Source organism: Plecotus auritus (assembly GCF_963455305.1).
Source record: "Plecotus auritus genome assembly, chromosome: X".
NCBI lineage: Eukaryota > Metazoa > Chordata > Mammalia > Chiroptera > Vespertilionidae > Plecotus > Plecotus auritus.
This window is the reverse complement of record NC_137784.1, coordinates 115,271,108-115,327,749: the sequence shown is the minus strand read 5'-3', so window position 1 is coordinate 115,327,749 and position 56,642 is coordinate 115,271,108. Positions and strand designations below refer to the sequence as shown.

Here is a 56,642-nt window from a genome sequence, read left to right as displayed (position 1 = left end):
TGGTTGACGGACACACTAAGTATAATCAGACACTACTTGAAAAATGTATCCATTATATGATTATTTCAAAAATCATGTGGACAACTGGTTTGAAAAAATGTTTGGTAGTTTTTTTATAAAGTTAAGCATACCCATACCACATGACCCAGCAATCCCACTTCTAGGTACATATAACCAAAAGAAGTGCAAATATATGTCCACACAAAGACTTGTACGTGAATGTTCATAGCAACTTTATTTAAATAGCCCCAGCCCTGGCCGACTTGGCTCAGTGGATAAAGCATCAGCCTGTGGATTGAAGGGTCCCGAGTTTGATTTCCAGTCAAGGGCACATGCCTGGGTTGCTGGCTTGATCCCCAGTAGGGAGTGTGCAGGAGGCAGCCGATCAATGATTCTCTCTCATCATTGATGTTTCTATCTCTCTCTCCTTCTCCCTTCCTCTCTGAAATCAATAAAAGATTTAAAAATAAATAAATAAATAGCCCCAAAGTGAAAACAACCCAATCTCTGTCACCAGGAGAACAAATAAACTAGCTGTGGCATTTTCACACAATGGAATGTTATTCAACAATAAAAGGAGCAAATCCACACATCATGGAATAATCACAAAAACATGTTGAGTGAAATAAAGCTGGACACAAAGAAACACATTATATGATCCACTTACATGGAATAGGCACAATCTCTAGTTATAGAGGTCAGAAAAGTGGTTGCTTGTAAGGTAGAGATTGGGAAAAGACAGGAGGAAACTCCCAGGGGTGCTGGGAATGTCCTACATCTTGTCGAGGGTGAAAATTAACATGGATGTATACATTTGTCAAAAATCATCAGATTGAGCACTTAAGATTTGTGAATTTTGCTCTAGATAAATTATTCCTCAGTGACAAAGCACAAGATATATTCACATACCCAGAGTTGTAGAAATAAAGCAAAGGTATTATCCTTGAGCACATTATGAGATAAGTCAGAGAAAGACAAGTACTGCATGTTATCACTTAGATGTGGAATTTTAAAAAGCCAAACTTGTAAAAACAGAAAATAAGATGGCGGTGATCAGAGAACAGGAACAGATGTTGTTTGAGGTATAAATCTACAACAAGTTGTATATAAGTCCTTGAGATCTAGTGTACAATACAGTGAATATAGACAACAATGCTGTATTATCATCAAAACTGCTAGATACTAGAGCTTAATTATTCCAACTACTAAAAAGGATAATTATATGAGAGGTGTTAATTGTGGCTACCATGGTAATCATATTATAATATATAAATTTACCAGATTAACATGTTGTACACCATAAAGTCACATAATATAATGTCAAATATATTTCAAAAAATAAAGTAAAGCAAACATGTTATGAATTATAAAGTAATAATAAATGTGGAGGCAGCACTTTTTTCTAAAGCTACAGTTTACAGAATACCTAGTTTGTGACAGAAACATAACATATTTTCTCCAATCTTTACAACCCTCATAGTTGGTATCATTATCCCCATTTTATAGATGAGCAAATAGGGGCTTAGAGAATGTGAATAAACTGCCCCAGCCACACAGCTAGGTGGTGGCAGAGCTGGGATTTAAACCCAGGTCACTCTAGCTTCAATGTCTGTCCTTTTTCCATTGTCCTTTAGTGTCTACCTGATGAAACTAATAGTCCTTTTCCCTTTGTGGGCCTCAGTCTCCCCAACTACCAAATGTGAGGACATGGCCTCTAATTTCTAGAGGACCTTGAGCTAGGACCTTAACCCAGCCATCTGGTTTCTTTTACAGAATGCAGGCAGAACATTCATGCACTCCCTCGGGGCTTCTCTTTGAAGCCGCTCCCTTCAAGAGCCGCTTAGCACCTTTGTAAGACTCTTAATCTCCGAACTGCCTGTGGCCACTGCTCCAGGCTAAGGCTTGATACAACTTGCTTTCTATCTTTGCCAAGTCTCCCTGAAGCCACAAGAGAAACTGCTGGCTTGACCTGCGGGACCTCAGGGCCCTAAAGCATGTACTCTCCTTGGGAAGAGACCACAGGCTACCTGGCCACAGGCAGGCAAGGGTAGAGATAGAGAAGGTCAGAGGCAACATTTCAGCCTCATCATCTTGAAGGGCTCAGACCCTAGAACTGGGGATCCTAAATAAACCACAAGTACACCCTCTGTCCCTCTGTTCCTCCCAAAACACTGACATGCTTTCAAAGAAATGCCATGAGTGACTCTTCTCTATCCAGCTCACAAACAGTTCTCTGGGCTGCACTTGGATCTCAATGGACAGGATCTGTATTAGAGAGATGTTGAAATTCAGAGAACTGCTACATGACTTAATCTTTTGAAGAACTGCATCTCACTGCACCTTTGGAGAAACTTGAGCAGTTTTGTCCTCCAATGAGCCTTCTGTGAAGGGTCTCTATTAATGAGTGAATTGGTCAGGATGGGTCTTGCTTAGAAATGGATGCTGCAAAGCGGGAACTGAGGGGATATCAGTGAAGCAGGAAAAAGGATGGGGGCTTTCCTAGAGAAGATGTTTCTGTATAAGTACCTGGTTTGTAGTAAAAATCCTCTTGCAAATAAAACCACAAGGCCAAACTTTGCTAGCTGTGCAGTGAGAACAGCAAAGTTACAAAAGTACACCGAGCTTACAATTTCCCCAGTGCACAAAATATAGTGTTCAAATAGACCTCAAAAATATTGCCCAATCCTCTGCCCAAATATTTTAACATGGAATACCATACAAGCTGTTTGGCCTCAACTCTACCACAGTCTGCATGCACAGACACACTTACCACCCTTCTGCAAACCGGTACCCAGCACCCGGGGGGTGGGGTGAGGAGTCAGAGACTGCCACAAGGATCACTTGGAATAAAAGCCCCAAAGGGGCTAGATTGTATCTCGCTGAGCAAAGCATATGATGCTCACAGCTCCCTACCCTCCTACCCCTTCGCCCCATTCCTTTCCATTTGAATTTCCATCCCTCCTCCACCAAAAAAAAAAAAAAAAAGTCCCCAGCTTCTCCTACCTTAATTCCCGACCATCAGCTGAGCCAGAGCAAGATGCAGATGCCGAACTATGGCTGGTCAAAGGTGCGTTTTGATGCCTGGCCCCCTTTATAGCAACTCAGCACTTGCGGAAGCAGGGGCTGGGGATTTTGTACCCTCCCCTTGCTGCTCTCTGCCACTCTTGTGGGGCTATAAAAGGCATTTCCTGCTAGCTATCTATTAAGAATGCAGAAAATGCACTCCAACAAGTCAATCGGGTTGGGCACCTGCAGGAATGAGGAAAATAGGTAGCTCTTTTTTATTTCTTTCTTTTGCATTTTAAAAAAAAGCACTTAGCGATATTGTCTCTTAAAGTAGGCAGCCAATTGTTTGCCAGGAAATCACACACAGAGTCAATAACGTCTGAAGCATCAGTTGTGGGGCTTGGATCAAACTGATGTCATTTTGAGTCTCAGGAATTGAGAGAGTCCGTTTAATTTATCACTATTTTCTCCCTCTTTCCCTCTGCTAAGAGAAAAGCCCAGACCCCCAGGATTCTAGATTTGTCACAGGTTTCAGTGGGCACCAGAGGAAGTCAGGACATTGCTGAACCTGCAATAGATGAAGCAGTTCAGGAACTCCAGCTGGAAGTTTGGAGCAGGGGGTCCCAATCCTCATTTTGAAAAATCTTTAATATTACTTCAGGAAGTGGCACTATCATTCAGGCTCCAAACCCTGAAGCCACTCTTTGCTCCTCTCATTCTCTGTTTCAACAATATTAATTTAACAAATATTCATTAAATACCTGTGTGCCAGGCACTATTTCGGGAGTTCTGTTCTAGAGTGAACAAAACAGACCACATCTCTGCCTTCATGGAATAAATACAGACACATTACATGTTTGTGTGTCCATATACATATGTATATTAAATGTATATGTGGGGTGGCAATAAGTATTACAAAGAGAAATTCATCAGGAAAATTCAGAATGTAGGGGTGAGGTGATAATTTATATAGGGTGGTCAAGGACTTTCTGATAAGAAATTTGAGCAGAACTCTGAGGGGGGGGGCAGGAAACCATGTTGATACCTGCTTTCTGACATTTGAGGGGACATCAAATGCAAAAGGTGCGATCATGCTTGGTCTCTTCACAGAAGAGTGAGAAGGCCAATGTTGCTGGAGAGGAGGGAGCTAAGGGGGCAGTGGGTGGGGGGAGGGCAGATCATACAGGGCCTCATCGACCAGGTTAAGCCTTTTGACTTTTCTAAACTCACTGGTGGGTTTAGAGAAACACATCAAAATCCTGAAAACTCTACCTTCAAAACGCATTCCAATCTGTTCTTTCTCACCATGCTTACCCTAGTCCAAGTCCCCGTTATTTCTCCCCAGGACCACTGCCACAGCCTCAGCTAGATTTACTTCCACCATTAGCTCTTTTCAATCCATTCACCTCAGAACAGTCACAGAGATCATTTTAGAACATGAATAGAATTATGTCAATCACTTCTTGTTTTTCCCCTGTGAGATAGATGTTTTAAAGTTGAGATAAAATTGACATATAACATTATATTAGTTTCAGGTGTACCACATAATCATTCAGTATTCGTATATATTGCAAAATGATCATCTCAGTAAGTCAACGTCTGTCACCATACGTAGTTACAATTTTTTTCTTGTGATGAGAAGAATTTTTAAGATCTACTCTCTTAGCAGCTTTCAAATATACAATACAATATTAACTACTAGTGGCCAGGTGCACGAAATTCATACATGGAAGGGGGGTGTCCCTCAGCTCAGCCTGCACCCTCTCCAATCTGGGACCCCTCAGGGGATGTCCCACATCCTTCTCACAATCCAGGACCACTGGCTCTTAAACGCTCACCTGCCTGCCTGCTTGATTGCCCCTAACCACTCTGTTGGCCTGCTCGCCCCCAACTGCCCCCCCCACCAGCCTTCTGGCCCCCCAACTGCCCCCCAACTGCTGGCCTGCTTGCCCCCAACTGCCCCCCCCTGCCGGCCTGATCACCCCCAACTGACCTCCCCTCCTGGCCTGATCACCCCTAACTGTCTCGGCCCTGCCACCATGTCTTTGTCCAGAAGGTCTCCTGATCTAATTAGCATATTACCATTTTATTAGTATAGGTAGCTCAGAGGTAGAGCATTTGACTTCAGGCATTCCTTGTTTAAAAGCTTTCAATGACATCTCTCCCTGTCTCATGGCTACACTGCCCTGAATGACCTGGCCCCTCACTCTCTGTCCTAATCTCTTACCACTCTCCCCTTTGCTCCACTCCAGCCCCACTGAATTCCTGGCTGTTCCTCAAACAGGTTAAATTCCCTCTTGTCTTTACCCTCTCTATTTTCTCTCCCTGAAATTCTCACCACCACCACCCCAGACATCCTCAGGACTTGCTCTCTCGCTTCATTCAAATCTTTTTACCTCTTTTTACTTCTTCATAGCACTTTTCACCACTTGAAGTCATATTGCTTATTTTTTACAGTTTGTCAACCTTTCTAAAATAATGCCTGGAATATAGTAAGGGGTTTAGTAAATATTTGTTGAGTAAATGAATGAGTAGTGGTGAAGAGAAAAAAATGATTGAAGTATTTACACAAATGTACAACTGCAATGGTAATATATCAATATCTGGTACTAGTAGAGCTCTGATAAGGATACTTGACTTCATCCAAAGTCTTCCCTGTGGAAATAATGCTTGGGCTGATATCTGAGAGGCCTAGAAGGAGTTAACCAAGAAAAGAAGCAAGAGATGAGTGTTCCCAGCTGAGGAAACCATTTGTGCAAAAGCCCTGTGGTAGGAGGTGTCTGATAATTATGCTCAAACAGGAAAAAATGAAGCCATGTGCATTTAGAATGACAGCTGTGGGAGGGAACATGGTACAAATGAGCTGAAGAAGTAGGCAGAGGCCAGAGCAAACAGGGCTTTGCAGGCCATATAAAGGAATTTTGTCTTTTTCCTAAGAAGAACAAGAAGCTTTTACAGTGTTTTAGAGATATGTGTTGAGGAGTGTGGGGAAGGGGAGGGTGAGGGAAGTGACATAATCAGATGTGAATTTTGAAAACATCAATCTGGCTGCAGTATAGACCAAGGATTGAGAGAACAAGTAGATGTGAATAGACCAGTTAGAGGGGTATTCACTTAGTGGGGAGATGATGGCAGCAGCATGTAGGGATTAGAGGAAGGAGGTGTAAGTAGAGGGAAGTGGATGGATTTAAGATGTAATAAGAAAATAAAATAATAGATTTGGTATGGAGTTGATATAAGAAATGAGGAATATCGCCAAAACCGGTTTGGCTCAGTGGATAGAGCATCAGCCTGCGGACTGAAAGGTCCCAGGTTCGATTCCGGTCAAGGGCATGTAACTTGGTTGTGGGCACACCCCCAGTAGGAAGTATGCAAGAGGCAGCTGATCGATGTTTCTCTCTGATCGATGTTTCTCTCTGATCGATGTTTCTGACTATCTATCCCTCTTCCTTCCTCTCTGTAAAAAATCAATAAAATATATACTAAAAAAAAAAAAGTTCATGTAAAAAAAAAAAAAAAGAAATGAGGAATATCAAAGATTAGTCCTAGGTTTGGGGGTTGTATAACCTGATTGATGAGTGTGACTTTCACTGAGCTATGAAACATTTAATAGTATCATCTTCAGTAAAGAAAATAAAGATTTCTATTTGGACATGTTGATTTTGAGGAGTCTTTGAGCCATCTAAGAAGAGATGAGCCCTAGCCGGTTTGGTTCAGTGGATAGAGTGTTGGCCTGTGGACTGATAGGTCCCGGGTTCGATTCCAGTCAAGGGCATAAACCTCGGTTGCAGACTCTCCCAGGCCCGGCCTGGGCACTGGTCCTGGCTCGTGCAGTAGGCAACCAATTGGTGTGTTTCTCTCACATCTTTATTTGTTTCTGTCTTTCCCTCTTTCTTCTACTCTCTCTAAAAATCAATGAGAAAATATCCTCGGTTGAGGTTTAAAAAAGAGAGAGAGAGAGAGATGACATTTTTCAGTGGGGAGAGAGATCTGAGTTGGAGATATTAATCTGGGGGCTGATGGTACACAGATAGTTATTGAAGCCTTGTGCTCTAACTCACCCAGGGAGAGTAGAGAGTAAGACATAAAGAACTAATACCAAGCCTTGTGTAACCACAGCATTCACTGGCTAGGTGGAATTGATGAGCCAGCAAACATTACTGAGAAAAAAAAAATGGGCAAAGAGGTGGGATAAAAATCAGGAGAGTGTTTGTACACTAATGCCCAAAGAAGAACATGTTTCAAGATGGTGGAGCTGGTCACTCAGGTTAAATGCTGCTGAGAAGTGGGAGAATCTGATGCCTGAAAAATTTCTGTTGGATTTAGTATCATGGAGGTCATAAATGACCTTAGTGAGAAATGTTTGCTGGAGTGTGAGATCAGAGACAGAGTCAAGTGGGATGAAAGAAGAGGAAAGCACTGACAGTATGGAGAGTACTTTGCAAGAGTTTGGAGGTGAAAGGCTGAAAAGATAGAGCAGAATCTGGTAGAGGGAGTATGAAGGGTCAAATGAGTTTGCTCTTCCTTTTTCTTTTTTTAATATATATTTTTTATTTTTGATAGTATTACAGATATATTCCATTTTACCCCCCTTTACCTCCCTCTTCCAGGCCCCTACCCACCCACCCTCAAATCGTCACTAACCTTTTTCTTAAAGTAATAGATTTTGATATGATTAAAGGCCAATGGAAATAATCCAGTTAAGAACAAGAGGTTGGCCGAAACCGGTTTGGCTCAGAGGATAGAGCGTCGGCCTGCGGACTGAAGGGTCCCAGGTTCGATTCCGGTCAAGGGCACGTACCTTGGTTGCGGGCACATCCCCGGTGGGAGGTGTGCAGGAGGCAGCTGATCGATGTTTCTCTCTTATCGATGTTTCTAACTCTCTATCCCTCTCCCTTCCTCTCTGTAAAATATCAATAAAATATATTTTTTTAAAAAAAAAAGAACAAGAGGTTGAATATACTACAAAAGAAAGAATTATTAATAATATAAAATTCTGGAGAAAGTAGGAGGAAAGGATGGGATCAACGTACAGGTGGAAGGATTGGCTTTAAATAGGAGGAGGAAATGAGCATGGGATGGGCACAGACATATGAAATGTATAACCTTGGCACCTATGGTAGATATTTATTTACTTATTTTTAGTGGTAGGAGAATTGGACTAGGAGGCAAGAGATCTTGTATAAGATCTTCCCCTAGAAAGATTTGCTACCTTAGGGAAGTTATTTCTCATTGCTCTGCTCAGTTTTAAAGTGAGAGTGCTCTATTAGATGATCTCTAAGGTTTCTTATATCTGTGCCACTCTAAGCAAGTCAAAAGAATGTGAAATTCAAAATGGCAGAAAATTAACAACCTAGAATGTTCATTTTTATTATTTTCAAATGCAAGTGCTCACTTTCAGTTCAAGGTGATGAACTGAGCCAATGTGTTTAATCTCATTTTCCTTTTAAAATCCCACTAGCCCTACCTGGTTTAGCTCAGTGGATTGAGTGTCAGTCTGGGGACTAAAGGGTCTCCAGTTCGATTCCAATGGCACATGCTTAGGTTGTGGGCTCAATCCCCAGTAGGAAGTGTCAGGAGGCAGCTGATCAGTGATTCTCTATCATCATTGGTGTTTCTATCTCTCACTCTCTCTTCCTCTCTGAAATCAATAAAAATATATTAAAAAACAAAATAAAATCCCACTAAAATGCCTGAAGAAATATAAAAATAATAAGAAAAATCCAGAACAATGCTACAAAGCCAGAAAAGATATTCAGACCAGAGAAACAAAATTACTGATAGTTATTCAGTGCTTTCAATGGGGGCAGATACTGCACTAAATAGTTTACATGTATTAAACCACATAAATAATTCTACAAAATAGGTACTATTATTATCAAAGTTTAAAAATTAGTAAACAGAGCTACAATGAAGTTAAGAGCTTGTCCAAGCCAGGCAGTCTGATTCTGGAGTCTGTATGGTAAACCACTGTTACGTAATCTTTCAGCAACAATAAGAAATTTATGCAAGTTATAATGTGGAATCTACACTCTGCTAACACAGGAATAAGAGAAAGATATTGGAGAAATGATTATAAGTCTTCCAAATAAAGCCCCAGAAATAACTCAGAATTAGTAGGGGCTAGCTAGCTAGTAGCTAGAATGAGTCATGGAGCAAAAAGCAGAGAGAAGTTAAAGATCTGCCAAAGCAACTGGGCCACTCTCCAACTCTGTACACAGTGAGAACCTCTTTCTCAATAAAGTACTTCTTGTGCACAGAGACAGAGCCTGGTGTGGACTTTATCATTGGATAGAGAAGTTGGGAGAGCCCAGGTAATTTGGGGACCACCATAAGGATATGGACACAAAAGGCATCTTGGCACAGCAGTTCAATCCTCTAAAGAACTATATATCTAATTAGACATTTTCCTAACCTCTGACTCAACCTGTTCCTTATCCATGCTTCATAAATGGGAATCCTCCTATTGGCACACCCCTAGCCATTCACCTGCATAGTTCTGTCGTATTCAGAGAAAAAGCCTCTCAGATGAATAGTGACCTTCACAATGGCTGAGGGCTCCAAATCAGTCACCAAAATGTAGCAATCTAATCCTTCATATGAATGGGCAATCATCAGACATTTAAGAAAAACCAAGAACATGAAAGAAAAACACTAGGATGAACAAGCAAAACAACTGATTTCTGAGGGAAAAGTTAATATGCAAACTTTTTTAAATTTCTAACTAGTATCTTGAGAGATGTCCAAAAGAATATTGCATCCATAGAACAAAATTAGTCCACTATGAAAAAGAAATAATCAGAGAATAAGACAGAGTTATTACAAATTGAAAACAATTGTTGAAATTAATAAAGATAAATAGCAATGGACATCATTTGAAAACTGTTCTAGTACCTCCCAAGCCCAAGTCATGGAAAATTAGTGGGACAGACTATAAAGTACAAATAGGAATTTCATATTTTTAAAGATTTCAGATTGGTAGAGAACAGATGGATTAATCAACTGATGGTATTGAGAAAATTGGCTATTTCTTTTGAAACAAATCAAGTTAGAGGCTTATCTACCCTGTTATCCCATTTCTCTCTCACTTCAATTTCTCCATCTCTACTGAATCATTTCTATCATCATTCAAATATACCCATGTATTTCCCATTTTTAACAACCCAAACACCTTCATTTCCTTTCCTCTGTTCCCCTTCACAGCAACACTTTCTTGAACTTGTTGCCCATGGTTGGTCACCATCTCTACTTCTCCTTTTCTTGTGATCCTAAACCTACTTCAGTGGGGTTTCCATTTTTACCACTTCAATGTATTGATCTTGTCAAAGTCACCAATCCCATCAATGTTACTAAACCAAATGACATCTCTATGTGCTCATCCTACTCAACCTCTTAGAGGCATTTAGCAGGATTGATAACTCCTTTTATTCTTGATACATTCTCTTGGCTTCTTCCGTGGCACCACTCTCTCCTGTTTTTTTCCTAACTTCATTGGCTTCTTTCTAATCTTTGCTCAATTTCGAAATACTGGATTGCCTCAAGGAGTGACTAGTTCTGAGCTCTCTCCTTTGATTCTATAATCTCTCCTTTGATGATTTCAGCCCCAGAGGGATTTTACATATCTTCTATGTTACTATGACTAACAGATTCACATCTCTAGCCCTGACCTCTCCTCTACCTTTAGGCATCTCACATGTAATATGTTTAAAACTGAGTCTTAATTCCCCCACTCCAATTTGTTCCTCATGTTTTATGCAAAGGTAAAAATCATAAGGGTTAAATATAAACATACAAATTAAACTTTAAACTACAAAAAGAATAGATAGGAACACATAAATGGGAAATACATTACAATAAGTATAATATTGAGCTGGGGAAGGTCTTTCTAAGCATGACACAAAACTCAGGAGTCATAGAGTGTTTTACCAATTGACACACAGTGAACATGTGTGCCTAAAACCAACATAAAGTTTCAAGGGTAAGGACAGGCTGCAAGCAATTTCTTGCAGTACCTATAACAAATGGTTACTACCTATAATACAAAAAGAACTTTTACAAATCATTAAAAGAAAAACAAGACAATAGAAAACTTGATAAAGTCTATGAATAACCAAATGCAAGCTAAATAAGTACAAATAGTAAGCATTTGAAGAGCTGCTTGACTTCTCTAGTTATTAGGGAAATACAAATTGAAATAGGATACCATTTTCTTTTTTTTTAATTTTTTCAATGATAATATTGGCAAGAATTTTAAAGATCAATAACTATTAATAACAATGTGGGAAACGAACACTTTTACACACTGTGAGTGGTGGCGTGAGTTTAATATTTCTGGAGGGCAATTTGGCCTAATGGATCGAGACTTAAAATTCAGGATTTAGATGCATTAACCCTACTTTATAAAATATTTTTAAATACTCAAAGATATTTTAAAATAAACTGGCATTTGAAAAAACAAATTTCTGATTTATAACAAGATAACTGCAAGTCAGCTGTGAAGTTTTAGCATAAACACGGCTCATCTGTGCAAACCTTGAGAGAGACTGATAACACTGTTGGTATTTGCTTAATTTAAAAACAAAACTAAAGTATGTCAGTCTATAGAGAGGTAGAGTAAAAATCTCTCTTTATTGGATGGATAGAGCCTGTGGCAATTAAATAAAACAAAGTTTTCCTGGGGAGGGTTACAGGGGAGAGGAGTTGAGGGTAAAAGGAATTGCTGTGCATAGGCCTTCAGTAATGTGGTGGTGAGTTGGAATGGATGGAACGCATTTTAAAGTCCTGTGATTAGGTCTCAGTCTTTCAGTGAGCCTGTGCTCCTGGAATGTGAACTTAACCAGTATTTCTCAGGGCTCTTCCCTCCCCGCTTAGATGCTTAGGTGGTACAGAGTAGTTAGAAACTCAGATCAACATAAAGAAAAGAAGAGCATTGGAGAAAATAAGTATAAGTTTAGAAAAAATCTTTCCCTTAACCTTATATTCTCCTCTAAAATTTGCCCCATTCTCTGCAAAAATCCTCCAAATAATCTCCTATAGTTGCTGTCTCCACATTCTTGCCTCCCATTCTCTTCTCACCCTCTCCCCAATTTGAGCATTCTGCTGAAATGGCTCTTATCAACTATCACTGACCACCTCCAATTTTCCAAATTCAATGGTCAATTCTCTGTCCTCATCTTTACCTCCCAGAATCCTTGGGCACAACTGATCACTTCTGCATTCCTGAAATACTGTCCTTTCTTGGCCTCCAGAAACCCATAGCTCCTCGTTTTCCTCCCATATCACTGGCCACTCATTCTCAATCTCTTTTTCTGTCCCCTCTTCCTTTGTCTCACCACCAAATGCTCACATACCTGAGGGGTTGACCTGGTCCTTTTAGTGTGTCCTGGTATTACTGGACAGAGGACCCAGCCCTGAGTGAGTCTGCCTAAGGCAAGTTGGCAGTGTGTATGCTCTTGACTTCATGCAGCAAAAATTTCACAACACGAGTCCAGGTGACTATGAGGGAGCATTTATTAAAGCTTGGGACACAGTAAAACAAGAAAGGGCTTAGTAAGAAGTAACAGAAAAGCCTAGGTTGGTCTGCCTTAGCAGTCTGGGAAGTCAGAGAAAAGAAGCCTTGGGAACAGGTTCAGGGGACTAGCCTGTAAAGAGCAGCCACTGCCCACTGCTCCCCAAGTTGCAAGCCTGAGGTCTCTTGGAATTTAGGAGATGGATGCCTGTCGGGGGAAAGTGGGGGAAGGAGAGGGGGAAGGGAAGGTGGGGGCTGCTCCTCAGAGAGAGAGAGCACAAGCTGGGTTCTTTGTCTTGAGGCTTTATGTCTTTCTCACAGGCAGGAATCTTAGGGGAGGCCTCAGGGGAGTGTTTTAGCAGAATATTAATCAATTTTTTAGGTGTACTCTTCCAGGGCTATGGTCTTCACTGATTGGTCATTGTCAGGGCAGGGGGTTGTCAGTCATTACAGCTGGTCCTGTGTCACCCACCCAGTGTTGCTGCTTTTCTGGGTCAGGAGCTGGAATACAACTGAGGCCTAAATGTTGTTTCTAGGAAGGTGACCTTCTCTATCTGCTGTAAATTGCTCTGTCAGTTTGTTCAGCTATCTGTCTCAGTTTCCCTATTCCACTTGTCCTGGCTTACTGACCTGTCTCATTGGGGACTCCTCACCCTGTCCCCTGCTTTAAATGTCATCTAGATGCTGTCAACAAATTTAACTTTCTAGCTCTAACTTTATCCCTGAGTTTCAGAGTCATATCTCAAATTGCCTATTTGATACATCCCCATAGATGTCATATATACATCTCAAACTTAATATGGCCCCAAGTAGAGATTAACTCTACCCGCAAGCCCTGTGCTTTCAAAATCTTATCTCATCGGTTTTATGTTACAGATAACTATTACTCCTCCTCCATTGCCATACTTGAAGTTCTGAACATTCTTCTAAAAATATGGAGCTCCTCACAGACTACAATGCATTCATTATGATTATTCTCAAAACTGAAAAAAATATTTGGTAGTCTATTATATGCCAGTCACTGTTCCAGTGACTAGGGAGACAGCAGAGAACAGGAGAAAGCCCTGGCTATTACAGAGCTTGCATGCTGCTAGAGTGGTGAAAGGATGGGATTGGGGGACAAGTAAGCAAATAAACAAGACAATTTGTTGCTCAAAAGGGTTCAACATTAAGCATCAAGGGAGGGAGGTGGGGTGGTCAAAAGTCCCAAGAAAGGTGATACTCAAGCAGTCTGAAGGATGAGAGAGATCCATCCAGCTTAGCTGGGGAAAGAGCATCCCAGGCTGAGGCATGTGCAAAGGTCCTGAGGTAGGAATGTGAACCCAAGATAATGTCAGTGTGACTGAAGAGTGGTGCACTAGGAAGAGTTCTGCAATGAGTCTGCATAGACAGGCAGGGCAAGATCATTCAGAGCTTTGTGAGCAGGCCATAGTAAGAAGTTTGGATTTTATTTTAAGTGCTACTGTAGTGTTTTAATGGAAAGCCATCAGGGTATTTTAGGCAGTGATTTTTTTTAATCACCCTGGTTGTCATGTAGTACTGTGGGTGGAATGGACATGGGGAGAAGTATTCAAATTTGGGGGGTTTTTGGAGTTAGAGCTAACAGGGCTTGGGGGTGACAAATAAAGGAGAGGGAGAAATCCAAGATGATTCCTAGATTTTTGGTTTGGACAGTTGGGCTACTGAGATGGGAAGACTAGAGAATGAACAGGATTATTTACTTTGATATTGAAATAATCAAGAATGGTGATGAGGAAGGAATGCCCATTTAGTTGCTAGATGGGATGTTACTTAATAAAGTCAATTGAATCTTCAACTTAACAAAAAAGGATGGTGATGAGGTAGTGGTGAAGCTAATACCTCTGCAAATGAATGAATGGGAGTGTGCCAGGCACTGTTCTAGGCTGTATAAGTGGTATTACTGAATCAATGCCACATTGTTTGGGCTGCCTTGTCTCAATATAGATTACAACTACTATTTGAGAAGGGTCCATGTCTAATGCTGCCTTAATCCTCACTGCTCCACCTCATCTAGCATACTCTTGGACATACACTAGCCCAATATATACTTGCTAACTAACTGAACAAAATTACATTGAAAAGATTTCATAGTGAGTAAAAATACACTAAATCAATAGTCTAACACTACCAGTATCTCAATATGGTAATCAATATATTCTTAGCAAGAGGTGATAGAAAAACATTAAATGGCAAAATTTTAATAGCCCAATCTATAATTTCTTAAGAATCACCTAAAAACAAAAGCTTATATTGTTTATTCAAAAGGTAGCATATCCCAACCCATGTACCAAGAGGTCACTGGTTTGATTCCCGGTCAGGGCACATGCCTGGGTTTCAGGCTCGATTCCCAGTAGGGGACGTGCAGGAGGCAGCCAATTGATATTGCTCTCATCGATGCTTGATGTTCCTCTCTCTCTCTCCCTGTCCTTTTTTCTATAAAAAAATCAATAAAAACATATTTAAAACAAACCAAACAACAACAAAAAAACCACTAGAAACCTAAAATAAATAAATAGATAGACAAACAAACAAATAAATAAACAAATAAAAGGTAGTACAAGTCCTGGCCAGGTAGCTCAGTTGGTTAGAGCGTTGTCCCAATTTGCCAAGGTTTCGGTTCTATTCCTGGTCAGGGCACATACAAGAATCAACCAATGAATGCACAAATAGGTGGAACAACAAAAATTGATGTTCCTCTCTCCCTTTCTCTCTCTAAAATCAATCAATAAAAAAATTAAAAATTAAATACCTGGACAGGTGGCTCAGTTGATTAGAGCATCGTTCCATACACCAAAAGGTTGCAGGTTCTATTCCAGGTCAGGGCACATACCTAGGTTTTAGTTTGATCAGTTCTGGGTTCATACAGGAGGAAACTGATCAATATTACTTGCTCACACCAATGTTTCTCTCTCTCTCCCTCTCTCCTTTTCACTCTCTTTAAAATCAATAAACATATCTTCAGGTGAGGATAAAAATAAATATATAAATTCATAAATAAATAAAAATAAAATATTTTTAAATTTAATTTTATTGTTTAAGGTATTACAAATAGTAGGACATATGTCTCCTTTTCTCCCCCCCTGACCTCCCCCAGCCTCCCCTACCCCCCATCACTTGCCCTCATCCCCCCCGCCCCCAGTGTCTTACGTCTGTTGGCTGTGCTTATATGCATGCATACAAGTCCCTTGGTTGATCTCATACCCCTCCCAACCCTCCCCTACATTCCCGCTGTAGTTTGACAGTCTGTTCGATGCTTCTTTGCCACTGTGTATTTTTGTTCAACAGTTTGTAATGTTCTTTATCCTATCTAATAAAAGAGTAATATGCAAATTGACCATCACTCCAAGACACAAGATGGCCACCCCCATGTGGTCAAAGATGGCTGCCCCCATGTGGACACAAAATGGCTGCCACAAGATGGCCAGCAGGGAAGGGCAGTTGGGGGTGACCAGGCCAGCAGAGGAGAGCAGTTGGGGGGGACCATGCCTGCAGGGGAGGGCAGTTGTGGGCAATCAGGCAAGCAGGGAGAGCAGTTAGGGGTGACCGGGCCAGCAGAGGAGGGAAGTTGGGAGAGACCAGGCCTGCAGGGGAGGGAAGTTGGGGGGAACCAGGACTGTAGGGGAGGGCAGTTGCAGGGACAGGCCTTCAGGGAAGAGCAGTTGGGGGGACCAGGCCTGCAGGGGAGGACAGTTTGGGGGGACCTAGGGCTGCAGGGGAGAGCAGTTGGGGGAGACCAGGCCAGCAAGGGAGGGCAGTTGGGGGGGACCCAGGCCTGCAGGGGAGGGCATTTGGGGGGGGACTAGGCCTGTAGGGGAGGGCAGTTGCAGGGACAGGCCTTCAGGGAAGAGCAGTTGGGGGGGGACCAGGCCTGCAGGGGAGGACAGTTTGGGGGGACCTAGGGCTGCCAGGGAGAGCAGTTGGGGGAGACCAGGCCAGCAAGGGAGGGCAGTTGGGGGGGACCAGGCCTGCAGGGGAGGGCAGTTGGGGGAGACCAGGCCAGCAGGGGAGGGCAGTTGTGGGCAATCAGGCCAGCAGGGAGGGCAATTAGGGGTGACCGGGCCAGCAGAGGAGGGCAGTTAGGGGTGACCAGGCCAGCAGAGGAGGGCAGTTAGGGGTGACCAGGCCAGCAGAGGAGGGCAGTTAGGGGCAATCGGGCTGGCTGGGGAGCAGTTAGGTGTCAATCAGGCTGGCAGGGGAGTGGTTAGGGAGTGATCAGGCTGGCAGGCAGAAGCAGTTAGGGGCAATCAGGCAGAGGCAGGCGAGCAGTTGGGAGCCAGCAGTCCTGGATTGTGAGAGGGATGTCCCAGATTGGAGAAAGTGCAGGCTGGGCTGAGGGACACCTCCCCTCCCTATGCATGAATTTCATGCATTGGGCCTCTAGTTATCCATAAATGAGTGAGATCATGTGGTATTTATCTTTCACTGGCTGGCTTATTTCACTTAGCATAATGGTCTCCAGATCCATCCATGCTGTTGCATTGGTAGGAATTCCTTCTTTTTAATAGCAGCGTAGTATTCCATTGTGTAGATGTACCATAGTTTTCTAATCCATACATCTGATGATGGGCATTTAGGCTGTTTCCAAATCTTAGCTATTGTAAATTGCGCTACTATGAACATAGGGGTGCATATATTCTTTCTGATTGATGTTTCTAGGTTCTTGGGTTATATTCCTAGAAGTGGGATCACTGGGTCAAATGGGAGCTCCATTTTTAATTTTTTGAGGAAACTCAATACTGTTTTCCAAAGTGGCTGCACCAGTTTGCATTCCCAACAGCAGTGCACGAGGGCTCCTTTTTCTCCACATCCTCAATAGCACTTGTCATTTGTTGATTTGTTGATAGCCATTCTGACAGGTGTGAGATAGTACCTCATTGTTGTTTTGATTTGCATCTCTCGGATGATTAGTGACTTTGAGCATGTTTTCATATGTCTCTTGGCTTTCTGAATGTCCTCTTTTGAAAAGTGTCTATTTAGGTCCTTTGCCCATTTTTTGATTGGATTGTTATCTTCCTTTTGTTAAGTTGTATGAGTTCCTTGTAAATGTTGGAGATTAAACCCTTATTAGAGGTAACTGGCGAATATGTTCTCCCATGCAGTGGGCTTTCTTGCTGTTTTGTTGGAGGTTTCTTTTGCTGTGCAGAAGTTTTATTTTGATGTAGTCCCATTTGTTTATTTTCTCTTTAGTTTCCATTGCCCTAGGAGCTGTATCGGTAAAGATATCACTACGACAAATGTCTGCTATTTTGTTGCCTATGGCTTCTTCTAAGATTTTTATGGTTTCACATCTTACGTTTAAGTCCTTTATTCATTTTGAGCTTATTTTTGTGTATGGTGTAAGTTGGTGGTCTAGTTTCATTTTTTTGCAAGTATCTGTCCAGTTTTCCCAGCACCATTTATTGAAGAGACTGTTTTGACTCCATTGTATGCTCTTGCCTCCTTTGTCAAATATTAATGGAGCATAATGGCTTGGGTTGATTTCTGGGTTCTCTGTTCTCTTACACTAGTCTATATGTCTGTTCTTGTGCCAGTAACAGGCAGTTTTGAGAACAGTAGCTTTGTAGTATAGCTTGATATCTGGTATTGTGATCCATCCAACATTGTTCTTCTTTCTCAAGATTGCTTCAGCTATTCGGGGTCTTTTTATATTCCAGATGAATTTTTGGAGAATTTTTTCTAGGTCTTTGAAGTATGCCATTGATATTTTAATGGGGATTGCGTTGAATTTATAGATTGCTTTGGGTAGTATGGACATTTTAATAATGTTGATTCTACCAATCCATGAACATGGTATATTCTTCCATTTGTTCATGTCTTCCTCTATCTCCTTTTTTAGCTTCCTGAAATTTTCTGAGTACAGGTACTTTGTCTCCTTGGTTAAGTTTATTCCTAGGTATCTTAATTTTTTTGTTGCAATGGTAAATGGGATTGATTTTTTATTTTTGCTTTTTGTGAGTTGATTATTGGTGTATAGAAAAGCCATAGACTTCTGGGTGTTAATTTTGTATCCTGCTGCATTGCCGAATTCATTTATTAAGTCTAGTAGCTTTTTGATGGAGTCTTTGGGGTTTTCTATGTACAATATCATGTCATCTGAGAATAAGGACAGTTTTACTTCTTCTTTTCCAATTTGGATGCCTTTTATTTCTTCTTCTTGTCTGATCACAATGGCTAGTACTTCCAGCACTAGATTGAACAGGAGTGATGAGAGTGGGCATTCCTGTCTTGTTCCTGTTCTTAGGGGAAATGGTTTTAGTTTTTGCCCATTGAGTATGATGTTGGCTGTGGGTTTGTCATATACGGCTTTTATTATGTTGAGTTATGCTCCTTCTATTCCCACCTTGTTGAGAGTTTTTATCAAGAAAGGGTGTTGGATTTTGTCAAATGCTTTTTCTGCATCAACGGATATAATTATATGTTTTTTAATCTCTCAGTTTGTTTATGTGGTGTATCACATTTATTGATTTGCAGATGTTGTACCATCCTTGCATCCCTGGAATAAATCCCACTTGGTCATGGTGTATGATCTTTCTAATGTAATGCTGGGTTTGATTTGCTAGAATTTTGTTGAGGATTTTGGCTTCAAATTCATGAGGGATATTGGCCTGTAATTCTCTTTCATTGTATTGTCTTTATCTGGTTTTGGGATTAGGGTAATGCTGGCTTCATAGAAAGAGCTTGGAAGTGCTCCTTCCTCTTGAATATTTTGGAATAGTCTGAGAAAGATAGGTTTTATTTCTTCTTTGAATGTTTGATAAAACTCCCCTGTGAAGCCATCTGGTCCAGGTCTTTTGTTTGTTGGAAGTTTTTGGATGACTGCTTCAATTTCTTCCATAGTTATCAGCCTATTCAGATTTTTTTATTCCTCCTGGTTGAGTTTTGGAAGGTCATATTTTTTTTTAGGAGTATGTCCATTTCTTCTAGGTTGACCAGTTTGTTGGAGTAGAGTTGCTCATACTATTTTTTTATGATTCTTCATATTTCTGTGTGGACTGTTGTTATTTCACCTCTTTCACTTCTGATTTTGTTTATTTGGGTCCTCTCTCTTTGATTCTTGGTGAGCCTGGCTAGAGGTTCATCAATCTTGTTTATCTTTTCAAAAAAACAGCTCTTGGTGTCATTGATCTTTTGTATTTTTTTTTTTTTGGTCTCTATGTCATTTATTTCCACTCTGATCTTTATTATTTCCTTCCTTCTGCTCACACTGGGCTTTTCTTGTTTTCTTTCTAATTCTTCAAGTTGCAGAGTTAGATGGTTTATTACCAGTTTTTCTTGTTTTGTTGTTGTTGTTTGTTTGTTTTCTTGAGGTAGGCCTGTAATGCTATGAACTTTCCTCTCAGGACTGCTTTCACTGTGTCCCAAAGATTTGGGATTGTTGTGTTTTCATTATCATTTGTTTCCAGGATGTGTTTTATTTCTTCTTTTATCTCTTTGGTAACCCACTCATTATTTAATAGTGTGCTATTGAGCCTCCAAGTGTTTGATTTTCTTTTATTGTTTTTATTGTAGTTGATTTCTGATTTTATGCCATTGTTATCTGAGAAGATGCTTGATATGATTTCAATTCTCTTGAATTTGGAGAGACTTTGCCTGTGTCCCAATATGTGGTATATCTTTGAAAATGTCCCATGTGTGCTTGAGAAGAATGCATATTCTGTCATTTTGGGGTGGAATGTTCTAAAGATGTCAATTAAGTCCATTTGATCTAGTGAGTTGTTTAGGATTGATGTTTCTTTGCTATTTTTTTGTCTAGAGGATTTATCCAGTGATGTTAATGGGGTATTAAAATCTCCTACTATGATTGTGTTGCTGTCAGTCTCTCCACGATATCTTACAGAGTTTTTTATGTATTTGGGTGTTCCTGCATTGGGGGCAGAAATGTTTACCAGAGTTATATCCTCTTGTGGTATCGATCCCTTTAGAATTATGAAGTGGCCTTTATTCTCTTGTTATCATCTTAACTTTGAGGTCTATTTTGTCAGATATAAGTATTGCTACCCCAGCTTTTTTTTCATTACCATTTGCCTGATAGATATTTTTCCATCCCTTCACTTTCAGTCTGTGTGAGTCCCTTGTTCTGAGGTGGGTCTCTTGTAGACAGCATATATATGGGTCATGTTTTCTTATCCATTCACTCACTCCCTGTCTTTTGATTGGAGCATTTAATCCATTTACAGTTAATGTTATTATTGACTAGAGGCCCGGTGCACGAAATTCATGCACAGGGGGTGTGTCTCTCAGCCCAGCCTGCACCCTCTCCAATCTGGGACCCCTCGAGGGATGTCTGACTGTCCGTTTAGGCCCGATCCCGGTAGGATCGGGCCTAAACGGGCAGTCGGACATCCCTCTCACAATCCAGGACTGCTGGCTCCCAACTGCTCGCCTGCTGCCTTCCTGATTGCCCCTAACCGCTTCTGCCTGCCAGCCTGATCACCCCCTAACCACTCCCCTGCGAGCCTGATTGATGCCTAACTGTTCCCCTGACAGCCTGTTTGCCCCTAACTGCCCTCCCCTGCAGGCCTGGTCCCCCCCAACTGATCTCTCCTGCAGGCCTGGGTCCCTCCCAACTGCCCTTCCCTGCAGGCCCAGTCGCCCCCAACTTCCCTCCTCTGCTGGCCTGGTCACCCCTAACTGCCCTCCCCTGTAGGCTTGATCGCCCCCAACTGCCCTCCCTTGCAGGCCTGGTCCCTCCCAACTGCCCTCCCTTGCTGGCCATCTTGTGGTGGCCATCTTGTGTCCACATGGGGGCAGCCATCTTTGACCACATGGGGGCAGCCGTCTTGTGTGTTGGAGTGATGGTCAATTTTCATATTACTCTTTTATTAGATAGGATAGAGGCCTGCTGCACAGGTGGGGGCCAGCTGGTTTGCCCTGAAGGGTGTCCCGGATCAGGGTGGGGCTTCCCTTGGGGCGTGGGGTGGCCTGGGCAAGGGGCCTGTGGTGGTCTGCAGGCTGGCCACGCTCCCTGGTGACCCAAGCGGAGGCCCTGGTATCTGGGATTTATTTATGTTCTATAATTGAAACTTTGTAGCCTTGAGCGGAGCCAAGCCTCCTGCTTGCTCCATGGCCACAGCCATTTTTGTTGGGATTTATTTATCTTCTATAGTTGAAACTTTGTAGCCTTGAGTGGAGGCCTCGGCCTGCCAGGGTGTGCAGAAAGCTTGGCTTCCTCCATTGCCAGGGAAACCCAAGCCTCCTGCTCGCTCTGTGGCCGCAGCCATCTTGGTTGTATTAATTTGCATACTCACTCCTGATTGGCTCGTGGGCATGGCTTGTGGGTGTAGCAGAGTGATGATTAATTTGCATATTACTCTTTTATTAGATAGGATAGGTACTTGTTTGTAACCATTTCTGTACTTTATGCCTACGTTCCTTCCTCCCGTTCTATTTCTTCTTTTTACAGCATTCCATTTAGCATTTCTTGCATTGCTGGCTTGGTAGTGATAAACTCCCTTAGCCTTTTTTTTTTTCTGTGAAGCTCTTGATTTCACCTTCAATTTTGATTGATAGTCTTGCTGGTTAGAGTATTCTTGGATTTAGTCCTTTGCTTTGCATCACTTTGTATACCTCCTTCCATTCCCTTCTAGCTTGATGTGTTTCTGTTGAGAAACCATTTGATAATCTGATGGGGGATCCTTTGTAGGTAACTCTCTCTCTCTTGTAGCCTTTAAGATTCTGTCTTTGTCATTAATATGTGCCATTGTAATTATGTAAATATGAATTCCAAAAGACCCACAAAACTGTGTTGTTGTGGGTCTTTTGGAATTCATATTGCTTGGGATTCTCTGTACTTGTGTAACTTTTTTCTTCCCCATATCAGGGAAGTTTTCTGTCATTATTTATTTAAATAGGTTTTCTAATCCTTGCTGCTCTTCTTGTCCTTCTGGCAGCCCCATTATACGTATGTTACTTCGTTTTGTGTTGTCCCAAAGTTACTGTAGGTTCTCCTCCTGCTTTTTAATTTTTTTTCTCCAGTTGGTGTTCAGAATGGGCTTGTTTCTCTACCTTATCTTCTAACTCACTAATTCGGTCCTCTGCTTCTTCCAGTCTACTGTTGAAACCTTCCATGGTGTTTTTGATTGTAGCTATATTGCTTTTGATTTCTTCCTGATTTTTGCATAGGTTGTTGATTTTCTTGTCCATTTGGTGTATGAACTATGTGACCATTACTCTGAATTATTTTTCTGTCATGTTGCATGCCTCCATTTTACTTATTTCCTTTCTTGGCACTTCATCTTTTTCTTTCCTCTGGGGATTGTTTCATTGTCTCCCCATTCTAACTATCACCAGAAGCTTCAAACATTGAGTTGTGTGGACCTGGGCCGTGTGCAGTGGGAGCTTTGCACCACCCAGATGTCACCAAAGAGCTCTGACGCCAAGACGTGTGGCTGCCATGGGTTGGTGGGAGCCATGCTTGCCCAGGATCAGAGTCACTGGAGCTTAGTGTGGCCTCGTGCGCACACCTAGAATCAGGGATCCCGCCTGCGCTGCGCTGAAAAATAGACCCCGCTGGTGTGTGTTGATAATCCGAGTCCCCTAGCACATGCCAGGAGTCAGAGTCCCCCTGTGCCTGCACCAAGAATCGAGTATCAGAGTCTGTGTTGCTTGGTGCAGCCTCACGCGGAGAATCAGGGTCCCTGTGTGTGCATGCGCCAAGAATTGGAGTCACTGGCTCTTAGTGTGAATGCACTGGGAATCAGGGATGCTAGGTGCACAGGATGAGAAACAGAGTCAAGTCACTGGTGCTCAGTGCTGCCTCTTGTGCAGAGAATCAGGGTCCCAGGTCTGCTTGGGGGACTGGGTTGCACAGTAGCACTGTGTCGGCAGGAAGTCCACTCCTGTGCTGTGGAAAACAGAGTTCCATGTGCGCTTGCCCAAAATCGAAGTCAGGTGGCATTGCCGCCCTGTGTGGGCGTGGGGTTTGGTCGCCTGATTGCATTTCAGGGAACAGATTCCTAGTGTCTGTGCAGGTGCCCAGGCTCAAATTCCCGTAAGAGCTTCAGCCCTGTGCGAGGGGTGGGTCTAGCAGTTCCTATGGCACTGCAGTGAGCCTGCAGGGAGGAGGATGGGCTCTGTGACTCAGAAATCTGCAGCCAGGATTTCTGGATTCTTGGTATCTCTGGGTCTGCAGCTGTGGTGACAGGTCTTTGTCCCTAGTGGCTGTAGGGTCCCGGTTTACGTCTGAGACCAGATTGGGTGGTGCTGAGGCTAGGATCCTAGTCTCAAGCAGTTCTGTTTTTCAAGATGATGTGGTCTCTGTGCCCACACTGGCCGCCCCTGGAGTATCTGTGGTGGCAGAGGGGTTTCGCCATCTAAGACTGCCCGGTTTGGCAGTCTTGGAAGATCTGCAGGATCTAACTATCTATAGCTCATACACACACACACCACACATGTCCAATACTTCCACACTCCTCTATCGCTCCCTCACTCTCTCACACTCTCTCCCTCCCTACTTTCTTGCCAGTCGCCATCTTAATCTCCAAAATAAAATATTTTTTAAAGGAAAAACTCCCCTTTACAAAAATAAGGTAAGAGGTTAAGATATCACTTTTTCTTTTTTTATGTAATGATTTGAGAGAGAAAGGGAGATGAGAGAGAGAGAGAGAAACAATGATTTGTTATTCCACTTATTTATGTATTCATTGGTTGAATCTTGTATGTGCCCTGACAGGGATGGAACCCATAATCTTGGTGTACTGGGATGATGGTCTAATCATCCGAGCTACTGGCCTAGGGCTAAGATATCACATTTTCAAACTTTAAAGTTAGATATACAGTTGAGCCTAGAAATTTTTACATTAAGGTGTTGCAAGTTTATCTCTAGAAATTAGACTTAATTTCTATGAGAAAGCTGGAAATGGCAAATCAAAAAATACTGATTCTTAGAGCTTTACTCTTCTAATATTATCATGGTTATTTCAGCAGAAACATTCAGCAGAAGTGGTACAAAAAGTAGAGTCTTGGCAGCACAAAAGCCACCATTGTGCTGCTGTTGCTGTCCTAGCTTTCTTTATTGGCCCGGGACTGCCAGTGCATTTTAATATCACAGCCTGTCAAGTCTACTAACAACTAAACTATAAACACAAGCCAACCTGCTTATGCTTTCTATTTGAGAATAATGCAGCTGACAAACCATAATATCAGTATCCTATTGGTTTCAAATGAAAAGTAAAACTTACCTGTAGGTCTCTGAACACCTAAAAATAAACTTTAAACTATGAAGTATTTTTCTCAATCTATTCCTGTAATAATTGTTCAAGAATTTCAGGCTATTTGCAATATCAATTTGTGATTTAGGAAAATGTTTAATACTTAATTTTTGTTATTTTTCAATTACACTTGACATGCAAAATTATATTAGTTTCAGGTATACAACACAGTGATTAGACATTTATGTAATTTACAACATGATCCCCCCCAATATTTCCAATATCCACCTGGCACCGTAGTTATTACAATATTATTGACTATATTCCGTATGCTATACTTTACATCTCTGTGACTGTTTTAAAACTTATTTGTTGATTTTTAGAGAGAGAGAAACATAGATTTGTTGTTCCATTTATTTATGCATTCATTGGTTGCTTCTTGTATGTGCTCTGACTGGGGATCAAACCTGAAACCTTGGCATATTGGGATGAAACCCTAACACCATGAACTACTCAGCCAGGGCCTCTGTGACTGTTTTTGTAAGGGGCAATTCGTACTTCTTAATCCCTTTATCTTTTTCACCCAGTAACTTTTTTCTTACATCAGGTTAGTATTTTACATAGAGATGTAAAGCCAGTCATGTAAATGACATGTGATAAGAGGAAAATTAATTTGAGCAAACTGATTTTAAATGAAGTGACTGTCTGGAAAACAACAACCACTAAAAAGGCATGCAGTTTATATCTGAAAGAGGCCCAATAAGGAAAAAACAATGTATGGACAAATATTTACAAAGGGCAAGTTGATAAGCCTTCTACTGTTCTCCAAGCCACGGTTTTGTTCAAACAATTTAAGAGTGCTTCTGGGCATTACACTGAAAGGTTGGTTTACTTAATGGACACAGACAACAGGGGGGTGAGGGCATGGGGGGGGTAATGGGGAATTAAGGACACATATGTAACACCGTAATCAATAAATTTAAAAAAATAAGATTCATGTTATTTCAGAAAGGCGTATGCAGAAAATTAGCTAAATCCTCCCTTTTCCAAGCCTCAGAAACACCAGATAATTTACATCAGGAAAATAGGTTCCACTCCAAAAAGGAAAAGGCAGTGTGGCCCAAATGGATCAGATTTGGCAACTCGGGGCTTCAGGAAGAGTCCAGGGCTATCATTACTTGAGAAGGAAAACAGAGATCCTTGGAATAAATTAGTCTAATTTTGCCATCAGATTCTTTTGTAGAAAGCAGTAATGATTTCAAATATTTCATTAATACTGGCAAGTCCAATAATATTTTTATCTTCTAAAATAAAGTTTCAAGTTTGTTTCTATAAAGGTACTTTTAGACTCAGCAGGGCATAAAAGCCTTTCAAAGGCATCCCTGAAGACACCTCTGGTTCACACATTCAGGGCTGAATACATTATTTGATATTTATATAGTTTATATATACTCTTAAGAAGCTTTACATTTAGAAAATGCTGGGTTAATTGTTGAACATTGCTGTGTTTAATATCCCTCTATTTTTCTTTCCTTTTGATAAGAGGATGTATTGTTGCCTCACAATAAACTTTATTTTCAGGAAAAAGAAAACCTGATTACTTAGACAACAGGTGACTATGTGTGCTTCTTAACACTTAATTTATCAATAACACCTCATAAATTATTAACCAATTTACAGGTGTTTGAAACTTTCCAGGTGTCTACATGAAAAGACCATGAGTATTTTGATACCAACCAAATTAGTGAGCAGGGAAGTCAGAATGAAATCAGCCCCTTTCTAATGTCTTCAAGAGCTCATTTACAAGTTGTAGTTATGTGTCCCACCCATTGTACATGGAAGATAAAGCTTTATTTTCCTTTCATTTAGAAAACCAATTTTCCAATAAATTGTGTTTTGGTGCTTCTGGCTTATCTTTAAAGGGTATCCTATTTTGGTTTGCAAACTTACGATTTAACTCTTTACCTCTTTTACTGATTTATCCCCGGTGAAAATCCTGCAGATCTTAATAAATCCCAGACATCAACTAAAATCTTCTCTGAAAGCTGGCATTAAGTACAAGAATTCTTTTCGATCTGAAGAGGGTAATGATTACACTTATAGGCAGTATAATGAAAAAGCATCAATGCAGTTTATTTCAATACGTCTAATTTATGAGAACTTCGTAATGCTACATCAGAAGTCAATTAATCAATACTTAACTTGGAAAGCATAAGCAAGAAAGACCCAACATTTTATTGGGACTACAAAATTTAGCACAGTACTAGGCACCATACTAGAACAAAAACACATACAAAATTTAAGTATGAATGATGACAGACATTCTTAAACTCCAGGGGATCAATGAACCTCCCAAAACTGTATACAAAAAGTTGTGTAGTGCATGCACTTTTCTGGGGAGAGGTTCCACAACTCCAATCAACTTCTAAAGGGCCCAAACAGTACAGAGCAGAATTCTAATGCCCTTCCGTATATTTTCAGTAAAGAAAGCTGTGGATGGACCTCAGGAAGTTCACTCTTGCACATCTAAGAGTCAATTTTCATGGAAAGAGGGTAGAAAGGAAAACAAATAAAAGTAACTTGCTAGGACTGGGCCGGGGAAAACTCCAAAGTGCTGTTTACATTATTAGTTTAGTAACATGTTCTGGTTTAGAGAGGAGAAATGGGGACCTAAGTGGTAATATAAGCTGGAAGCAAGGAGACTCCTATAGGATTTTTCAAATCCTTAAACAACTAAAACAAGTATGAATAAAGCAATAGCAAGAACTTAAAATGCAATTTAATGTAAGTCAAATTTTCAGTTTCTGCATATTAACAACTTATTTTTATTTTTGAATATCACAAACTTCAATCAGAATACTTTAAAAAATATTCTGCATGCATTTAACAAATGTGACAAAGGACGAGTAACCAGTTTAACTTATACTATGAAGTTTTAACTGAATAGCCAATTAACATATATTTGAGATCATTAAGTACAGGTAACAATGCAAAAGTAAATGCATTAATCTGATGGCATCCTATCACTATGCAATGTTTATTAACACTAGTAGTAATTACCCTGGAGCATAGGCAAAATGTAGATGGAGGAATTTCCCTCAAAAGCAAGTTTAAGGGATTAAATATCATCATCATCATCATCACCATCATCATCATCATCATCATCATCACTACTGAGGATAAAGCTGCTGCATGTGGATAGGGCCCTTTCTTCCCGAACATTCCCCATACGACACACAGTCCCTTTCTCATCAGAATCATCAGACTTCTCAGAGGAATCCTCATCATCTTCGAACATGTTTTCTTCTATACCTTCTTCATCCTCCTTTGCATCTACTTCACCTTCTTTTTCATCTGAATATTCAAACATCTTTTCATCTGCGTCTTCTTTGCCCTCTTTTCCATCAGACTCATCATCAAAAACTTTTTCATAAGTATCTTCTCCGTTTTCATCTGATTCTTCATCCTCAAATTCTTTCTCAGAGCCTTCCTCATCAATAACTTTTTCAGAGCTGTCATCATCAAATTGTGATCTTTCGGAGTCATTTTCTTCTAACTCTTTTTCGAGAAAGCTTCCATTAAAATCATCAGAGCCATTCTCATCAAATTCTTTTCTGAGGCCATTTTCTTCAAATTCTTTTTCAGAGCCATCTTCAAACAGCTTTTCAGAGTAGTCTTCTTCAGCTTCTCTTTCCGACTCGTCTTCTTCAGACTCCTTGTTGGGGCCATCTTCTTTAGACTCCTTTTTAAGGCCATTCTCTTCAAAATCACTTTTGAGTAGCTTCTTTTTGGATTCTCTTCCGGGGCCATTCACTTTGGACTCATTTTTAGGACCACCCTCTTCAAACTCTTTTTGGGGGCAGCCTTCCTCAGACTTTCTTTCAAGGCAGCCTTCTTCAGATTCTTTCTGGGGGTAGCGTTTCTCAGCCTCTTTTTTGAGGCCACTTTTTTCAGTATCTTCTTCAAATTCTCCCTCATCTTCTGATTTTTCAAAATCCTTTTCATCTACAGGCTCTTCAAATTCCATTTGAGTTTCAGCTTCTTCATCATTCATTTTAGATGTGCTAGGGCACTCTGAAAAATGCCTTACTCTAGAAGGCCCTGCCCTTTCTGAAGCACAGATGGAATTTGAACGCCGAAGACCTTTATTGGCCTCGGGAGACTCAAGGAAAGCCTCCCATCCTTTTAGCCTTTCCTCCCTTTCTCTTGTGGTCTCCTCCACCTGTGCATAAATGGAAATTGCCATTAAAATAAGTTTTCGGCTAAAAGTAACAACATCTCCAAGCATTACTAATATTGACAAAAGTATCCTGATTTCATAAGGCATTGCTTCTTAGGAAATCAAAGCAATTCCCTATCTTCAGTTTCAAAACTTTACATCTTGATTTACTAGAGTTGACCTTAAGATCATTTAAATAATTTCACAACACCACAGTACTGCAGAAATGTCTTATCAATTAAAAAGCTAATATATTAACTCTGCCTTTACAACACAGAAAGGAAGAGGAACATTTTGATTAATATGTTCTTTTCTTATCACTATTCTGAGCAAGCCTCAAATTTCAGACTTGTAAAGTGAAAAGTTGAACATTTTTCTTTCTATGCTCTGAATACAAAATAGTATTTAAAGTAGTACTATTAGCCCTAGCCGGTTTGCCTCAGTGGATAGAGCATCAGCCTGAGGACCAAAGGGTTGCGGGTTCGATTCCCGTCAAGGGCACATACTTTGGTTGCAGGCTCCTCCCCAGCCTTGTGCATGAGGCAACCAATCGATGTGTCTCTCTCACATCAATATTCCTCTCTGTCTTTCCCTCTCTCTTCTACTTTTTCTAAAAATCAATGGAAAAATATCCTCAGGTAAAGATTTAAAATAAATGAATGAATGAATGAACTACTATTACAATATACAGATTAAACCAAATCCAAAACTTATCTAAAGGACTGCTAGTTCAGTGTTTGTTGGTAACAAATTATGTTCCCTTGATAGTTGCAGAATTTACCTGATAATCTGTAGTTCCATCCCATACTTGGGCAGTGATTTGACGACCACCAAACCACCGTCCATCCAGAGTTTGAATACAATAATCAGCTTCCTCTGGTTCCCTGAAGGACACAGAGGCCACACCATCTGGGTGTCTCTAGAAAAAATAAGGAAGAAAACAAAAGAGTAAATGAGAAAATTCAAAATAAAACATACACATTTGACTAGGTAAGTAGGAGTTGTTTTTTTTCTGATAAATTGAGTAAAAGATACTATGTATGAAGCCTTTCTTCCCTTTTACCCCAGCCAGTAACACACAGCTGGCTGTCTCTTCAGCTTAATCTTTTCTAGCAAGAACCAAGCAAGATGTCATTGGAAATGTTTCTGCTAATAACACTGTCTAGGACAGGCGAGACAGTATAGTTGTTAAATGTGGACTCTGAAGTTGAATAGCCCTGGGATTCAATCCTGGCTCTGCCATTTAGCAGCTAAATGATCTTGGGAAAGGTGCTCAATCTCTAAACTTTCAGCATCCTCATCTGTAAAATGGGTATACTAGCACCTACCTACCTCAAAGGATTGAAGATTAAATGAGATAACATGTAAAGTAGCTTGAAGTACGTAATCAATAAATAGCTACTATTTTATTATAAATGTGTCAAATAAATAGCGACTATTTTATTATAAATGTGTCAATTTTGGAAGTAAAAAATGGCTGAGAAGGGGAAACATATAAGAGAATATTTTCCTTGATTGTTTTTCTCCAAATATAGAGGAGAATCATTCAAGAGGGGAAAATATGGGCAAATAGGGAACCATACATTTTTCTTGTACTTTCTTTACCTGATCATATACTCTATGATCAGGTAAAGAAAGTACTTTGCTACTGTTATGAATCGTAATGTGAATATCTGTGTTTTCCGATGGTCTTAGGCTCTACAGCAGCAGTTCTCAACCTGTGGGTCGCGACCCACAGGTTGAGAACTGCTAGCAGGGTCGCCTAAGACCATCAGAAAACACAGATATTTACATTATGATTCATAACAGTAGCAAAATTACAGTTATGAAGTAGCAACGAAAATAATTTTATGGTTGGGGGTCACCACAACATGAGGAACTATATTAAAGGGTCACAGCATTAGAAAGGTTGAGAACCACTGCTCTAGAGTGATAAAGGGAAATAATCACAGCATACCAAATCTATCAAAGCCTTAACTTACAATCCATGTTCATCTAATTATTGCTAACAGATGCCTACCACTAGATCAGGGGTGGGCAAACTTTTTGACTTGAGGGCCACAATGGGTTCTTAAACTGGACCGGAGGGCCGGAACAAAAGCATGGATGGAGTGTTTATGTGAACTAATATAAATTCAAAGTAAAGGAGCGGAGGGGAGAGCAAGAGAACCGGATAGAACAGCCGGATCTGGCCCGCGGGCCGTAGTTTGCCCACGGCTGCACTAGATGGAAGACCTACTATATAAACATTAATGTAAAATTTAGGGCATACTGACAACTGGTAATAACTTTTAACTGGGAGAATGATTGTTTCAGAAATCATTTGTCTAAGCCATGAACTTACATCAAACAGAAGGAGCTTCCTAATTTGTCCAAACTTCGAACACTCTACTCGAAGATCTTCTCTGATCTCATTTAGCACCAATGGATCATCCTGCAAAAATACAAATTCTGATAATTACATGTCCTGCTTTGACATACCAACAAATAAAAAAGGCTTTAAGTTATTTATGTTTGTCTGTAATCTACAAAATTAAAAAAACAAACATGAGCCTAGATTCTACTATACTGGACAGGTCTACACTATATACTTTGAGGTTCAGGCCCACAGAGACACTGAACAAAAAACAAGATTGTCTGTAGTCCCTCTGACTGACAGGCTCTCATTAAGTTCAGCAGATCAAACCAGACCAAGGCAGGTGGGCAAACAAGGACAGCACCAAGGGTTTCTCTACCTGTGAACTGTGAAGTCTACTACTGCTCTTCCAGCTAGGTGGCATAAGCACATGAAAAGAAAACTTTCCTTTATGTGCAAAGATGCTAAAGAGAAAATGTTTTATCCATTCAGGAATGAAAAGATTCTGTCTTATGATTAACGGGGGTTTCATTCAATCATTCTTGTACGTTTTCTTCATATAAATACCAAGGACCTATTAAGATATTGAGAGCCTATCGTGGTGCCAGGCACAATTCTAAACACGGGGAATATTAATAGCAAACAAACAAGGTAGACAAGAGTCCTGGCTCTCATGGAGCACACACTGAAGCAGAGGAGATCCAATTATTTCCAATAATACGAAATGCAATAAAGGAAACAAAGGGTATAATATAAAGCTCTATAACTCTAAAGTAAAATTTACACTAAACCAATAAGGGTGTTTTTTTTTAAACAATCGAAAATTTATAAGCATGAAACTTCTATCCTTAAAAATATCCACTGGAGGGAATTTCTAGGAGTCAAGGTAGAATAAATGTGGCTTTTGGAGGAAAGAATATTTGTTAAGGTAGGAAAAGCAAAATATGGCCAGGGTCATAGCTAGACTCAAATAAGGTGTCTCAATGAGCAAGACAGGAGGCAGAAGCAGAAACAAAAACAATGTAATTACACAACAGACTCCTTACTTGCAGAGCTTCCAGATACTTTGAGTTAGGTTTGCATTTATATTCACATTCAAGTGTTAGGTGTATGCAATGTGTGTGAATCAAGGACCTTAACTCAGATACTAATAGGTCTCCTAATTAAAAAAAACAATTATTCCAGGGGGGGTAAAATGTGATTTATTGTAGTCAATTCTGGACTTGTACCTAGTAGACGAGATATCATGATCCATCTATGCATTCCTTTTAAAGCCCTACCTGACAAGGTCTACATTTCAAAAAGCATTTAGTGTGCATGTGTACACGTGTACTTTTTAAACATACTTCATTATCACTGCAAGTCTAAAGCAGCTCTGCTATATTTCAAGATTCTTCGGAATTTCAGTCAGAAGAGACATAAAAAGTCTTAAATAGACCACATGCATCTTACCAATGATCTCAAAAGATACACAGACTCCATAGGTGCATAGTAAACCCTATCATATCACGATTCACCCAGATAGAGCTCAAAGACCAGTCTGGGGCCCTAGTATCTAAGGGGAATAAAACGATATTTCCATTCTGACTCTGTTTAAATGCACAAAAAGAACAAGAGTGGGCTTTGGTTGTAACTAGATCATTCGTAAACCTGGAATTTTACATTATGTACATTTTCTCTTATGTGTAAGTTATCATAATTTCAGAATCCAGGAAGATAGTCAAGACTTGTTCTTCCACAAATAATTCCATTGGTCTCTGCCAAAAGACAGAGATAAGAACAAGAGGCAGAATGCAATATGAAGGTACCCTGATGGCAATTAACATTCCTTAAAACTCTCTAGGCCCTAGCTGATTTGGCTCAGTGGATAGAGCATCAGCCTGCGGACTGAACTTCCTGGTTCAATTCCGGTCAAGGGCACATGCCCGGTTGCAGGCTTGATTCCCAGTAGGGGGCATGCAGGAGGCAGACAATTGAAGATTCTCTCTCATCATTGATGTTTCTGTCTCTCTCTCCCTATCCCTTCTCTCTGAAATCAATAAAAATATATTTTTTAAAAAACTCTCTAGTAGCTCTTCCTTTATTTTCTGTTCCTGGAATTTTACCTGGACATTAATACTATAAAGTCCTCCTAACAGCCACCAAAGACTTGTGTAAAAATCAGGTCCTGAAAAACAACCTTCAATATTAAAACATCAGGGGCTTTATTTCATTAACGTTAAGGAGTTCTAAGACAAAACTTTTAGTACTAAAATGAAGTTTTCACTTCAAGTGTGAAACTGGTCCTCCCCACCAAAATCAACCCGTACTTGCAGCTCCCATAAATCTTTTAATGATTATGTTCTTTATAATTTCCCATACCAAGTAGCTGCCATTTGGGGCCACAGTATGGGTATTAAACAGTCTTACCTATGATACAATTAAAGAAACACTGAGCTAAACATGGGAAAATCTGAAAAATTTGACTGATTCTTGGCTACATTTTCCTATCTTAAGGACTACATAAATGTGGATGATGTGACATGAGAAAGATGGGGGGAGGTAAGCTTTGGCTCCCTTAAAAGAAGGCATATCAACGTTTTAATCAGTAAACAGGGGTCCTCAAACTGCGGCCCGCCGAGGACATTTATCCGGCCTGCCGGGTGCCGCTGCCTGTCCTGCTTAGCAGCCGACTCGTCCCGGGCCCGCAGTGCACATAGGAATTTGTTCATAGTTTTCTTTTTTAACTATAGTCCGGCCCTCCAACGGTCTGAGGGACAGTGAACTGGCCCCCTGTTTAAAAAGTTTGAGGACCCCTGAGTAAGAATATTGTACCCTACCTCAAAATCCATAGGATGAAACATATTTTTGATGATGACAACTCGTTCATGGCGCATTCGGATTGACCCATCCTTTCTCTCAGGTCTCCAATCCAATTGCCTAATGCCATAAGGTAGAAATAATCCTTTATTGATTATTTAAAAATAATGATTATTTGATTCCAGAACAACAATGTATATTTTAGTCACAGTTCTATTCAGAGAACTTTCTGGAATAAAAATAACAGGCAGGTGAAAGATGGACCCAATATCTGAAATCCCCAGAATATACAGGGTGGGGTAAAAGTAGGTATACAGTTGTTCATATGGAAAATACAATAATTAATAAATAATAATACAAGAATAAACTCTGTTTTGAATACTCACAACTGGAAACCTATTTTTGCTCCACCCTGCTTTTTTTTTTCAGAACTGCTGTCTGGTTACAAATATTCCAATGACATTCCTGAAAATTTGCTAATTATTCACTATTTTGATTATCTAGGAAGATATACTCAAGCCAAAAAATATGTTCAAATTGTACTGGTTTTTAGGCACTTTATGATTATGACAAACCGCACTGAAATATGTAAAACTACTCATTATTTGTTATAATCTTAAATTTTACTATTTATAAAAATTGTAGGTATGTTTTAACTATTCCTGTAAAAAACTATAGGACATCACCTAAATGCTTTCATAATCATATTATCAATAGTTTAAGCAGTGTCAAAAGTGTTATCAGAACTCTCTGTGATAAAGGTACTTATCACTTTGGCTAATTTCTTAAAACTAGCTTATTTCAAAACACATATTAAACAAATGGGTTAACAGAAACTTGATAGCATTATGCATATACTACTAGTATATGTAATCCTATATAATAAAGAAGTAATATGCAAATTGACCCTCACAACCTCGCACAAGATGGCCGCCCCCATGTGGTCAAAGATGGCCGCCACAAGAAGGCCGGCAGGGGAGGGTAGTTGTGGGCCATCAGGGGATGGCAGTTAAGGGCGACCAGGCTGGCATGGGAGGGCAGTTGGGGGCGACCAGGCCGGCAGGGGAGGACAGTTGGGGGTGACCAGGCCTGCAGGGGAGGGCAGTTGGGGGCGAAAAGGCTGGAAGAGGGCAGTTGGGGTGACCGGGCTGGCAGGCGAGGGCAATTGGGGGCGACCAGGCCTGCAGGGGAGGGCAGTTGGGGGCAATCGAGCCGGCAGGGGAGCAGTTAGGCATCGATCAGGCTGGCAGGGGAGTGGTTAGGGGGTGATCAGGCTGGCAGGCAGGCGAGCGGTTGGGAGCAAGGAGTCCCAGATTGTGAGAGGGATGTCCGACAGTTGGGGAATAAGGCCTAAACCGGCAGTCGGACATCCCCCAAGGAGTCCCAGATTGGAGAGGACGCAGCCTGGGCTGAGGGACACCCCCCACCAGTACACGAATTTTGTGCACCGGGCCTCTAGTACATTATAAATAGAATGATAAAACCTATCATTTCAAATTTCTAATACAAACCTCTATGTAAAAATTTAGCTCCTGGTGTAGCTGATTTCAATACACATTGAAAATGAACTAATAACTCTGATATACAAGCCTAAACCATCTTGTTTAATCTGATGTTCAACAACTTCTGAAGAGATAGCTTTGTTATCTCATTTAAGTCCCTGTTGTATTACAAATGAACACCCCAGAAAATGAAAAACACCACTGCTGACAAATCATCCTGTGGTACAGATTACTGAGAGTTCCAGATGACCTAAAGTTCTTTAAAAATAATTTGTAGGTATATTTATATGATGTCCTATATGAACAAAACTAGGTGGCTATTACCAAAAACACACTCTAGGATATTTATAAAAATCTTTCAAAGAAGAAAAGAACACAAACTTTTGTTGCTGAGACAGCTTTTTCTTGTAATCCTTGCACTTCTTCTTCTTCTTAGAGGCATCATATTCTCCCTTAAGTTGAAACTTTGCCACCTCGACATGTAATCTGTAGCCTCTAATTTCATCTTCATCCAAAAGTTTTAATGCAAGATCCACAGATTCCCTCTTTATTAAGGGAAAACAAGACAGTCAGAAGGTACACAATGAAATAAAACGTCACGAGTTGTTTCTTTTTAAATGAATGATGACTATATATGTGATAATAATTTAAGCATAACTTCCCAGTTTGGGATAAAGAACTCTAAAATGCGTATCAGGAAACCTGCATTCAAGATATAGCTACCTCCAACCAGCCATGTGAACTTGGGCAAGTTATTCAAGATTCCTGAACCCGTTTTTTTCATTTGTAAAATGAGAATACTAATGCCTTCATCATAAGTTCTTGACAAAATTAAGTGGAATACACATAAAGGATAGTGATTGGCATATAGTTGCTCAATAAATTATCATTATTAGTTTTCTTTGCATCTCGATTTCTCAACTAGAGAATAAGGCAAATGAACTTGTGTGATTTCTAAGGTGCATGCCAGTTTTAAAATTATAAGGTATTCCCAAAAAAATGTCAGCTTAATCCTACCACCTTCTAATTTCATTGATATGCTGTATACTCACAACACACCCATGGTGTTGGTACTGTTGTTTTATCACTTTGATTTTACTTTGTAATTATTTCCAGGTTTTATGACACATGTGTATGTCATCATCGTACCCTTTTATACCCTGCAATAACGGGTAGCACCTGCTTCTAAGATGATAGGTGTTCTAGAAATGATGAATGTCTTGAACACCGAGTTTTCCCTGTGCAATTTATGACACCATGAATAGAGTTCTACCAATTTCTGTTAACATCATACTCTCTCATTAAAAAGATATTTTGAAGTAGTAAGCATAAGCTATCATTCTCCTTTATGGTCTAACTTAGGGGTCAGAAAACTTATTTTGTAAAAAGCCAGTTAAAAAATATTTTAGACTTTGTGGGCCATGTGGTTTGTGCTGCAACCACTCGACTCTGCTGTTCAAATATGTAAGTAGACATAGACAAATGCGTAAATGAATGAATGCAGCCATTTTAATAAAAAATTTATTAACAACATCAGGCAGTGGGCTGGAATTTGCTGATCCTTGGTCTAATTCGTTCAAATAGGCAAATAAAATATTACTGGCTTTCTTTTCCTTGTGGATTTTGAAAATGTGTTCTGAATTGATTATATGCATACACTCTGAAAGAGCTCTTTGCAATGAGAATTCTTTTTAAGACAAAAGCACTTTGGTCATATAAATTACATAATACTTTGACCTGACAAGTGAATAATCTTACCAATTACACACAGGCACAATCTGAAATTTCAGTCTTCTTCATGTCCTGTTTTGAATAGTTCTCCATCTTAGTAATCATCAATATAAAACTATAGTCCTGTTTCCTGATTTAAAAATGGAAAAGAAACTTATCTGACCACATAACTAACCTTCAAATAACAGCAAAGCCCATCTCCTTTAAGATTTCCTTGATTATCTTTGTAAAGCTTGACCTTAAATTCTTCTGTTTGAGGATCTCTCATAATAATGCCAAACTTGGACATGAGCTGTATAAATTCATCCAGTGTAATGTCTGGAGGCAAACCTATCAACATTAGGAAAATTTTTTTTTAATTTATAAAGGCATCTAAATAAAGGTGAAGGTTATTTAGCATTCTACTAATTAGAAAGCTACAACTTAGATGAGCACAATTTTGAATTTCTAAATGTATGTAAAAATTTCACATATATAGAATTGAGGAAATTTCTTTTTTCAATAAATCTGAAGGGACAAACTGCCACAAGTAACCTAAAGCACACAAAAAGGATGGCATGTGTGCAAAGTTACATACACTTAATTTTTCTTAGTTTTGTAATAAACAACATATTCCTCACTAATGCAAACAATTGAACAAAAATGGCACAATAATAACAGGCTTCAGAGAAACTGAAAACTAAAAATGACTTTGTGAAAAATATAAAAATAAAATATTTTCTATTCTAAACCTGTTTAAAAAGGTATACATACCAGACACATATACATTTGTATTTCTGTCTTCTTCAACATGAAACCACCCTAAAAATCAAAATTAATAAATAAAACGTATGCAAGAAAAGGTAAAAGTCACATTATAAAATTTTGGCAGTGTGGCAGTCTCTCAAAACTTCCAGGAACTTTTTCTTACCCTGAGAACAAGAAATATTCAAACTATTGTCCAGCTTTCAATGTATTTGGCTCTTTTGAAAGATAATCAGTTTCAGAACTCTGTCTAAAAAAAGAGAGCTATTTATATTTTTTTAAAATTTTATTGTATTGGAGTGACATCTATACTAATAAAAGGGTAATATGCTAATTAGTCCGGGTCTACCGGCCATCTTCCGGACGTCTGACTTCCTTCTGGACAAAGCCGTGGTGGTGGGGGCTGAGGCAGAGGCAGTTAGGGGTGATCAGGCCAGCAGGGGAGGGCAGTTGGGGGTGAGATCAGGCTGGCAGGGGGTTAGAGGCAATCAGGCCGGCAGGGGAGGGCAGTTGGGGGCGAGACCAGGCCAGCAGGGGAGAGCAGTTGGGGGTGAGATCAGGTTAGCAGGGGAGGGCAGTTGGGGGCGAGACCAGGCCAGCAGGGGAGGGCAGTTGGGGGCGAGACCAGGCTGGCAGGGGAGAGCAGTTGGGGGCACGATCAGGCCGGCAGGGGAGGGCAGTTGGGGGCGAGACCAGGCTGGCAGGGGGGAGCAGTTAGGGGCACGATCAGGCCAGCAGGGGAGGGCAGTTGGGGCGACCAGGCCTACAGGGGAGGTCAGCTGTGGGTGATTAGGCCAGCAGAGGAGGGCTGTTGGGGGCAAACTGGCCAGAAGGGGAGGGCAGTTGGGGGCGACCAGGCCTGCAGGAGAGGGCTGTTAGGGGTTACCAGGGGAGGGCCATTGGGGCGACCGGGCCAGGAGGGGAGGGCCATTGGGGGCAACCTGGCCGGCAGGGGTGCAGTTAGGGGTGATCAGGCAGGCAGGCAGAGGTGGTTAGGGGTGATCAGGCAGGCAGGCAGGTGAGTGGTTAGAAGCCAGTGATCCCAGATTGCAAGAGGGATGTCCAACTGCTGGTTTAGGCCCGATCCTCTGGGATCGGGCCTAAACTGGCAGTCAGACATTCCCCAAGGGGTTCCCTATTGGAGAGGGTGCAGACTGGGCTGAAGGGAACCGCACCCCCCACCCAGTGCACAAATTTCATGCACTGGGCCTCTAGTTGGTTAACAAAATTATATGGGTTTCAGGTGTACAATTCTATAATGCATCATCTCTATATTGTATTGTGTGTTCACCACCCAAACTCAAGTCTCCTTCTGTCAACAATTATCTCTTTTACCTTCTTCTCTGCCCCCCCCATCCCCCTTTCGCTGTGGTAATCAACTGTTGTCTGTATCTATGAGGTATTTTTTAAAATTGATTTTAGAGAGAGAGGAAAGGAGAGGGAGAGAGAGAAAACACAATCAGTTGCCTCTCATATGCACCCTGACAGGGACCAAACCCACAACCTGGGCATGCCCTGACTGGGAATTGAACCAGTGATCTTTTGGTGCAAGGGACAATACTCAATCAACTAAGCCACAGAAGCCAGGTTTTTTTTCTTAATCCCTTCACTTTTTCACCCATCCCCCAAATCCCCCTCCGCTCTGGCAGCTGTAATCTGTTCTCTGTATCTATGAGTCTGTTTCTATTTTGCTTTGTTAGTTAATTTTCTTTCATATATAATGAAATCATATGGTATTTGTCTTTCTCTGACTGGCTTATTTCACTCAGCATAATACTCTCTAGGTCCATCCATGCTGTCTCAAAAGATAAGATTTCCTTCATTTTTTTTTTACAGCGAGTAGTATTTCACTGTGTAAATGTACCACAGCTTTTATATACACTCACCTACTGAAGGGCACTTGGGCTGCTTCCAAATCTTTGCTATGATTCTGATGCTTTCTTAAAAAAAAATCATCCTGGCACTGACTTTAGACCTCATTAAGTTGCTTCTGACTCCAATCTACTGTGTTAGACATGGCTAAGCTGAAGCAAAACTGGCGTAAGTTCAATTTAATTAAATTCAAAAACTGTAAAAAATAACCTTACAAACAGAACTTTGATAATTCCCCAATAAGAGCTCTATTTTGCAAAGGAAGCAACTGAGGCATAGAATTGAAACAACCCACTCCATGCCCATAAGTTAGTGTGAGAGCCAACACATGAACCCAAATAATTTTTAAATACCCATCTCAATGATTCCTTCAGAGCCATTATAACTCTCCAAAAACACACATTTTTTTCACACTCATGTTTTGCAAGCTAAATCCACTTGCCTGATTCAGCCTTCCTTTTTTCTCCTCTTTTTCTAGGATCAGTCGGTTCAGGGTTTTTTCTTTGCGGAGGTTCTTCTACAGGCCTAGTATTAACATCTTGTACATTTGCAGTAGAGCTAGACGCACCATCATTAGAAAAGCCATAATTGGCCTGATATGTAGCAATGAAATCTTCAGTGATCTGAACAAGAAATTCAACACACACACACACACACACACACACACACACACACACACACAGAAATTAAATTATTTTATCCTGCAAAAAGTTTACACTGTGTTTAAATTACAGCATATTCAGTTATACAACTTAACATAGAAGTGTTGTGGCAATAAAGTGTAAATGCAAGAACAGTCACCTTAGGGGTGGGGCAAACGTAGGTTTACAATTGTTTGTATGGAAAATAATACATCAATTAAATATCATTTTTAAAATGTTTTTATTGATTCCAGAGAGAGGAAGGAGGAGAGAGAGAGGGAGAAACATCGATTGGCTGCTTCCTACACAGATCGAGCCCACAACGTGGGCATGTGCCCTGCTTGGATATGGAACCAGCGATCTCCTGGTGCAGTGGTCGGCGAACTCATTAGTCAACAGAGCAGCAAACCACGGTTCGCAAGCCGCATGTGGCTCGCGAGCCGCAGTTTGCCGACCACTGCCCTGGTGCATGAAATGATGCTCAACCAACTGAGCCACACCAGCCAGGTGATAATACATTAATTAATAAATAATAATACAAGAATAAACTCTGTGTCGCATGCTCACAACTGTAAACCTGCTTTTGCCCCACCCTGTATATAGAAAACTGTGTGTGATAAAAAATAAGACATGGGTACTTGGATTACCAACACAAAAGTCTGAGATATTACTGTTATTTTAAATGATATCGACACCTTTCTAGTTGTTTCATTTATAAATTACTACCTCTCCACAGTCTACTTGAGCAAGGCTATGGGAACATATAACAAAGGAAGTACCAGATAACAATAAAATAGAATAAAAACCAATAGCCAACTAGTAATCTAACAACAGAATTCTTTTTTAATGTTTTATTTATTTCAGAGAAGAAGGGAGAGGGAGAGTTAGAAACATCAATGATCGGCTGCCTCCTGCATGCCCAGTGGGGAATCGAGCCTGAAACCCGGGCATGTTCCCTGAGTGGGAATCTAACCAGCAACCTCCTGGTTCATGGTCAATGCTCAAACACTGAGCCACACTGGCCAGGCCAGAATTAATTTTTCTTTAACTATATAGATGTACAAAGTATTTGTACACTAAATATTTATATATGCAAAAAGAACAGAATTTTTATTTGGTGTTTAAAAAAAGGGCTAACAACATTAAATCTAAATGCTTGTTTTAACTTTATAATGAATTAAATCACTTTATTATTTACTGTAAAAAAACTAAGAACTAATCCAACTTACATTTATCCTGGCTTTTAGGGGGGAAAAGCACAATTTCACAATGCAAGAAATGTAGTTATGTCTTCATACCAATTGAGGTTAGGCACACATAGGAGTGGGAAACATTTTAACTCAAAGTTTGAAGAGATACGGGCTTCCGTGGCATAAAATGACAGAGTAACAAGTTAATCTAATTATCAGACTATTGTTACAAGTACTCAGAAGGCTGAAGAAACCATATCTGGGCTAGGGCTGGCACTACCAGTACAAAAGTGAAATATAGTTGACCCTTGGAACACAGGAGTTAGGGACGTCAACACCTCACTCCAGGGGTCCTCAAACTGCGGCCCACCGAGGTCATTTATCCGGCCCGCTGGGTGCCGCTGCCTGTCCTGCTTAGCAGCCGATTGGTCCCGGGCCCGCAGTGCGCATAGAAATTTGTTCATAGTTTTTTTTTTAAACTATAGTCCGGCCCTCCAATGGTCTGAGGGACAGTGAACTGGCCCACTGTTTAAAAAGTTTGAGGACCCCTGCCTCACTCAATCGAAAATCTGTATATAACTTTTGACTCCCCAAGAACTTTACAACTAATAGCTGACTGTAGACCAGAAGCCTTACTGATAGCATAAAATCAATTTACACATACTTTGTATGTTATACATAGGGTATCCCAAAAAAATGTATACACACTCTAACAGCTGGTACCTTATTTACTTTTCACTCCTCTTCAGGTTTAACTAATTTGAAATAATGGGTGAAGCCAGACCAAACTTTGAATACAGAAAATTTATCCTAAAGCGCCACTAGACTTTTATTAATATAAAAGATAATGCTTAGAGTAAACTGGCAACAGTCAACGAATTGAGGGCATACAAATACCAAACGAAATGATTCTTGTTTGCAATTCCATTGCTTGTCATTATAAGCAGTGCCTGGACCAGAACAGTCATTAGTTTGAAAACAGGCATTGATGAAAAAATTATTCAGTTCTGTTGATTCTTTTAAAATTTAAAAATGAACTATATGTTAATAAACACTGACTTTATAATCATTCAAAGTGTGTGTACATTTTTGGGACACCCTGTATATTGTATACTGTATTCTTTTTTAAAATTGATTTTTAGAGAGAGAGGAAGGGAGAGGGAGAAAGAGAAACATCGATTTGAGAGCGAGACATTGATTGGCTGCCTATGGCACACCCCCTACCCAGGTCGCCCACAACCTAGGCATGTGCCCTGACTGGGAATGGAATTGGCAACCCTTCAGTGGATGGGATAATGCCCAACCATCTAAGCCACACTGGCCAGGGTGTATGCTGTATTCTTAAAGCTACAGAAAAGGTGATTAAGAAAATCATAAGAAAGAGAAAATACATTTACAGTACTGAACTACATTTACTGATACCATATGTTTATGTGATCTGTTTACAAGCTGAAAAAAAATTTGTTTAAGTGGATCCAGTTCAAACCCTGGTTGTTCAAGAATCAACTAGTACATTTAACAATTTGGAAGGATTGGAACAAACACAAAATGGTAAAGAAAGAAGTTGAATAATTTTTAAAGTTATGCAATGGAGACATGGTTTATTTCAGGCTTCCAAGTCAATTAGTATGCTATTGGTATTCTTTTCCCCAACCATATGAGATTCTGGTTAACAGGATACTTTTACAGGAAAGTTTATAGAACCAAGTCTAGCACCAGTTATTTTACTGAAATTAAGCTGAAGTAAAATGCTTAACAATTTCCAAATACTCTAAATAAATATACACATATATTTTCCATTCATATTTTGTGCACCTCTAGTCATATCCCTGTGGTTATATGGTTCAAGCATGTGTCTAGGGACAAAACTTAATAGGAAAATAGAGGTGCAAAATTCAATCAGTAATGCTATATAAATGGCTAAATTTAAAAAAATCAAGAAGCTGCATTTTGCACATAGTATATAAGCTAAACATCTGAATTCCCAGGATAAGTGAGGTTGGCTTCCTGAGAGTAACAGCTACCAAGTTTGTTCTTGGTGTTTTTCCTCTTTGCAATAAAAAGCAGTCACCAATGTAAGACCCATCTATGACCTTCACAGATAAAATAAGGCATAGAAAAAAGACAAGAATTAAATTACATTTACGACATCTCCCTAAAGATTTCCGTTCCTTTACACACTGGTTCTGCAACAACAGAACAAAAAGAAAGGCCACTACTAATGGGGGCTCTACCCCAAGACCTCGAAAAGAAAATGAGCGGCCTGCTCTGCAGGGGCACCGGCGACACACACTTACCTTGGGGAACCAAGCCTTCTTGTCCAGGTCCCACTCGTAAGGAGTGTCATCTGGCTGCTGCCCGAAAGAATTGTTTTCTCTACCGGGACCTTTCTGGGTGTCTCTGCCCTGGGTGTCTCCATACAATTTTTGCATTCGCAACTGCTCATCAAAGTCGTCTTTCCCATCCAAGTTGTTGCGGCTCATGTTGCCGACTTAGCCCAGGGGAACAGTCCAGGGGAGCTCAAAGGCCGAGATGAGACTAGGGGGGGGATAGAGAAAATGAGGTCTGCCAAGCTCGGCCCGGCCCTCCCCTCCCGGCGCGCCTCCCCGCAGCGCCCCAGCAGCCCCCAGGAGGTCTGGCCACGCAGCGGCCACACCGCTCCCCCGCCCCCGCCCGTCCGCTGCGCGCGCCCGGCTGTGCCGCCGCCCACCTGGCTCGCTTCCCGGGGTCTCTGAGCAACTACTACCCCCAGGACGCGCGCCACCGCCTACTGAGTCTGAGAAGATTGCAAATCCCCAGGCAACTTCGGGAATTGACTTGAGAACTGAGGCCTCCTCACACTGACGCAGTCGCCATTGTTGGCGCGTCGAGACGTTGCGGGTCGCGCCGACACGCCCACGTTGGCGTCACGGAGCGCAGGCGCAGGCCTGGGGGCGGGGCCCAAGGGGCGGGACGCTAGGGGGCGTGCGCGGCTGCCACGCGCAGGTGCCCACGCGGACCGCCTTGGGAGGGCGAGGGGCACGGGGTTTTGGGTCCCGCGACAGGCAGGGTTGGGCCAGGCCGGGGCGGCAGCCTGAAAGCACTGGAATATTCGCACCCGGCGGACGGATGTCGGAGCGCCGCCATTTTGGGGGCGGTGCTTGGGACGGACTGAAATGTATTGTGTTGCTGAGAAACAGCCGTGCCTCATTCGCCCAAAGGCCCCTCCTCCGCGTGGGAAACGTCTTTTACTAGTTTCTTTCTGATTCCCTAGGCGTCGGTTCTGATAAATCTTGGTAGCCTGAGCTCCTAGCATGGAGTCTGATGTCTAATGCGTTGTGAATGAGGGAGTGAACGAAGGAGCGATAGGTGGAAGCATCAACCTTCTCCAAGCCTCAGCCCCCTGCTTTATTTCTTTGGTACTTTCCTCAGGCTGACGATAGACTCTGGGGAAAGGGAGGGAGGGCAGCTTGCCTCTTGCACTCCATGATTCAGAGGTGCTCAAGCTCCAATACTGAAACATAAACATCCACATGTAAACACCAGCTATACTGGCCAACTAACTTCATGGTTCTTGTCTTTCTTTGAGAAAGACACAGAATGTTTCGCCCCCAGACAACTTGTTTTTCCTAGAAATTATACATGTCGCTGAAAATGAAGTGTATAACTTTTAATTGGGCGGATATTTATTGAGTTCGTGCTAAGTGCCAGGCACTGCTCTGGTGACTCAACTGTCAACAACACAGGTACAGCTCAGGGGATACACACTCATGGTGACTGGGAAATGATAGGGTGGAAGTACTGGATGCTGGCCAACAGCAGTTCTCAAATTTTTAAATCTCCGAACCCCTTAACATGCAAAAATCATTGAAGACCTCTAAGGGTTTTCGTTTATGTGGATCATACTTATCAATATTTGTCACACCAAAATTAAAACAGCCATTTTAAATTATTTATTAATGCCTTTAAATATAATGAACCCATTATGTGTAAACATAAAGTTGAAGGTGGGGAAAAGTGTCCCAAAAGAAATAATTTCTACTATTTCTTTGCTTCTAAACTTCCTGATTCCCCAGTTACTAGCTGTGTGAATATGGTTTCCACCATAACAATAATTTTTAAATTGTATCTTGGGTTTTTGGTGTGTTGTTTCAATTGCATTTTTTTAATGAAGTTCTTGTGTTAGGAACTATTGGAGAACTGAACTTGCATGCATTTTTATAATATAGATAACATGAGTTGTGTTAGGCTCATTTAAGCATCGCTAAATATTTGTTCCTGGATCCAAAAATGGTATACAGCTGTTTTCAGCAATGTGTTATGGAATACTTTTCATTCCTGGGTGAGCATAGGTGATAATATGCTACATAGCCCTACTGCATGTAGCACTCTGAGTGCCTGCTGTATCCACAGGCTCCTCTGAGTAGGTGGTCACAAAGGTTCCTTATGCCTATGTCCCATGTGACCCAGCCACCCTAGCCCAAAGGCTATCCAGAGGCCTGTGAAGTGACTTGGCAGGGTAGCCCTGCATTCTAGACAATTTGATGAATTGAGCCAATAAGAGCCTCTCAGTGAGAGGAATGAGTCTGGAACAGACAGGGACATGGTCCAAGTAGCACAGAAGCAGGGAGGCTCATATAGGAATTGTAATAAGCAGAACAGAGGCCTGCTGTGAAGTTTCCCAGAGATGAGAGGAGTAGCTGACACAGTGACAGAGGGTCACTGAATCACTGTAATAGTGGAGTTGGAAGCTAAGCACACTTGTACCTAAATGGTATTCTATTTGACCATAAGACCTGACAGTTATTTTTTAAACAATGCTATTGTCTGTATGAGGCCTGGCTTCTCTTTGTTCTTATTTCCCTATGTATTCGTAGAATTAACTACCTAGTAACCAAGGTAATCTGGAAGCATCTCTGTCTTGGTAACCTGTCTTTTTCAAGATTTTTCACAAGTCACAGAAATACTCAAGATTACAAGCAAAAAGGGGATTCATTATTATAAAGATAGAGGATAGCTCCTGAAACTCCAGGACCAGAATGTAGATGGGCCACATGAGCAGCTGCCGAACCCAGGAAGCTAAACCTATCTTGGAACCCAGACAGGTGGCTTATTTCTGAATATCTTCATTCTTCTGTCTTTGACCTCTGTAAGTGGTGATCTGTGCTGTACTCCTGGTCTGACAGACCACGACCTTCTTGGTAGATAAAAATGCATTAACCTACAAAAGCAGAAACTGCTTGGCCAGAGAAGTCATCTACCTGGCCTAGTAACTTTTTCTGGAAAATTACTGAACTACACCAAATGAGATTTATTTTCATGGCCTTTTCAAGCTCACTCTATTTGGGGATTTTTCTGTCCCCACTTCCTATAGTCTCAAAACTTAGTGAAAATAAGTAACTCTTTTTGACAAATAATTGATGGAATTGATGGATCCCTGACCTAAAGTGGTTATAACTATGGAAATTCTTAAACCCAAATTTGCTATTTTCAGTAGATATACCATGTTTAATGTTTTGTGGCACTTTCAACTTCATTGACAATTACTCACTGAACATTTTGGTTATACCTAAGTCTGTGCCTTTGTTTTCCTGCATTAGAGCATATTCTTATGGTCCATTATTCTTAGTCGTGGTCAGGGCAGACCCTGAGCAAAACTGAGAAGTATATAAAATTTTTTTTTCTTTTTTTAAAATACATTTAATTGATTTTTTTTACAGAGAGGAAGGGAGAGGGATAGAGAGTTAGAAACATCGATAAGAGAGAAACATCGATCAGCTGCCTCCTGCACACTCCCTACTGGAGATGTGCCCGCAACCAAGGTACATGCCCTTGACCAGAATCAAACCTGGGACCCTTGAGTCCGCAGGCCGACGCTCTATCCACTGAGCCAAACTGGTTAGGGCTAAAATTTGTTTTTCATGTGTCCCATCTCTCCCCCCATTTAGGACCCTCTCCAAAGAAATGAAATCTTCCATCATAACATTTATAGCACCATAATAGGCAGTGTGAAAGACAATGTAGATATTGGAGCCTACTTGTAAGGTTAGCCCTGACAAGGATAATATGTTTTAAAAAAAGATCACCCCCTAAAAAACAAACAAACAAACAAACAACAACAACAACAACAACAAAAAACACCACAAAGCCACAAAGTTTAATCCCAATTCTTTAACTCTGGAAAGGAGACTGATGCCCTATTAAACTAGGGAATTATTTTATATCAGGTCCATAAGTCACCTTGGGATTACTTAGAATGAAGAAAATGAAAGTTCTTTGAGCTCTAGTTTTATCAACTGCTAAAAGGCACTCTCTCTCGGCTTTTATAATCTGGTACCTATATCAAGTTATTTCTAAAATGTTGTACTTAGGAGAGTAAAGATGTAATTTTTACCCAAAGTGAGGAAAACAGTAAAATATTTGGGAGCTTTGTGACTTTAAAATAATTTAAATTTTGGGATTAAAGTGTGTTCCCAGATATATTCTGTCAGAAATATTGTTTTTAGAACATAAAGTTACACAAAGTTATTTGAAACTTTAATATTTATTTGTTCTGCCCCACTTATTACAATGTCCAACTTAAAACAATACTAATACAATAGTGGCACCCTCACTTAAGTAAACCAATTACAGAAATGTAAAGTTTAGTGGTAATATATATATCCCCTTTTGAGCCATATTATCCAAAAGTTTACAATATACAGCCATTTAAAGAAAGCTCAAAAGCACACCCGAAAATCAAGTTTTTGAAAATGCAAATGTAGCTATCTCTAGTGTCAAACATATGCTTTAAATTACTCCAAGAAAACATTCTCTGAAATCACAACTCTAAATCTGATGTCTACTGACAAGTTGTTTGAAATAAAAATGATTAACAAGTTTATAGCGATAGCAAGTAGGAGCGGAGGGTAGAAAACCAGAACCTTACATCTGATTTCCAAGGGCAGAGATTAAGTAGGTCATACTCTTACAGGACTTAGGCACCCCATCAGCTTTAATGAAATCAAGCAGGAAGATGATCTGATAGTTAACAACTGCACACCCAGGTGTTAGGGATTTCATGTGTACTTCTGCATTTTTTAGAAAGAGGGCACTGCTTACCAGAAAGAAATGAATTTCCTTAAAGGAAGCTTTCAGACAGGCAGGCTGGCAGATTTTTTTAACGGGTTTGTCCTTCTCTGGGGCTCTCAAATGACACCATAAATGTGTCCACTTATTCTGCCTGTAAAGGCAAGTTCTTCAGTATTTGTGAAAGAAAATGCTGCCCAATTATCAACCAATGGTAGTTTTAAATAGAACTACATTAGGTCAGTAAGTGTTGACCCAGTAAGGCAAGCTCCTTGTCCCAGATCCTTACTCATTACCTTATACTCACTGACCCCAAAACATTTTCATTGCAAGTGCTCAGGTTTAGTTATATTGGACTAGAGATTAATAGAAAAAGGCAGTCAAAAAAACCTGTTAAGGTTTATTTTTTAGGACTTTTTAAAAAAATGTATTTTTATTGGTTTTAGAGAGGAAGGGAAAAGGAGAGAGAGATATAAACATCAATGATGAGAGAAAATCATTGATTAGCTGCCTTCTTCACACACACACACACACCCACTGGGGATCGAGCCCACAACCCCTGCATGTGCCCTGACCAGGAATCAAACCATGACCTGGTTTATAGGTCAACACTCAACCACTGAGCCACGCCAGTTGGGCAAGGACTTTGCTTTTTAAGAAAAGTGCAGAAGAGATGTTTTTTATCCCCTTTTCATATGCAAGACATAATGTCTAGATTTACAGCACATAATAAACACAAACACAGTTTATGAAAATCACGGGAATATATGAGTAATTAAAAGCATTATAGATGGGATGGAAACAAATTAGATTTTTAAATGTTACCTTGTTTGTTTTACCTTCCCTTCTATGCAAGCTCCCTTAGGACACACTGGCATATATAAATGTATCTTTCTAACCTAGGGGGCTTCATTTTATTTAGAAAGCCCAATAACGTTAATATTTGTACATTTTAAAAATCATGGTTTGTCTTTTACTTATAAGGGACCTTCACTCCTAAGATTTCAACACAATTTACAAACAACAAAAATCCTGACAACATACACCTACGCACAGCTCAGAATCAGATACACATGCTGGCAAGAAAAAAATACCAATTTAATTTAAAAGCTAGACTTTGTCATCTTCCTTCTTCACACTACACCCAGTGAACAAAGTCACACTAATTTCAGACACCTGCGTGCTCCCAGCACAGGGGACCCTTCCCATCACAGACAGGTTGTCAAGAGGGGTATCTGCAGGAGGAGGGTCAGGCAGCTCTGCCTTGCAACAGAATAACTGAGCTTTAAAATGCTTCTGGAAGGTTTTGCTCAGCCAGTAAAGAGCAAAGGGGTTTACACAAGAATTGCTGAAAGCCAGAACCCGAGAGAAAATGGTGATTACAAAGTGAATGGCAGAGGGGTCCATGTAGGTTTGATAAGTGAATGAGCGGTAAAGATACAAGAGGTGATTCGGCAACCAGCAGAGAGCAAACAGAGCCACCAGCACCAACACCGTTTTGGCAATTCTCTTCCGGGATTCAATCTATAAGAGGGAAGAAAAATGGCAAAAGAAAAAAAATTCATTTAGCTTGAAGATTTAAAAAAGCCATTCTCTAGATTTACCTAGAAATTTGTAGTCAACAAGCTGATGTCCCTTTAAACATGCGTTTATGAGATAACTGCCTGGGATGTGTGGGAAGGCAGCCTGTGGCTATAGAATACACATGGTAACACATGATCTTGGTTTCATTAGCTCCAATTCAGAGACTCCCACCCCTGGTTTTGACGTACTCTAGGATGTCTCCAATGATCTCAAGAAGTGTTATGGAATTTTGGAAATTTTAATTAAATTAACAATAGAGAGAGATACTATACAAGACTGCTTTCACCATATCAGTAGAGGCTGACTAGGTTAGAATATTATTCTGGGGTTTATGAAAGTTGCCAAGTTGATACCAAAAACTGCTTTTAATCTGTAGGAATTCTAAATATATAGTCAAAGGAATAAATATCAATGTTCCTCCTTCATATGTGAAAATAATCTTACACCTATTTAATTTATTGACTTTGAGAAAGAGAAAAAGAGAGAGAGAGAGAGAAACATTGATTTGTTGACTATGCTCTAACCCAGTGGTAGGCAAACCGTGGCTCGCGAGCCACATGCGGCTCGTGAGCCACGGTTTGCCGCTCTGTTGACTAATGAGTTTGCTGACCACTGTCATATACTACTCTTTACCTGTTTGCATGCAATATGCCACAATTGCCTAATCCTCACAGCTCCCAACTACACGGTAACATTTACCAGTGGTCGGCAAACTCATTAGTCAACAGAGCGGCAAACTGCGGCTCGCAAGCCGCATGTGGCTTGCGAGCCGCAGTTTGCCGACCACTACTCTAACCAACTGAGTTAGCTAGTCAGGGCCAGTCCTACACTTATTTTAATAATACATTATACTATTTAGGCACTAAGAATTGTCCATCAACATTCATCATGAGATAAATGAGTGATGAGAAATCTGTGGTGATTTGAATCCATAAACAATTCTATACTTATATGTGACTCGCATTTTATGATATAACTAGAGGCCTGATGCACGAAATTCATGCAAGAGTAGGCCCTCGCAGCCATGGCTGCCTTGCAGCCCCACCCCCCCGCCACTGATCTTTCCGGAAGGTCCTCTGGAAGGTCGTTCTGGAAGTTCGTTCTGCCGTCTGGTCTAATTAGCATATTAGCTCTTTATTATATAGGATGGCAGAAAGAACATGACTAAATTATCTAGAAAAATATAAGGTAAACTATGTTTATTTTTCCTTTCCAGTGAAGAAGTTATTTTTATTTCCATCTAGGAAAATTACTGTAGAGTAGTAGTGTTCAACAGAATATAATATAAGCCACAAAATAATTTTAAATTTTCTATAAGTCCCACTTAAAAAAGGTTGAAAGAAATAAGTGAGGATAACTTTAATATTATGTTTTATGTAACCCAGTATATTTGAAATATTACCTGATAAATGTATTAAACAAACTAATATCATCCTAAGTAGTGAGGTTTTTTAATGTTGTAAACTTCCAGCCTTTCACAAAAGTTTTTTCTCTAATCCCAAAAGAGTTCTTCTTAGCTGTCTTTTCTCCTGATTCTCCTGATTCTCTTTACAGTTCTCTTAACTATCCCATCTAATAAAGAGGGAATATGCTAATTGACCATCACACCCTCACAAAGATGGTGGCACCCACAGCCAATAAGGAGGAAAATGCTAATTGACTGCCACACCCTCAAAGATGGTGGTGCCCACAGCCACAAGATGGTGGCACCCAGTCCCCTCAGCCCCACCGGGGACTGGGTGCCAGGCACTGAGTCCCCCAGTCCTCTCAACTCCCCAGCTGCCCAGGGCCTGCCCAAGGCACAGGCAAGCCTTGGATGGCAGCTGCTCAGCCGACACCTGAGGCACAGGCAAGCCTCAGGTGGCAGCTTCCCAGCCACCCAGGGCCACCCAAGGCTCAGGTAACCAGGGCCGGCCGAGGTTTGCGCTGCCGGCAGTGGCAGCAGCAGAGGTGTGATGGGGGCATCACCTTCCCCTGATCGCCAGGTCACCTCCTGCCCCTAAGGGCTCCCGGACTGTGAGAGGGGGCAGGCCAGGCTGAGGGACCCCCCCTCCAGTGCATGTATTTTCATGCACTGGACCTCTAGTTAATAAGAAAAATGAACCAGATGAAATGAAGACATTGCGTGTAGTCACAGAGCAAAGAAACTGTTCACATGGGCATTAAATATGCAACTTTAGTCTTATGAGCACCACTGTTTAACTATCCAAATGAACCAGCTCCAAAAAAGGCGCTGAGCTCTCTGCAAACATGTCAAGAGATAAATGGAATCTTCCCTCTCTCCCAAGAAATATAGAAATCCTGTTGCATTTTTAAAAATGGAACAATGTTTTGGCAACACTCTTTTTATTTATGGGAGGAGAGCACACCTGGGTTTTGCAATAGTCTTTTTTTTTCTTTTAAAACTTTCTTGCTATAGTCATAAACAAGCATCTGTGAGTCACTGTGTTCTCTTACCACTGGCACTTCATACCGGCAGACCTCAGTTTACTCATCTGTGTGTATGTGGTTTGCATTGAATAATGTTATGGCTTCTTGCCAGTTCTATCATCCTGTGTTTTTCTATCATTCTGTTACACTTTTTAAAACAAAATATACTTCTATTTATAGAACCACCTTGTACAATGTTCCTCATTATTCCATTATGTAAATAATTTTGACTGCTCCCCAACTTCAGCTATCCTTTTTCTAATAATAGTAGTTCTACCATTTATTGAATTCTTACTATGCACCAAGAACTATGCTAAACATTTAATATAGAACATCCACTCCCCATGTTCATTTTACAGACCAGGAAACTGAGGCTCAGGGAGGTTAAGTAAGTTGCTCAAGATCACTCAGCTAGTATGTGATAGAGCTGGAATTAAATTCTGGGTCTGACAGACTCCAGAGCCCATGACCATAACAAAATACCATACTGCTATTGTATTTATTGCTCACAGGTGCTAAACTAGGACCTTTGACTTATAAATTTATGCATGAGTCCTGATTAATACACACCTGCTTGCGGACATGGCTTTGTTCTTCAGTAGGTATGTTCAAGGTGCTTTTGTAAAGAGTCTTAGCAATCAAAGAATAATAAACAGAAATAATAGAGAGTGGAATAATGTAGAGCACTAAAAAGCACAGCAGAGAATGTATCTCTTGCAGGAGCCTCTCTGAATCAGGATAAGAGGCACATGATTCAAATGTCATATTTTTGCTGGGATTTCGAAAAGTATATACATTTGAAAATATAGCCTCTGGTAGAGCAATTAACATAGACATGATCCAGATGCAGCCAGCTTTGGCACAGGTCTTCAGGATGGCATTGGAGGGCTGTCGCTCCAGAGGCTTCACGACTGCCTTGTATCTAGGAACACATAAGCAGAGGCAAAGACCAAATAAATATCAAAATTACAGACTGTCAGGGTTAAAAGTGGTCATCCAGTTCGATTCCTATCTGAATGTATATAACTAAGCCAACATTAACCACCTGGAATTAGTTATGGTTTCAAATACACATAATACATCCCAGTATTTTTTATTTGTGTCAATCACCTTTTCCCTTATTCACCAGTATGAGATATTGCAGGTTTGCAATTTTATAATTTTATGTGTAGGTCTTTTATTTAGTACAAATAAGTTTTTTCCAGCATGATTTTATGTGTGATTGAGAGTAATTCATTACCTGTGTATTACCTTAAGTATTCTAAAATACTTTTTATATCAGTGACTGATGTTAAACCTAATTCTCCTTTCTTCATGAGTGAGCAGTCATGGAATTACTAGGAAAGCAATTTCACGAATTTATGCAGTAAAGAGGAGAGAGTTAATTTCTTCCCTGTTGAAAAGTGCTAATTTGTTGCCCAAGCCTGTTGTAGGTAGATTTGGGGCAAAGCGAGGGTGAAATCAGAAGCCCTGTCTGTGCCCATGCAAAGATGCCTCTTTATTCTGACATATCCACCTTAAAAATCTACAGCCTTTCAATAAATCTGTCCTCAGATAGAATATAAAAAATCAGGATAAAAAAAAGCATCAGGAAAGCTTTTCCTCCTCTCAGATTCCAGAATCTGAAGAAGCTATTCCTTCTGGTATTGCCAGGCATTGATTACTTATCGGCTTCTTGCCAACTTTCTTAAGCATCACTTTGAACATTTAGAGCCTCAATTTTGTTCATGTTTTCAGTTACCATTCTACAATAGGAATACAGAAAAACAATACTTGGACTGAAAATATCCTAACAGAGCCTGAACACTCTAACTGCCAGAGGGTCTCACATGCTTTATACATAGAGATCTGAAAGTTAAACAAGATTAATTTATTTCTCTGGAAACGACAATGTCATTGAATGCCTAAAGAGAAAACAAATACAATTAAGTGATGATATTACACTGAGTTATCAGGAAGCTGAAAACCTCATTGTTTTTCTGGCACTAATTAATTTGATGAATTTAAAATAAATTAGATACGTGTGTGTGTGTGTGTGTGTGTGTGTGTGTGTGTGTGTGTGTGTGTGTTTGTTTTTACTGGTCTTCCGGTAGTCAGTAATGCATATGTGGTCAATTTCACACTTAGGCTGATTTTTAAATGTTGACAATATTGCACCACTAGGCTGCACTAACGTATAAAGCATGAATTGTTTTTCTTTTACACCTGAAACAATTTTCCGTTATAAACTGGGGGGGGGGGGGGCAGGGGGCATCGTTCACATATTCTTTCAAGCAAACAAATTTCACTTCAAAGTGAAAACATTATCTCTAAAACATACAATTTCAACCTCTCCTCTGATGCTAACACAGGAATTTTAACATTCTTACACCAACTTTTATTTAAAATGCCCCCAATTTTCTATCTTACATCCAGCTTACAGTATGAGAAAAGCAGAGTAGCCAGTGAATGCTAAGTACAAGCTTTCCTTTTTTCATCTCATTTCACACTCTGGCAAATATAACTGAGAAAAGAAACCCACCTGTCAGCGCTGAGAATTGTTAAGGTGAACACTGATACACCAACAGAAGTGAGCCGAATGAAAGAGAGCACCTTACATCCAATTCTTCCGAACAGCCATCCTTCTGCAAGGTAATGGGTTGCATCCACGGGCACACAAGTTAGCAGAAGTAAAAGGTCTCCAAAAGCCAGGCTAGTGATGAAAATATTTGGAACAGTTTGCATGGATTTAGTCTTGAAAAAGACTTTGATGAGAATAGCATTTCCAAGGATGCCCACTGAAATGATCACAGCATACGTTATATAGATGGCACACAATGCTTCTATTCCTGGAGAGTTGTCTCCGGTCCATCCTTTATTTTTGGTATCATTAGGAACAACAGAGCTGGATGATTCTGTGTCATTTGTAATTGAAATGAAAGTCTGATTAGGTGACTGAGGCTGTCTTTGAGGCATTTCTTCTGAAGATTATGCTTTTAATATTTCTTCTGTTCAGTTCAAGAGTGGTTGACTGTCACGTCTAATGCCCATGTCTAGTCATGAGATGGTAGAGGAACACAGCAGAATGGCAAGCAAATTCAAGACATCCAGATACTGCTTTCCTTCAGTTGTTCTGTGTCTCCCAGCATGCTTGGCTAAGTGCTTACGAATCTGGCACTGAAGAGTCAGAGGTGGAGGAGTTTTATTGGCGTTTCTGTGACAGAATGAGGGGGGTTGGGAAATGCTCTGCAGTTGCTTGTTCTTCCCTGTTGGGGAATCTTATGAATAACAAGATAGTATAGAATAATACCTATTGTTTATTAGAATCACTCTGTTTTCATATTGAACCACAAAAACCTATATAGATCTTGTCACTTTTCTACTGGGGCTCATCATTCACTTTTCTGCAATCAGAAGATGGTCTAATGCATTCTTTTACATGATAAATAAATATGTATGTCCCCTGAAGCACAAACTTGAATCCACTTCTCCAGATTTCATATTAGTGAGGTGCTGAAGCAAACATCACTCATATTTTGACAGGGCTGATGTCACCTCCAAGGAGGGATAATTCAGGTGACCTGAGCTTATCACTTAGTTCTGACACATGGTAATTCCCAACTTTGTGCATATTACTTGGGCTGCACTGCACAATTGCAAAGCAACCTTTATGAGATGAAAATGCAGGCAAATCACCAGTTTCTTTGTCCCTAAATGTCCTAACAAAACAGTTTTTACTGTTTGACTGTCTGTTTTAAAGATATTTATTTTTAAATGCTTTTTTGCATTATTCTCTTTAGAAATGGTTACAATGAATCTGCCTTGTTACAAAACAAAATAACACAGAACACAGCTTAAGGTTCT

At 40.5% G+C, this 56,642-nt stretch overlaps 2 protein-coding genes across 3 annotated transcripts; both read right to left on the bottom strand.

Moving 5' to 3' along the window:
* Positions 1–26,791: 26,791 nt before the first annotated feature.
* Positions 26,792–44,666, bottom strand: HTATSF1 (HIV-1 Tat specific factor 1). Of its 2 annotated transcripts, none has more exons than XM_080652451.1 (10): positions 44,449–44,666; positions 44,036–44,276; positions 40,350–40,530; positions 38,045–38,092; positions 37,467–37,621; positions 35,942–36,105; positions 34,079–34,178; positions 31,248–31,337; positions 29,685–29,822; positions 26,792–28,906 (listed from the first exon to the last, which is right to left on the bottom strand). In XM_080652451.1, exons 2-10 carry the CDS (start codon positions 44,219–44,221, stop codon positions 27,803–27,805), a joined length of 2,166 nt encoding a protein of 721 aa, XP_080508577.1. In that variant the 5' UTR covers positions 44,222–44,276; positions 44,449–44,666; the 3' UTR covers positions 26,792–27,802. The 2 variants fall into 2 exon arrangements, with proteins under 2 accessions (XP_080508577.1, XP_080508578.1); XM_080652452.1 differs by having other exon boundaries at positions 44,510–44,655.
* A 5,229-nt stretch (positions 44,667–49,895) lies between these two features.
* Positions 49,896–55,754, bottom strand: BRS3 (bombesin receptor subtype 3; the record flags this gene model as incomplete). Its single annotated transcript, XM_080652917.1, has 3 exons — positions 49,896–50,309; positions 53,370–53,721; positions 55,321–55,754. The coding sequence occupies 3 exons, from the start codon at positions 55,752–55,754 to the stop codon at positions 49,896–49,898; spliced, it is 1,200 nt and encodes a 399-aa protein (XP_080509043.1).
* Positions 55,755–56,642: the final 888 nt, after the last annotated feature.

Coding starts and splice junctions, on each gene's coding strand:
- HTATSF1 (XM_080652451.1), bottom strand. CDS start 44,221: ATGAGCCGCAACAACTTGGATGGGAAAGACGACTTTGATGAGCAGTTG. Junction 38,093..40,349: donor AAAAAGGAAGGCTGAATCAG/GCAAGTGGATTT, acceptor TTTGATTTTTAG/GGTGGTTTCATGTTGAAGAA. Junction 31,338..34,078: donor TTCATCCTATGGATTTTGAG/GTAGGGTACAAT, acceptor GTATTTTTGCAG/GATGATCCATTGGTGCTAAA.